General features: G+C 38.0%; 1 long non-coding RNA gene across 1 annotated transcript; it reads left to right on the forward strand.

Annotated features, from left to right (window-relative positions):
• The first annotated feature begins 44820 nt into the window (after positions 1 to 44820).
• Positions 44821 to 55603, forward strand: LOC101691715. Its single transcript, XR_200216.3, has 3 exons — positions 44821 to 44893; positions 52178 to 53294; positions 55387 to 55603. It is a non-coding gene; the product is annotated as an uncharacterized LOC101691715 (long non-coding RNA).
• Positions 55604 to 72089: the final 16486 nt, after the last annotated feature.

Raw genomic sequence — 72089 nt, forward strand, 5'->3', positions numbered from 1 at the left:
TCTTAAATATACAGAACAAACCTAAGAGTTGCTGGAAGGGATGTGGGTTTCAGGATGGGCTAAATGGATGATGGGCATTAAGGAGGGCATTTGTTGGTGTGGATGTTGAGTATTGTATGTGGGTAATGAATCACTGCATTCTGCTCCTAAAACCAGTGCTGCACTGTATGTTAATTAACTCGAAATTAAAGAAGAAAAAAAAAGGCAACTGACACATTCCAGAAATAGCGTGATTCTCTATCCCAATGTTTCTCAGCACAGCATTTGATGGCTTTTCCTCTATAACTTTCTAAAAAGATCCATCCCAAAATCCTACAACACCCACTGTATGGGCCAGCCACATAAAATTTCTAACCTGCCCTCAAAATTTCTAAACCAAGCTGTGTGGACCTCAGGGCCTTCAGCCTTGAATGCAGCTCCTGCCTCTTCTGGGCTGCCTCCTGCTGAGCCTGGCTAACTCTTGTCAACTTAAAAATTTAAATGTATCCTCCTTAGACATCTTGGCATTTTAATTACACAACCTATTACCTACATAACACTCATTCATCTCTGTAATCAAAGAAATATATATATTTGCATTTGTATGTGATGACTTTTGCACGTAAGTTCTGTGGTGGGAACTGGTTCGCTTTCTTCCCACTCTCCCTGCAGTACCTAGTTTGGTTCTGGGCACAAAGCAGAGAGTTTTATTAAAAAAAAAAATTTTCAAATAATGTAATTACAGCCAGTTTCATAAAGGAGGTGATTTGTGAGCTAGGCTTTTTAATGTTATAATTTTTTTAGAGTAACACAAGATGGAATAATATTTGCACATGATTAAAATGTGCTCATGTTTTGATTTTCAATCTAGTTGGAGTTATATGATTCCATTAAAACTGGAATTGAGATTACTGAGACATAAAAAAAAAGAAAAAATTCCCTCACATACTGTGGACTATCCAAGGAAGTTTACTGAAAAATATTTTCCTTATTTCCTGAGTAATCAATGGTTTAAAAAATGCAAAAGAACTCAAGTGCATTAGCTATGTTTTGAACATGAAGACAACTAAAATCCAGCTTCATGTCTATAGAACTTCTTATTTAAAGTAAAATATGTGGAGGGCCTGGATGGCTCAGTTAGTTAAGCACCTGACTCTTGGTTTCAGCTCAGGTTTATGAGCCCGGGGTCCTGGGGATTGAGCCCCATGTCAGGCTCCAAACTTAGTTGGAGTCTGCTTAAGATCTTCTCTTTCCCTCTCCATTTGCCCCACCTCATGTGCTCTCTCCCTCAAATAAATAAAATATTTTTAAAAATTGATAAAGTAGTAGAATAGTTGTGTTGATCATTAAAACCTATATTCTCTGATAGCTTACGATGGTCAAACAACCACAAACAACCACATGAAAATTGAAAAGTCTGGTCAACTATCACCGAGAAAGGTGCTTGTTTGCTTCAGATAGTGCCAAAAATCAGGATGTCTCAAGACAGCCTAATATATGACTTTCCTTTTTATCTTTTCTAAAGATTTTATTTATTAATGAGGAGAGAGAGAGAGTGCACAAGCAGGGGGAGAGGCAGAGAGAGGAAGAAGCAGACTCTCTGAAGAACAGGAAGCCCATGCTGGGCTTAATCCCAGGACCCCAAGATCATGACCTGGCCCAAAGGCAGACGCTCAACCGACTAAGCCACTCAGGTGCCTTTGATACCTGACTTTCAAAAGAGAACAAGACGAAGACTTTGCCTGTCTCCATTGCACTCAGAGTCACAGCTTTTTAACTATGACATATTGGTTCAGGTACTTTGGTATTAATGAAAACCCAGAACTTTTTTTTAAACAAGTACACTATATGCTTTTGTTTACTTTATCACTCTTATATTTTAATATAAATTATTGGAAATGATTGAGCATCTTTTATAGAGCATCCTTTCATAGTGTGGATTGAGCATAAATTAAGCATCTGACAAGAAATGATGGCTTAATATTATATTTGCCTATGTTTGAACACAAGGTAGGTATTCCCTGTATTACATCTATTTTGGCTGGTAGGCAAAGGAAAACCACCCAGAGTCATTTCTACTAAGGTACAAACACAGAACTGAAAGGGAGATAGTGGGCAGGACAAAAAAACCTATCTCATGTGGGCAACAGTCATGTCGTGTCAGGTGCAAAGGCCCTGGAGAGAGTGTGAGAAACACCAAGTATTTCACAAGCTGAAATAGTAAGAGTTTTGCTTTATCATCTACTAAATGTGCACAATAATATTCATTTCCCAAGAAATATAAAAGCATTTAAAGATAAGGAAGACCCATTATTATTTAATATACTCATATTATATTACAATAAATGTATTTACTATAGAAAATGTGTAAGATATAAAAATATAGTTAATGAATACAAATAATCAATAAATTCTATCAGCTACATCACACCTAATATATATTTTACTTTATTTATGTTCAAATGTTCATGTATATATTCATTTATTCAGCAAATATTTATTGTGTGCCCACTATGTTCCAAGCACTGTTCTAATTCTTGGGACATCCTCATAGAAGTCACATTCCAGTGGAGGCAGGGATGGAACAGGGTAGTGGGCAGAGGAAGGAAAGACAAACAGTAAAAAATAAACATAAACATACCATCCACTATATTAGGTGATATTATGAAAAGATGAGGTGCTATGGGAAAAAAACTACAAAGGGGGATCTGCTTTGGCCTATTTATATGAAGCTAAAGAGCAAAGGCCAAAAGTTTTGTGAGACTGGTATCCAGCTTCTGTAGGAATCTTTCACAGAAGATCCTTTAAGTCCTAACTAAAGAAGAAAATAGAATTTACATTTACTGCCAGGCCCATCCTAAACTTTCATGTGCCTAGGGTAAGAGCCACATGGAGAGCCCATATGCCATATGTCTCCATCTTAAAAAGTAAAATTCAAAGCTAAAAACAGTTAAATAAAGTATGTCCTATTTTCCTACTTTGACAAATGGAAAACCTGGAAGGCTAGGTTCGAATTTAGAATTTGTAGACTCCTAGATGTTCTGCCCCAGACCGCATGGAGAAGGGACAGTAGATCAGGTCCCAATCCATGTATGTCCCACTCTTGTTCTACTCCTCTAGTCCTCATGTCCATGCTCCATCTACACAGACATCCTAACACTGTGTGTGACACTGCGTGTCCACGTCTCAGGCCTCTGATGCTCACACAGCTCTCCGGGCCTGTCCTGAGATAAAGGACACAGGCAGACCCCAGGAACACTAGGACAGCTGGATAGACAGATTTAACAGACCCCATAGGTTTAAGGATTTAGTCCCACAAGACTGTTTCCATTTAAGAGGCCAGCCATAAATGGGGCGTCCAGGCTGCCCACATGTCTGCCACAGCCCTCCTCTGGTTTGATAATTGGTAGAATGACCCACAGAACTCAGGAAATACTTTATTTACTGTTACCTTTTTTTTTTCTTAAGATTTTATTTATTTATTTGACAGAGATCACAAGTAGGCAGAGAGGCAGGCAGAGAGAGAGGAGGCAGATGGCTCCCTGCTGAGCAGAGAGCCTGATGTAGGGCTTTATCTCAGGACCCTGAGATCATGCTCTAACCTGAAGGCAGAGGCTTAACCCACTGAGCCATCCAGGCACCCCTTACTGTTACCTTTTTATTATTATTATTGTTAAGATACAACTCAGAACCAGTCAAATGGAAGAAGGGATGGAAGACAGGCACAGAGCTTCCATATCCTTCCAGCACCTCAGTGTGTTTACTGACTTAGAAGTTCTCTGAATCCTTGTCATTTAGGTCTTTTTATAGAGGTTTCGTGACTAGGCATGATCAGTTGAATCACTGACAATTGGTGATTGGATTCAATCTCCATTCCACTCTCCCTAAGGAGGCACTGGGAGCTAAAAATTCTAACTTGTAATTGGGCTTGGTCTATTTGGTCACCCAGTCCCCACTCTGAAGCTATCAAGGGGTCCCCAGGCATAGTTCTCTGGCTAACATATATGACACTCATCACTTCAGGGATTCCACGGTTTTTAGGAGCTATGTGTCCAAAACTGAAAAGGACCAGACATTTACTTGTTATTATACCATCTGAGAAGACTATCTGAGGAGCACAGTAGAGGTCCTATGAGAATGAGCCAATTCTAATCTCTCTCAAATGCAGAAAAGCTAGTGATAGATGATAATCACCCAGTCACATAAGGCTATGTTTCTCTCCTAGTCCATTCTCTCCATAAATGTACCTTGTAGGATCAAGAGCCCAGCTAATGAGAAGGCAAGGATCTAATCAAAGATGGTGGAAGGGGCCAACTGCATTCCTCTTCACAGTGAGGCTTCTAGATCTGAAGCAATGTAAAAGCTGGTAGGAGTGAATGTCTCTCCATGTGTTACCTGCTTAGTTTTTGTTTTGTTTTGTTTTGTTTAATTAATATATAATGTATTATTTGTTTCAGAGGTACAGGTCTGTGATTCATCATGCTTAAACAATTCACAGAGCTCACCTTAGCACATACCCTCCCCAATGTCCCTCACCTACTCAGTTTTGATTGTTACACTGATGAATGGGCATTTTAATTACAGAAATAAGACTTATGTTAGAATTAATGGTGATGAAATGATATGATACAAATCTGTTTTCATCCAGACACAGAGAAAGAAATGACCTGTGAAGCAAATATGAAGGAACAATGGGAGAAATAATTAAGTTATTTTGTTGGCATCTTATCACATGCAGCTAAGTCACTGACAAGTTTATATCACTATTAGGTTGTTGAACCATTTTTAAAAAAATATTTCTTTTTATTTATTCATTTCAGACAGAAAGAGATAGAAAGAGAGAGAGAGAGCATGAGCAGGGGAGAGAGACAGAGGAATAGGGAGAAGTAGACTCCTTGTTGCACTGGGAGCCTGATGCGAGGCCTGATCCCAGGATCCAGAGATCATGACATGAGCTGAAAGCAGACGCCTAACCATCTGATCCACCCAGTCACCACTGAACCTTATTTCTATCTTGTGATTCTATACACTGAGGCATGCAGAAACCTGAGATTTATTTCTACTATATTCTTTGTAGGAATATATCTGTTTTTCTTCTTTAAAAAAGAGGAAAATTTGAGGAATACTATTAGAAAAATGTATTGTTTTAACATATCTTCTTTAACAGCATCCATAAAATTTTCTCTAGGATGAACATTATTCTGAGAGCTTTCCATTAAGTGGTTATCATTGGTTATGCACTTTATTTGCATAAAGAATATTCTTGGCGCCATGTTCCACGTAATGCTTCCCTTCAGTGACATGGTCATTAGGAGGTTTGACTGATCGTTCTCAGCCCGGGGCCATGGCCTACTTCTTGGAGTGATCAGTGACTTGAGCAGTTTCCAAGAGTCAACAATAGGAAAAATTCAACCTTTCGTGTCATTCAAGTTTGTCTCCTGTGGTTTAGTTGATTGATTTTTCCATCTTCCCATTTGGGCAAGAGGCTTTCAAAAGATGAAAATGTTAGCAGTTTTAACAGGAGTTTTGAAAAGAAGCTCCTTTTAGATCTCCTACCCTAAGTTGTTGGGGAACTGCATCAGCTCATGGGTGATCGTCCTTCCTATTTACAGTTTGAGCTACTTAGTCACTTTTCTCTTGATGAGGCACTCTTGAAAAATGGCATCTCTCCATGATTGACTAGGACTACTGGCAACTAGGTCTCCTTGTTTTCAGGTCTCTGTTTCTGTGTGTTTCTTAAACAAAACATTTCACTAATGTGGGCTTTGTTTGCTCCAAATTAAAATTCATTCCTTTAAGTCTCTGTTCTTCCTGAGACAGCTCATCCAGCTCTGCTGGATTTTGAACAGACTGAATCAGCCCTTCCATGGAGAAATTTCCTTCACATTGGAGCTGGACCTCTGAGGCCCAGCTCCTTTTGTTATGCTTTTTCTCCACATACAACTCCTTCCCTGTCTCCTGGGTTCCTAACTAAGACTATTTCTATTTCTTCATATTGGTTGGGAATTTTCAGGAGATCATTATCCCTAATCATATGATCAAATAGTCTTTCTTATCTCCCTATACACTTCTTGTCTCCTCTGCCTTAAAGAAGGTCCCTAAAATTAGTTTTACTCCTTCTTACTCCTGCCTCTTCTTGCTGTGTTTACAAATCCTCAGATCACATGATATATGCCTTGGCCTAACTAATCACTACATAGGGAGGAAGTTTTCTGGACAGTAAGGTATTAGCAAGACAGACAGAAACATGTGTCATGTTTCAGGACTTAGCATGAATCAAAGTTAAGTCTTAAGTGGTATTAAAACATATCTGGGCATCTTCAAGTGAAAAGAATTATAAACTCCAGAGGGATAGGAATTTCATCTATTTTGTTCTTCAGTTTATCCCTAGAATCTTTTTTTAAAATTTATTTATTTTCAGAAAAACAGTATTCATTATTTTTTCACCACACCCAGTGCCCCATGCAATCTGTGCCCTCTATAATACCCAACACCTGGTACCCCAACCTCCCACCCCCCCCACCACTTCAAACCCCTCAGATTGTTTTTCAGAGTCCATAGTCTCTGGTGATTCACCTCCCTTTCCAATTTACCCCAACTCCCTTCTCCTCTCTAACACCCCTTGTCCTCCATGATATTTGTTATGCTCCACAAACAAGTGAAACCATATAATTGACTCTCTCTGCTTGACTTATTTCACTCAGCATAATCTCTTCCAGTCCCGTCCATGTTGCTACAAAAGTTGGGTATTCATCCTTTCTGATGGAGGCATAATACTCCATAGTGTATATGGACCACATCTTCCTTATCCATTCGTCCATTGAAGGGCATCTTGGTTCTTTCCATAGTTTGGCGACCGTGGCCATTGCTGCTATAAACATTGGGGTACAGATGGCCCTTCTTTTCACGAGATCTGTATCCTTGGGGTAAATACCCAGGAGTGCAATTGCAGGGTCATAGGGAAGCTCTATTTTTAATTTCTTGAGGAATCTCCACACTGTTCTCAAAAGAGGCTGCACCAACTTGCATTCCCATCAACAGTGGAAGAGGGTTCCCCTTTCTCCACATCCTCTCCAACACATGTTGTTTCCTGTTTTGTTAATTTTGGCCATTCTAACTGGTGTAAGGTGATATCTCAATGTGGTTTTAATTTGGATCTCCCTAAGGGCTAATGATGATGAACATTTTTTCATGTGTCTGATAGCCATTTGTATGTCTTGATTGGAGAAGGGTCTATTCATATCTTCTGCCCATTTTTTGATATGTTTGCCTGTTTCATGTGTGTTGAGTTTGAGGAGTTTATTATAGATCCTGGATATCAACCTTTTGTCTGTACTGTCATTTGCAAATATCTTCTCCCATTCCGTGGGTTGCCTCTTTGTTTTTTTGACTGTTTCCTTTGCTGTGCAGAAGCTTTTGATTTTGATGAAGTCCCAAAATTTTATTTTTGCTTTTGTTTCCTTTGCCTTTGGAGACATATCTTAAAAGAAGTTGCTGTGGCTGATATCGAAGAGATTACTGCCTATGTTCTCCTCTAGGATTCTGATGGATTCCTGTCTCACATTGAGGTCTTTTATCCATTTTGAGCTTTTCTTTGTGTACGGTGTAAGAGAATGGTCGAGTTTCATTCTTCTACATATAGCTGTCCAGTTTTTCCCAGCACCATTTATTGAAGAGACTGTCTTTTCCACTGTATATTTTTTCCTGTTTTGTCGAAGATTAATTGACCATAGAGTTGAGGGTCCATATCTGGGCTCTCTACTCTGTTCCACTGGTCTATGTGTCTGTTTTTATGCCAGTACCATGCTGTCTTGGTGATCACAGCTTTGTAATAAAGCTTGAAATCAGGTAACGTGATGCCTCCAGTTTTATTTTTGTTTTTCAACATTTCCTTAGCGATTTGGGGTCTCTTCTGATTCCATACAAATTTTAGGATTATTTTCTCCAGCTCTTTGAAAAATACCAGTGGAATTTTGATCAGAATGGCATAAAAAGTATAGATTGCTCTAGGCAGTATAGACATCTATGCTCCCAATATGTGAGCAGCCAATTACTTAAGAAAACTGTTAATAAAGATAAAGAGTCATATTGATATGAATACACTAATCGTAGGAGATCTTAACACGCCTCTCTCTGAATTAGACAGATCATCGAAGCAGAAAATCAATAAAAAAACAAGAGCATTGAATGACACATTGGACCAGATGGACCTCATAGATATATACAGAATATTCCACCCTAAAACAACAGAATACTCATTCTTCTCCAGTGCACATGGAACCTTCTCCAGAATAGACCACATACTGGGTCACAAATCAGGACTCAACCGATACCAAAAGACTGAGATTATTCCCTGCATATTCTCAGATCACAATGCTTTGAAACTGGAGCTCAATCACAAGGAAAAGTTCAGAAGGAACTCAAATACCTGGAAGCTAAAGACCACCTTGCTTAAGGATGCTTGGATCAACCAGGAGATCAAAGAAGAACTGAAATAATTCATGGAAACCAATGAGAATGAAGACACTTCGGTCCAAAACCTATGGGATACAGCAAAGGCAGTCCTAAGGGGAAAATACATAGCCATCCAAGCCTCCCTCAAAAAAATTGAAAAATCCAGAACACACCAGCTGTCTCTACACCTTAAAGAACTGGAGAATCAACAACAAATCAAACCAACTTCACACATAAGAAGGGAAATCATCAAGATTAGAGCTGAAATCAATGAGGTAGAAACCAGAGATACAGTAGAATGTATCAATGAAACTAGAAGCTGGTTTTTTGAAAGAATCAATAAGATCGATAAGCCATTGGCCACACTAATCCAAAAGAAAAGAGAGAAAGCCCAAATTCATAAAATTATGAATGAAAAGGGAGAGATCACAACTAACACCAAGGAAGTAGAAACAATCATCAGAAGTTATTATCAACAGTTATATGCCAATAAGCTTAGCAGCCTAGATGAAATGGATGCATTCCTGGAAAAATATAAACTACCAAAATTGAACCAGGAAGAAATCGACAACCTGAATAGACTGATATCTAATAATGAGATTGAAGCAGTGATCAAAAACTTCCCAAAAAACAAGAGCCCAGGACCTGACGGATTCTCTGGGGAATTCTACCAAACCTTCAAAGAAGAAATTACACCTATTCTCCTGAAGCTGTTTCAAAAAATTGAAGCAGAAGGAAAACTTCCAGACTCTTTCTATGAAGCCTGCATTACCCTGATCCCCAAACCAGGCAAAGACCCTAGCAAAAAGGAGAATTTTAGACCAATATCACTGATGAATATGGATGCTAAGATTCTCAACAAGATCCTAGCCAACAGGATCCAACAGCACATTAAAAAGATTATCCACCATGATCAGGTGGGATTCATCCCTGGGCTACAAGGATGGTTCAACATTCGCAAATCAATCAATGTGATACAACAAATTAATATCAGAAGAGAGAAGAACCACACGGTCCTCTCAATTGATGCAGAAAAAACATTTGACAAAATCCAACATCCGTTCCTGATTAAAACGCTTCAAAGTATAGGGATAGAGGGAACATTCCTGAACCTCATCAAATCAGTCTATGAAAGACCCACAGCAAATATCATCCTCAATGGGAAAAAGCTTGCAGCCTTCCCGTTGAGATCAGAAACAAGACAAGGATGCCCACTTTCACCACTCTTGTTCAACATAGTATTAGAAGTCCTAGCAACAGCAATCAGACAACAAAGAGAAATAAAGGGTATCCAAATTGGTAATGAAGAAGTCAAACTCTCTCTCTTCGCAGATGACATGATTCTTTATATGGAAAACCCAAAAGACTCCACCCCCAAACTACCAGAACTCATACAGCAATTCAGCAACGTGGCAGGATACAAAGTCAATGTGCAGAAATCAGTGGCTTTCTTATACACTAACAATGAAAATACAGAAAGGGAAATTAGAGAATTGATTCCATTTACTATAGCACCAAGAACCATAAGATACCTGGGAATAAACCTAACCAAAGAGGTAAAGGATCTGTACTCGAGGAACTACAGAACACTCATGAAAGAAATTGAAGACGACACAAAAAGATGGAAGACCATTCCATGCTCTTGGATCGGAAGAATAAAGATTGTTAAAATGTCTATACTGCCTAGAGCAATCTATACTTTTAATGCCATTCCGATCAAAATCCCTAGAATCTTTTATAGTGCTTGGTACATAATCTTCATCCAATAAATATGTGTTAAATGAATATTTACATGAATGAAAGAAGATGGAAAGAAGAAAAGTAGCTAAAAAGGAAATAAATTAATTAAAAAGGAAATACATTATCTTTTTTATATGAATAAAAGGGAAATATTTAAGCTGATCCTTGGGGAGAAGTCAGGCTAGGAAGGCAGCATGACGATTGGGATTGGAACCTGGTTAGTACCCAGCCTGGCACCATAGACACATATCCAAGATGGATGGAGACAGGAGCTTCAGGTAAGAATGAAAAGCTGTTCTGTGAGGGACTTTGTAAGGCATGAGAATATTTTGTGAAAGATAGGATATGGTTTGGTGTACCTTTAATTCCAAGCTGGTAAAGGGGAGCAACAAGATACTCTTTCCACTTCCACAAGAGATAAAACAGGCCTTCAGCATTATGAAGATTCTCAGGAAAAAAAAAAAAAAAACAAAAACCAGCCATATATTACTACTTGGAAGATTTGTGACTTTGGGGAGAAGTGAAAACCATGCCCCTGACTTGGACATCAGTTGAGTTATGGTGGGGCCTATGGAGAAGAAACATATGATCAGAAGTTTACAAGTAACACCTCAGGGGACTCTGAGGAAATACTGGGTTTGTATTTGAAAGAAGCCAGAATTCTTATATTTTGTGGAAAAAAATGAGTCAATAAATTTTGTTTTGTCACCAGTATTATCATTAATAAAGTACTTAATCAAGTAGCTATTTTCTAATGCCTACTGTAATCCAGGTACTGGGCTAGGTGCTGCAATAGCGTTAGCGGGACAGGATCTCTGTCCTAAAGGATCATCGGGCAGGCCCTGTGTATGAGGAAAAGGCCATTCTTAGAATGTATCATGTGCACAATGACTGTGAAGTGTTGTGGTGATCCTTAGTGAGGTGCAGGACTCAGAGTTGTTATGAAATGCAAATAGAAAAAATTTTCAAACAAGATTCACAAGTCAATAATTCAAATGAAGACCAGGCCCCTGGTCAGTGAGCCTATGGCTGAAGTTCCCTTTTTTAAATACAAAATAATCCCACAGACAGGAGTCATTCTTTAAATGTGCTATGCTAACCTAGACATGTTTAAGGTACCTCTCCTCCTTTATTAAAATCCTCTTTAAATTAAGTCCCCAGTTGGAGGCTCTCTTGCTATAGTAAATTGAATATAGGATTGGCCTTCTTTCTCCCCAAAATAGTTCATTTATTATATCAGAAGCCAGAATGGTAAGGAGACAAATTATTAAGCAAATACCAGCTACAATTAACCTTGACCTGATGCAAATCTTTCTTTTTCTTTTTCTACCTTGAAAGTGTATTCCGTGGAGCTGGCTATCAAGGTCAAATAATTCAACACTTTGGAGACGAAACATGGCTGTAATTAAAACAGAAATCTCTCACCCCTAGCGGTGCTGAAATCAGAGCAAAACCCTTGCAAACACAGTCTTCTCGGTACCAAAGAGCATGTTCATTATATTTGTTGAGCACATGACATCTGTCAAACAGGATGAGTTAAATATTTCTACAAGTCACTCATCAAATAATGAGATTGTTGAGACATTCAGGAAATGCACAAAAGGAGCAGGTTTCCCTTTAATAATTGATTTGTCCAGCCATGAATACTCAGAGCAGTAGCAGAGAAAAGAGTGAACACCGTGGTGCAGAGAAAAATAATTGAAAGAAGTCTAATAACCTGGGTGTTCAGAGAAACATCAATGGATGGGGTCTCATATAATTTGCACATAATGTCATTATTTCAGATTAAGCAATTACTGTAAAATAATGATATCTAATGAAATATGGCAGAGATTCATAAAAGAACTCCAACAAACCATTTATTTAACCATTAAAAACCCACAGGCCACTGCTGATTTATGATAACTAACTAAGATTCAACAACAGTCTCAAGATCAAAGAAGCTACCTAAAATCACCTAAGGTTGTCTATTCTTTCATTTCAATTGAAGGTTTTTTTTTTTTTAAGATTTTATTTATTTGAGAGAGAGAGAGTGAGAGAGAGAGAATGCAAGCAAGAGGAGGAGCAGAGGGAGGAACAGAGGGTGGGGGAGAAGCAGACTCCCTCCTGAGCACCGAACCCATTGAAAGGCTTGATCCCAGGAACCTGAGATCATGACCTCTGCTGAAATCAAGAGACAGACTCTTTTTTTTTTTTTTAAGATTTTATTCATTTATTTGATAAACAGAGATTGCAATTAGTCAGAGAGATAGGCAGGGAGAAGAGACGAGGAAGCAGGCTCCCTGCTGAGCAGAGAGCCCAATATTGGGCCTGATCCCAGGACCCTGGGACCACGACCCGAGCTGAAGGCAGAGGCTTTAACCCACTGAGCCACCCAGGCGCCCCAAAAGACAGACTCTTAACCAACTAAGCTACACAGGTGCTCCTCAATTGAGCTTTAAAATAAACAGGGACCCATATGCCTAGAGTCATTAGAGTGTCTAACAATTACCCAATAAAAACACATCCTATTAGGTCAGGGAATGACATTAAATAAAATAGAGTTAAAGGAAACATAAAACCTATTATTATTTTTCAATAAACATTTCCAAGTATTTCATTCAATTACGTTCGATACAATACATAACCTTTACTAGGTACAACATATTCTCTGAGATACTGTGGATATACAAATATTTTAAAAAGAAATGACATGGTAGCCCTCTTCCTCAATAAGCGGACTATACTTTTGTAGGGAGAGATGAGTAGAGAGTAACAAAACACCAAAGGACAAATGTTATGACAGAGGAGGCAAAAGAACAGTGAGGCTAGGAAGAATTAAATTAGACAGGCTAGGAAGAACTTTAGATAAGGCTTCACAGAGGAGATAACAATTGAACTTGACCTCAATAGGCAGAGGATCTGAGGAAGGACATTCCAGAAGAAAGGAGCCTGAGCAAAGACAGTAAGTAGAAAAATTTCTGGGTGACTTGTCCCATTCACCTAAGAAAAAGAATAGCAAAAATGTCAAGAAGAGGGGCACCTGGGTGGCTCAGTGGGCTAAAGCGCCTGCCTTCGGCTCAGGTCATGATCCCAGAGTCCTGGGATCGAATCCCACATTGGGCTCTCTGCCCAGCAGGGAGCCTGCTTCCACCTCTCTCTCTCTCTGCCTGCCTCTCTGCCTACTTGTGATCTCTGCCTGTCAAATAAATAAATAAAATCTTTAAAAAAAAAAAAAATGTCAAGAAGAGACCTTTCTCAGTGGATAGACGTGGCCAGGTTTAAATCCCAGACTTGTCACTTAACGATCTGTGCTAAGTTGGATACCTCACTTCTACTCTCTGTGCCTCGGTTTCCTGCAAAGGGGAGACAGTAGTAGTACATTGGGGGTAGATCTGTTAAGAGGACTGAAGGAGTTGATGCATGTAAACGCTTCCAACAGTGCTGGGCACATGGTAAGTGCTATGTAAGAGCTGTCTCTGTCTGTCCTTGGGAGGAGAAGAATTTCTTTTCCTCATCCTCTCCTGCCAGTTTCCTAGATCAGCATGGGAATATAAGGTTAGGAAAAGTCAGAGTGTATTTATTACAAGCTGAGTGGTCTTAGGCAAATGATTTGAAGAACGATAAGGGGAGTAAGTGATTAAGAGAGACAAAATATATCCGTGACTCAGAAAAGGACATGATCCTTTTCCGGAAAAATGTGATCTATCCTAGTGAATCCATTTATTACTTTTGGTAAAAGACCAACAAAGACTGTTCTATAGTATGTTAGAGCAGAGTCTGCAAAACATAGGTGGCTAAGCCTAGAAAGGCTTTCTTTCTTCTTTCCTCAGTCAAGTGGGATTTTTTCCTCCCAGTGTTTTCTAGGATTGGGTGAAGGGACATCTCATGTGTCCAAACCTGAGATGTAAAGATGATTAAAGTCAACTTGTCACTATGTGTTCTTGAGTGTTGCTACTGGCTTTGGTGATGAGCACGGTCCCCGATTTCTGTGACATAATTGGGATGACAGTTTCTCTTCTCAGAGCCAGTTTTCAGGGAACATATTGTGTTTCAACAGCTCTAATCCCTCTAGGGAGTTGGGAGCGGACGCCAAAGGCCACACTGACCTCTCTCTGGCGCAGCACCTGCTCTGCACAGACTCGCTGAGGGCGCGTCCGCCCCCTTGTGCGCATTCAGGGTTTCTGACCCATACGCTAGTCACAGACCACCTAACCAACCGGAGTCATGAGAACCAGCCAACCTCTTGTGCCCTAAAAGGATTCGTCATTCTTGACCTACTCTTTAAAATGCACTCTTGAATTTCTTAATTTAAATTCAGATTCAGAGTCACAACACCAAATATTTGCAGAAGCCAAACAACCAACGTCAATTTATAAAAGTGTAAGTGTTAAACCATGGGTGCTAATCTGTATCGCCATCAAACATCTGCCAAATCATGCTTCAAAATATTGGACAGATCAAATGAACTCATCAAAGAAATACAGCTGTTTTCGATTCCTATACTCCTGCCTTGATCTTGTGCTTTTTTTCTCAGTATATTCATTCAGTGATCTCGTGCTTATTCTTCTGAACTTCCACTCCCCTCCTGTTAATTGACCAGGGAAGCCAATCATGTGCCGTCACAAGAGCAGGATGATTGTGACCCTGAACCATGTAGGAACAAAGTGTAGGAAGGAGAGCTTTGACCTGGGATTAGGAAGAGGCCCCAGCTACCTATGTATCTTGAGCAATTCTCTCGAGCTTATCTCATCTCCCATTTCCTCATCTGTGAAACGAGAATAATATTATGTGACCTGACTCCAACAAAAATGATTTTTTCAAGGGTAGTAGAAATTAATGGGCATATTTTAATTATCATTATGATGCCCAAGGACACACAGAGAGAGGAGGCAGCTGTATCTATGGCGCAAACAGCCATAGAGGCAGCTGTAAGACTGAGGCAGGTGTGCAGCAATCCTTTTGGATCCCAGAGGATCTGATGAATTTCCTTATATTTCTTCTTGTTCCACCAACAGTGCTCCAGTTTTACCAAGTCCAGATTAGTAATGACCATGTCCTCGGGTCAAATTCACCCACCGTTTAACTAAAGCCTGGCAAGGGAGAAAAGTTAGCTCTTCTTTATCCCCCATACACATGCATATCTCTTCAAGAATATTTCTGGTTTGTTTTTAGATCCATGTTGGGAAATTTAAAAAATATGTTTAGTTAACAACTATCTCTTTGGCTTTTCCTAACACATTGCTTTTCAGATATGTTATTTATAGATCTTCTTTTGGTGTTCTTTCACCCACTGTAGAATCCTACATTTATTTATACTGGATATATTCTTAGCAGATGTTGCCCACTGTTGAGATCCACATGTAACAATTTAGGCAAAATTGAAGAGAGTGCATTTCATGGTATTAGGCAGCTATATCCTTTTTTATTTTTTAACCTTCTAATGTAGCCAAATAAACACAGAAATAAATATACATCATATAGGAGGCTAGTAATTAAGATAAAATAAGATCATTAAGATTATCTGTTATCAATATAGGCTCATTATAAGATGGTAAAATTGGGCCATAATATATTACTATTATAAACATATATATCCATCTTGTTACTCTTGTGTAGTAAGAAAAGCTAAGTCCCAGGTTATAGAGTTATAACCTCAGATGATCTCTCAGTCATTCTACTTTCAGATGTGACTCTGCCTGAGCCAGCAAGGTACACTGTTCTTACTGACTCAGGTCATTAATAACCACTGGAAGCCTCCTTTGACCCAGAGATTTTACTAGACATTCCCATGTGAATGACTGAAAGATCAATAGCCCCAGGTGGTTTGGGTTTTGTTTTTGTTTTTTACATTCTCCTGTATCCTAGTCAGTGGTCCTCGACATCCTCACTGACGAGCTTGGCATGTGACTTGCCATCAACATTGGGCATTAACAAATGAAGCACACAGAATGTCACAAAAGTACTTGTATATTTCCGCTCCTCTCTTGAACCCTTCTTCCTCCTTGAGAAGAAGTCTGTGTGAGTCTGTTGGGGATCCTGTGATGCAGAACTGAATCATCCCAGTATAGAAACCCCTATAAAGACAGTTCCCAATAAACCCATGGGCTACTTACAGACAAATAAGCAAGCCAATAAGTGGGCCTTATCCAAACCTGTAGACTGTCAAAATGACAAGTTACTATTTTAAATCTCTATGGGCCATTTTTTTGGGGGGGGTGGAGAATAATGGGAACATGGGGTGGCTATGCGGTCACAGCTAACTGTTTTAATTAATTTATTTAATTTCTTAAAGATAAGTATTATATAATCTCCACTAGCAGAATATTCTAATACTTGAATTTCTGTGTTGTTAAAGAGTTCTCTCTTATCAAAACCTTAATCTTTGAGTGTCTTCTTTATCCTCAGTGAAGATAGGGATCAGCATTTGCCTTACAGAAGTGCTTCAACAGCCAAGGGCACGATTTAAAAATGTTGGTAAGGGTGCTTGGCACCTCCTCACTGGAACAGATGATTGTTACCTATTTAGCCTTCCTTTATATCTTTATATTTTACTTTTCTTTAAATTCCTTTAGAAGCTCTTTTTTTTTTTTTTTTTTTTTTTGGTACCTGCCTACTGAAAGTCACTTCCTTTTTCTCCATCAGTCTTTATTAAAACAAACGAAAAAAATTTTTTTAAGATTTTAATTTATTCGTGAGAGACAGAGAGGGAGGCAGAGGGAGAAGCAGACTCCCCACTGAGCAGGGAACCCAATATGGGACTGGATCCCATGATGCTGGGATCATGACCTGAGCCAAAGGCAGATGCTTAACTCACTGAGCCACCCAGGCCCCCTAAAACTTTTTTTTTTTTTTTTTTAATCCTAACAAGGAGCTTACTGGTTTACAAGTAACTTTGTGGTTGGCATATCTTGTTCAAGACATTGTATTTGTTGCAAATAAAGACTCAGAAAATTTACTCATCAAATGCACACAGCTTAGTGACTCCTATTTCAGATGTAGGCTGAGGACTCAAAAAAATAATAAAAAAGTTCAACAGGACAGAAGGAACAAAATTTTTTAAAAATGTATTTGATTTTTCCTTTAGGCCTACAGGAAAAGGTTATAAATTTTACATACCAAAGAGGGAAATTAAAGCTTGTTGTTTTCCTTGGTGGGTATAATTTAAATCATCATCCAGAAAATACCATGTCAGTTTACACTATTACTAGTGGTACATGAATGTCTTCCTCCCTACCTCTAAAAACCAAAAGACTCTGTATTTTCAAGTATTGAAAATTTACATGTATTGATTTATAATACTTATTAGCAGCTTGTAAATGTTATACTCCTTGATGCACAAGTCCTTATACCAAGGAAATAGTTATGAATGCCCCGTAAACTTAGCTACAATACAGTCTGATGTAAAACTGTTAAGTTCACAAAATTTGAAATAATCTATATTTCTAATAAAAGAGCATCAGTTAAGTAAGTTATGTTAAATTATGATATACTTTCATAGTAAAATATTATATGGTCTTATTTAGTAAGAATATTTTCTGCTAGGGGTGCCTGGGTGGCTCAGTGGGTTAAAGCCTCCACCTTTGGCTCAGGTCATGATCTAGGGGTCCTGGGATTGAGCCCTGCATCAGGCTCTCTGCTCAGCGGGGAGCTTGCTTCCTCCTCTCTCTCTGCCTGCCTCTCTGCCTACTTGTGATCTCTGTCTGTCAAATAAATAAAATCTTTAAAAAAAATAATAATAATAAATAAATAAATAAAAAGAATATTTTTTGCTAAGGGAATACACAGTAAAAATAACTCAGGTTGAAATATGTAAAGTAGTATCTCATTTTAGTAATATATATATGAATGACAGTCTAAAAAATTATATATTAAATTCTGTGTAGAAGTGAGAATTTGAGTAGGGTTTTTTTTTTGCTTGTCTATATTGTCTAATTATTTGCACTAAATATAAGCTATTTTTAAATTTTATTATTAAATTGTTAATTCTTAATTATTTATTTTTATTATTTTCTCATGTTAAATCATAGTTATAACATAATTCCAATATAATATAAATATTATTTATCATTCATATATTATAAAATTCATTATTAATTATTAATTTTTTAATTTTTTTCATTAGAAAAACAAGTTATTTGCCATGTGAAAAATGGGCAAAGACTTAATCCAACAGCATTTCATGAGAAAGTTTCTAAAAACTGTTTTCATTAATCTATAAATACCTATTGACTGTCTTCTATATTCCACATACCAGGGGGATGTAGCTGAGAATAGTTTCTTGCCTCGTGGTGCACACATTTTATGAAGGAGACAGAGAATACCTACATAAAGTAATTACATATCAGGTGATGATAGCCCCATGAGAAAATAACAAAGCCTTTCAGGGGGCAAGAGAGTCAAGGAGGGTCCCTGCTTCCGTGGGGACAACTGAGGAGATGACATGTGGATGGAATGAAGTGAGGAGGAAGCCACATGAATATCTGAGAGGTAAGCTTTATGCACTGAGAGAAGAGCAAGTGCAAAGGCCCTAAGGCAAGCGCTCTTTATTAGAAATTGTCAATATGGCAGTCAGATTTTTTTTTTAAAGGATAGTTTGGATTTTAGTCATAGAATGGTAAGGAATTCATATTGCCTATAATTTTTCCTGGCCAGCTTTCTTTTAGGATACTGTGCTAAATTCTGTTCTTGATACCACATTTTAATGAGGAGCACTGAAGAATTGGAGTGAGTCAAGAAGAAAGTATTCAGGATAATGAGGGGCTCTAGAAATGGTGTCACTTGAAGAACAACAGAAAATCTGGTTGTTTAATTGAACAAAAAGAAGACCGGATATAGACAGGAGAGGGCTTGACTATTTTTAGTCATGATGAACTTATTCTCTTTGGCTTCAGAGAACAAAATTGAATGGAAATGGCAAGAAGACCTCAGCCAAGTATAAGAAAGCAGGTCCTAATTATTATGGATCTTCTGAAAATGAATATTAACGTAGAGAGTTCTAGTCCCAGAATGAGTCAGGGTTTGAGCACCACTTCTGATGAGATTCAGCAAAGTTGGTCCCTTTTTACGAATATGACCTATTGATCCAGGTGTTCACTCTATGTTGCAGAGGACAGAGGAGACAGCTTGGGTGATGAAGGATTACCAGAATATGGCATCACCCCTCATCAGTACCAGTTTGGTGGGTGTGCAATTAGAGGATCTTTTACTCGATTCACGGGACACACCACTGAAATACCACAGGACACTCCAGAGAAAAACCGGAATCTATAGACTCCTAGAACCTTGGGCTGGAACAAGCCTGAGACAGTCTGTAGGGAAAGGCCACTCACGGCTGAGGGCAGAAGAGGGAGGTGTCAACTGCCCTCTCAGCACGTGCAGAGAGGGAGGCATCTGGCTTCTAATTCAGTAGCAGATTGGGTTATTTAACAAATGCTTAAGTGAGCAAATGATGGTTCTATTTTGATAGGTGTTAATCAAAGCTATTGTCACAGAGGCAGAGTCTTTTGCTACAATCTGTTCTTTGATAAATGTGCAAAATACATCATGGGAACCTTTCTTCTAGTAATAACATTGCCTCGAGTATGAGATGTGAATAAAAGGTATTAAAAGAATGATTTTTTAAAATACTTTAACAACCACATCACACCTATGTGTTGCAATAGTAACTCTTACTTTACTATTATTTTCCAAGAAATGTGGAGAGCTTACATCCCAAGACACAAGACTCTCCATTTGGTTCTTGCCAAATTACAGCCCATCACTATATCCCTGTCACTGCACACAAGGCCTGAGATAAAGTAGGTCCTCAATAGCAGATTGTTGCATGAAAAAGTGATTGAGAAAATCACTGTACTCAACAGACCATGCATGATTCTGGCAACACTGGGGTTGCTCATATGATTTTAGACTTTTGCTTTAGAATTTAGCTTCCATATTTTCATTTTAACTTTTTTTACATTTATGAATTTTTATCCTCAAATGTTCTTTTTGCAAACAGTCAAATAGATGGTCAAGTCGGTAATGGTGCTTTAAAATTTTATTTATTTTTATTTATTTTTAAATATTTTTATTTATTTATTTGATAGACAGAGATCACAAGTAGGCAGAGAGGCAGGAAGAGAGAGAGGGGGAAGAAGGCTCCCCGCTGAGCAGAGAGCCCGATGCGGGGCTTGATCCCAGGACCCCGAGATTTTGAGCTGAGCTGAAGGCAGAGGCTTAAACCACTGAGCCACCCAGGTGCCCCGTGCTTTAAAATTTTAAAAAGAAGTGAATGTAAAATAATGGGAATATGATTTCTTAGTGCCTCTTAGAATGGTAGAGGGGTGTCTATCCTCGAAACATGCCATACCAGAGCTTTAACTCATCCACACTCCCACTGCTCTGGTGCCAGTTGTCTTCATCCCCTGCATAAAAAATTGCAATTTCCCCCTGAAATATCTTCCTTCTAGTCTCTTTTTCTTCCATCCCATAGGTTTACAGCTTACAAGCAAAACTCTTCATGTTCTGGCTCTGACATTCACTAGTTTCGTAACCTTAAACAATTACTTAACCTTTCTAAGTTTTAGTTTTGTACATTGTAACATGAAGATATTATTAGAAGCACCAGCTTAATGTCATTTCATGAGAATTAGTTGAAGGGATACCAGATATGCTCAAAGGTTGACCATTAGAATTATGTCATTTGCATGCTTCTTACATTTTTGGAGCAGCTTTCTTACCAATGGTCAAAACTTAAACTTTTTGACATGCACTTCAACACTTCTCATGACTTGAACTTTGGTTCTAATCCCATCCAGACCCATTCCTCCATCTTCCTACCATCTCCCCACTCCTCACCTCCCAATACTAACATGGCAAATAACTTTTACCCTTGTTAATTCATAACTTGCCCTGATGCTTGCTGACTTTCCATATCTTTCTTCTGAATGTCCTCCTCCTAGAATGCCCTGATCCCATTTCTTTCTATTATGAGCATCTGCTCCTTTATCCAATATCGACCCTGGTTTTCTGATATCTCCCTTTTATGCTAATTCGTTATTTACATGTTGGTCATCTCCCAGACGGAGCAGCTCAGGCAGTCATGGATCTTGTTTCTCTCTGTATTCCCAGTGCTTAGTTCACTCCCTGGAAATAATAGACTTGTCAAATAAATTTAAAGATTATTCCAAAAGAATGGGAAGAACTCATTTCTGCAATGGCGCATTGCAGATCCTAGAGTTGTTTAGTCCTCCAGGGCTAACCAACTTTTTAAAGGGAGCAATGCTGGACGCCTGGGTGGCTCAGTTGGTTGAGCAACTGCCTTCGGCTCAGGTCATGATCCCAGACTTCCAGGATCGAGTCCCGCATCAGGCTCCCAGCTCCTTGGGGAGTCTGCATCTCCCTCTGACCTTCTTCTCTCTCGTGCTCTCTCTCACTCATTCTCTCTCAAATACATAAATAAAATCTTTAGTAAATAAATAAATAAATAAAGGGGGCAATGCTGATGAAGATTATTTGTTTTAAGCTAGCACACATCACTGGTTAGTAACATCTAAGATTCCAACTTTCTAGTTCAATCTAGTTAGGAAATTAGACCACCTCCACGCCTACTGAGTTCCAGAAGTGAACGAGAAGATAGAATAACTAATGAATGAGTGTGCTCTTCCTCTCTCATGGAGCCTATCACAGTAGACAGTATCCATGCGTCCACAGGAGCACTGTGAGAGTTTGGACAGCTTCACAGACTTGGCATGATTTGTACGCTCACCCAACTGGATTGAAAAATGACAATATTCCCTCTGGAATGATAAGACTCGGGGGGGAAAAGGGCATCAAAATTGTAAGATGAACATGAAAACAGCAGTGTCTTTCAGACTGAGGGCTGATGAGAATAGTTGATAGACTTGTTACCAGTGCCAGGGCTGAGCAAGCTTATTTTCTTGGCATCGTGACTGAGGATGCTGACTAGAGTAACGAGAAATGTTCATCAGACCCTCACTGTGCTCCTTCTGCTATAGGATATTTCTGTTCCAAAACAGATCTTGAGGTTTCTCCTGTCACTACCCACTAACACATTGGAGGAAGCTCTTCTGTCTACTTCTCAATTCACCTGCTTTTCCAACAGTCAAAATTACTATAATCTTGGAAATCGTCATTGCATTGACTCAATCAAGAATTTGGGTTTCATCCTATGTACCGGTGCTGCTGTATTGGTTGTATTGAGAAGGATACAGAGGCTTCTAGACTCACTGAAAAAGTGAATCATTATCATTTATGACAGAAAAAATATATACGAACCAGTGCTTACAATTTACATGCATTTATAATTCTCAGATGAAGTAATTTAAAGAAATAAACTGGCAGAAAATTACTGAATTAAAGAAATCACTGCTATTTTTAAAAAGACTTTATTTATTAGAGAGAAAGAGAGAAAGCGAGAGAGGGCACAAGCAGGGAGGAGAGGGAGAAGCAGGTTTCTTGTGAGAAGGAAGCCCAAGGCAGGGCTCAATCCCGGGACTCTGAGATCATGACCTGAGCCAAAAGCAGACACTTAACCAACTGAGCCACCCAGTGCCCCTTAATTTGCCATTTTTAATTATAACAGCAAGTAAGTTTGATATTTTTAGTAGCAGTGTGCTTGACAGTAGATACAGGAGGAAGGACTAGACCAGGTATCATTATAAAGAAGAGAAGAAACAGAATGAATGCTTTTATAACTTCATGTCTCAAAAATTGTCCTAGGTATATAAAGTAACTCTTCCTATTCTCCATTTAACCATCGGGGAAGGGAGAACAAGGGACTTGAAGTTATGAGTGGAGTTTTGTTAGGGTCTATTTGATGATAAATGGCCATGACCCTTCCACAATGCCATGTTGGACCACTGCACACACACACACACACACACACACACACACACACACACGTACATAAATGCACCGGCATATATTTAAGTCTATACAACGCAAACTTCACATGTCAAGAATGTGATTTTGAAAAATTAAGAAGTAAATAGAAAAGTTCTCACAGACAATGGTTAAGCACACTGAAATTCTTTTCCTTATTGTCAGGTCCCTTGGATTTTAATTCATATCCTATTGACTCTTAGTTTACATTCCATCCTAACAGCTTGTTCCTCTGACCTTTCCTAAGTATAGAAAACTAGCTAGAGTTTATACACACAGAGAAAATTAGAACTGGTAATCAGCAACAAAGGCGGAAGAGAAGCATGCTACCTTACTGTCAATTATGATAACTATGAACATAAAAATAATAGAGAAAAGATTAACTTGTATATCACACAATCTCCCCAATGAGGCAAAAATGTACTCGATGAATTTTTGAAAGATTTCCATGGGATATCATTTGTTAATTTAAACACAATATATTCCTCAGTTATCTAGCAAATAGATTTGTTAAAAATTTGTCATTAAATGTGTTGCTAGGGCAAGCAGAGAATTTAAATGAGACATTTCTATGAAAAACATTTGGAGAATTTTTTCTATTGATAAAATACGAGCATTTTGTAAATCTAGCAAAACACATACAAGCTTTTATGTACTTGAGTCCAGTACTAATGGCCGCTCATTTCAACATGGCTTTTATTTCCATTGTTCATAGTAAAATGCAAACTTAAGCCTGCAGATAACCAGAACACCAGCCAATTCCATAAACTTCCCCACTCTCTTACTCAGTGTCTGAGAGGAAAGGGAAAGTTTCTTTTTCCTTTGTTTCTTTCTTTTTTTGGCTTACTAATGTCTTAACATTTTTCATGAGCTTGAATGCTTCAGTCACGCTATTCAGTAGATGGTTGAGTCCCCATGGGCCTATGGTGTCAAGAATCATCTCAACAGGAACAAAGCAGGTAAGTAATGATGATTCTAATCTCAAGGGATGGGAAAGTCATTTCCTGGAGAAAAGTGTCTTGCTCCAAGTCACACCATTAGGAATAGACCATATGTCTCCCTGTGGTTTCAATTTGTGCATCCATTTTGTCCCTCCCTTCTTTTGTTCACCTTATTCAAGTCACTCTGAGAGTCACAATGAGTGGCCTAAAAGTGGAGAAATGACAACTCTTACAACCATAGATGTTAAAATCAAACCAGAAACTGGATAATTTTGAGGCAGAAAGGAAAGAGCAAATGACTCACCACAAATTGCATAATTCCAAGATTATTTCAAAAAAGAAAGCACTCTGTCCTATGGTCCATTCATCTTCCATCTGAATTCCCAGCCCCAATGCCATCCCACCTGAATTTATAAAGCTCTCTCTCCTCTTCCGTGGGGCCACACATGAAATTTCCTCCCCTCTGAATTTAAGTGCACTTAATTCTAACAAATGCCCCCTTCTCTGCCTGCTGAGCTGCCTTCATTTTTCCCAGTATGACTGGGAATAGCCTGCTTCAAAGAGGTGTAACCTGGAAATTAAGGATGAGAACATTCTGCCCTCTTTCTGTGTAGATACAAATACCCTCAAAGAGCTACCCTACTGTTAACTCCTCTCTCTTCTCTTCCAGGCATTCGGCTTCACGCTCACTAAATATAATGCATTACATTCTCAACCACGATGACCATTTGTATTTGTTGTTACCTTTCTCTGGTCATGGCATCTCTCTCCTTCTGGGTCCTAGAAAAATGACCTTTGAGTCTGTTCCTTTTGTTCCTGCCCTATCTCTCAGCCTGTTTGATGAGTAGAAGATGAAATAACTTACAGAAGGATACACAGCATGACCGGGAAAATGACTCATCTGGCCAAATAACCTGTCCCCTGGAAAATTACTGAGTCTTGCCAATGTATATAGACATTTATTCCTAAAATACCACAGCAAAAATTAGGGGGTTTTCAGGCTCTGGTATCTGAAATGTTCCCATATTATCTTAACCATGAGTTCGAAGCTTTCAACCCAAGAACCGGACAGATTTTAAAGTCTAATGAGCCCTTTTCTATTACATGCCAGTATTTACATACATATTTATATTCATTTTTCTGATGAGGAATACGTAGCTTTTCCAAGCATTGTGAGGATCTGCCCATCTACTATGTATTTATTCATTGATTTTATTAATATTAATTGAGTATTTTCTATATACTTGATCTCATGACAGTCACTAGTCATATGGTAAGAAATAAATCACACATAATTGCTGACCTCATAGAACTCAGAGATCAGCAGAAAAAGAAGACATTAAATAAGAGAGCCATTAAATAGGAAAGGTAGTTGATAAGGCCATTATTCAATAATGATGATGGGGACCTCTATAGTACTTTGATCACATGTAACATGCAGACCTTTCAAAAAATAAATCCATATTATCAGCCATACTAGCAGCTGAAAATATACATCACCATCGAGGTCCCCTAGCCTTAGTCTACAAAGTTTTCTATGATATCAAACTACAGCCAAATGCTAAAGCTTACAACAACAAACATGTAATTCTCCCTCGTACATCTGCCGGTCAGCTGAGTTGGTTCCAGCACAGTCTGGGATTTTGCACGTCAGCGAGAGCCATGAAACTGGAAGTTCAGGGAGAGCTTCCTGGAACATTCTTCTCATGGCATCAAGAAGCCTGGGAAGAAAAGCCAACTGCGTAACAGACATCCAGACCCTGATTGTACTAGCATCCCTGTGGCTATGTCTGAAGTCAAAGTTTGGGAAATACATTCTACCCACCCTAAGGGTCCAGGAACAGTATGGATGCCCAACACTGCTGACTCATGGGGAGAGGGGAATCCAGCCCAATCATTCAATCTACTGCATTCAGTTTGCAAAATCCTGATAGTACAATTTACTTACTGCACTACTGAGGATTAAACAGCCATTAACATGCTGAGGAGTAAATATGTTTGCACTTGAATTTTGGTTCCAAGGAATTTGAGTGTGTCAGGGAGATAAAATATACGTAAGAGCAGAGTCAGGGAGGCCCCCCCTTCCCTAAGCTGGGGCCTCAGGATTCATGAAGATATGCTCTGCTGTCAGATTTGCGTGAATATGTGTTCATCCTCAGGGAGGAATTCCAAGGCATGCAGCTGGGGGAAGAAGCAAACCAGCCACTCTTTATCAAGGTTGGAAGAAAGAAGGGGTTGCAGAAAAGCAGAAATAAGGAGCTACACAGAGCTACCACTTCAGGTGGGAAAATGGTGCTCTGGGAAGTTCACAGAGAACAGATCTGACCCTTGAAGACTGGCTTCCTGTTGGACATATCAAAGCAGGAAGCAAAGACATTCAAGATCCTCTGTCACCATCTAACCAAATTCCCTCCAACCTGAATGGGCAGTAGGGGAATGAAATAGGATCCTGACTCACCTGAAGAAAAACTTTCCAATTTAATTAGAGGAAGTCAAAACTAATGCATTAAATTCTCCAGCAGTGCATCAATACAGACAGTTTCACCAACTCTGGTCCTCTGGGAGGGGTCTGGGTTTTCCTAATAGAGTCTTCAGCAGCCCACCTGGAATTGGAAGAACCTGTTCCAGACAATAGCCTCCTGCTTCTAAGCTTTCAGCTTTGAGGTTTCTGAGGTGTGGCCACCTGTGTTTTACCAAATCTTATCTCACTACCAGTAGTGAGAAGCTTAATTTGTATAAAACAGGAGTAAATTTTAAAAAAGCCTTTCTGATAGTGAATTGGATATGGGAGGACAGGATAATCCTAGGGAGAGAATTTTATCAGCTTTGAGGTAGTTCCTCAGGGTTATGAGTGGAATGTCTCTTAAAAATTGTTTTATGACCTCATTCCAAAGGATTTGAAGGAGATGAAATTCGTTGAATGCCTACTACATACCAGATACTGTGTTATGAGCTTTACATAGCTTACCTCACTTGGTCTTCTCAGATTCCCTAATTTATAAATACTGATCATCCCCTATACTATGTAAGGAAACTATGCAGGATGATTTTTTCAGTGGGTCACATGAATAGTGATTCTCTGGCCTCTGGGGAAAGCTAGAAATGATTCTGACCCCTTTATACAGGTAAAGTTACCCAAAAAGAAGGACCAGGTTTTCCATGCCAGGGAAATCAACTTCATGCTCACCTTTATGCCTTCCTGAAACCCCACCACAGGAAAGAAAAAAAAAAAAAAAAACTGTTTCACACCTAAGTCTGTAGGAATGAGATGAGCAGGGGAAGAAAACACAGCTATCACAAAACAGCTCCCAAAGGCCCAGGAACTGGCAATAACAATTCCTCTAAATGCAGGGGTGAATCATGGGATGCAAAAAAGAACTGATTGAAAGTGTGTTTATGAGCCTATCATCCTTTTTCCCAGTACAGACCTTGTTTCCCCACTACAGCCTCCTAGGTGTCTTCCCTCCCCTGCCTCAGCAAAGTCTGGAGTTTTCAGTTTTTGTAGGTGATAAAACAAAGCATCTCTGAAAAAAACCAGGTAAAAAATGGAAGTTGAAGGGGTGCCCGGATGGTTCAGCCAATGAAGTGTCTGCCTTTGCCTCAGGTCATGATCTCAGAATCCTGGGGTCAAGCCCTGAGTCTTAGGCTTTCTATGCAGCAGGGAGTCTCCTTCTCCCTCTGCCCCTCCCTCTGTTTGTGCTGGCTCACTCTCTCTCTCTCCCAAATAAACAAATAAAACTTTTTTGAAAAAAGAAGTTGGAGCCACCGCAATGAAAAGAGAATTGTGCATACTTGTGCACAGTGGACACTGAAACCCTTTTTTCTGTTTCTCTCATACAGCTCTTGCAATGTAGACAGTCAGGGTCTCCCCCACCAAGGGGGATTTTGATAAACGTGGCTCTGTGGAATCCAATTAGCTGATGAGGAAAGAAGAACAACATTGTAACTAGGAACCAAGTACAGAAATAAAACAAAAAGTAACAGACACCAAAATGATCACTTAAAATCTCAAGTTATGATCATTTCAATAAATCAATTACTTATTTGTTTAATTTTTTTTTTTCCAAGAAAGAGCATGTGTGAGTGGAGGGGAGGGTCAGAGGGAGAGGGAGAGAGAATCCCAAGCAGGCTCCACACCCAGCACAAAGCTCAATGGGGCTTGACTCAGGACTCAAATCTCACAACCCTGAGATCATGACCCGAGCCAAAATCAAGAGTCAGAGACATAACCAACTGAGCCACCTAAGCACTCCAATAAATAGCATTTTTTTATAAACTTTTATTTTATTTTATTTTATTTTAAGATTTTATTTATTTATTTGACAGAGAGAAATCACAAGTAGTCGGAGAGGCAGGCAGAGAGAGAGAGAGGAGGAAGCAGGCTCCCTGCTGAGCAGAGAGCCCAAAGCGGGACTCAATCCCAGGACCCTGAGATCATGACCTGAGCCGAAGGCAGCGGCCTAATCCACTGAGCCACCCAGGCGCCCCAATAAATAGCATTTTTAAATATTTGCACTATAAAGTTGAGGGACTCTTCCAGAAAACTATACCCAAAAAGAAAAAAAAATTTATAATAGTAGAGGTCAGTTTTGGTGCTCCATTACCTGAATAATATAAATTCTATAGAGACAGAAGAGGGGAGGAGGAAAGAAGTTAACAAATTAAATACATACGTGCAGGGGGCACCTGGGTGGCTCAGTGGGTTAAAGCCTCTGCCTTTGGCTCAGGTCATGATCCCAGGATCCTAGGATCGAGCCCCACATCAGGCTCCCTGCTCAGCAGGGAGCCTGCTTCCCTTCCTCCCTCTCTGCCTGCCTCTCTGCCTGCTTGTGATCTCGGTCTGTCAAATAAATAAATAAAAATCTTTAAATACATACATGCAGGTATACAGGTATACCTATATACAAGAATCTTACAGGTGGATGACATGAAAGTTGTACACAATCACTTCTACTCACCACTGGTGAGCATTATGCGCTGAGTGGTGTCTTCCCCCAAATTCCTATGTTGAACTTCTAACCTCCAGTACTTCAGAATGTGACTTTACATTAAAATTAAGGCATTTGGGGGCACTAAATGAATACAACTGGTATCCTGATCCAGAAGATGATGTGGGGACACAGGGAAAACACGGCCAACTTCAGGCCAAGGAGAGAGACCTTGTTAAGAAACCAACCCTGCCAACACCTTGATCTTGGACTGCAGAATTATGAGGAAGTAAATGTCTGTTGTTTAACCCTCCTAGTCTTTGGTATTTTGGAGCCACAGGAGCCCTAGTAAACTAATACAGTGAGCACATTGGGTATGTGACCATTCACAGGGAGCTCTGGGTCCAGAAGGAAGGGGCAACCAGACAAGGTGGCAAGCACAACCATCCATTCACCACGCTGGATAATTTAGGTCATGCAGTTTTAGTAACTAGCAGAACAAATTACTCAAATCTATGGCTTTTAGCTGAATTTCCACCGTTCCTTTCCTCCCACCAACATTTCACTGAAATGTTAGTTCTGGTCTTTATCACCTAAACGCAAAGTGAATACAATTATGAAAAAATTATAAAAAGCCAATGGTGAAAAGATATTTAGGAACCTTAAAATCACCATATGCAAGTGTCTCCTGTGCCTCCGGGAACGACAAATTTGCTATGGGGCAATGGATTTTGTCATGCTATTGCATACCCCAGGCTCGCTATAGAAAAGTTTCTAAAAATATATGTCTGTAGAGGGTAAATTCTCTTGTATGTTCCACCAGTTTTCCTCTGAACTATGCTTTTTCCCTTTATACCATGGTTAGAAGCCTTTTCAAGTTTATTGCTGCTGTGATCTTGTGTGCAACTCTATTTTAAGCTGTCTACGCCAGAATGAACTCCTAAGGTACTACTCCAACAGAAAAGAAGGGAAAAATTTAACACCATAGTCAGTAATGGGTCTGGAATTAGAGAATCCCTTAATATTTGAAGATGGGAAAAGTAAAGACAATCTGGCAAACATGATGATAATATTTAATTTCTGAAATAAATCAAACTCGATCTAAGCATGACTGTGGATAATATTCTGTGTCTTCATAAACATAAACTAGTTATAGATCTCCCTGGTGAACTCAAAACACAGAGGAGCCTTTCCAATACCGCTGGAACAACCAGAATAATTAAATTATGCTGGGAAATTATGCCTTTCTTTGTGTTTTATCTAAGACATGGTTCTGAAACCTGATTGCCTACATGAATCTCAATAGTTAACACAATCGTGAAGCAGGTTCTATTTTAAGTGACAGTTCATATACTTGCTTCTTCAGTAAATACTTAGTACTTAGTGTGTACCATGCACCATTCCAGGTAATGAAGGTAAAGTTTTCACCCCTACAGAGTTCACAGATGATATGAGAAAGCAATAAATAAGTAAAGGTATCCTGTCAAGTCAGTTACATGTGTGCCTTAAGGGTTTAATGGGGTAAAGGGTAAAGAAAGAATTGTGACCATTGTGGGGGATATTACATAATAGATAAAGGAAGGCTTTGCTGAGGAGGTGACCTTTGAACAGAGGAAGGTTTGTAAATTTCTGGGAAAACAACATTCAAGAAGAGAGACAAGCAAATGCAGGCAAGCTGAAGGATACACATCATGGACATGCTCAGAAACAGGGAGGGGACAGGGTGAGGTAACCAATAGTGGGAGTTGGTTTGGAAGCAGTAAGTGAGCTTGGAGGTATATTAAAGGTTTTGATTTTATTTTCTTTAAGCTGAAAACTTTTCAAAGGTTTTCAGTCAGGGCAGGATAGGATCAGATTTACATTTTCAATTTTGATTTCAGTGCAAGAAGAGAGATTGGGGCAGAGCCTGCTGATGCAGTCTACTGGCTAGGATGAGGTGGGTAATGGTGGATCAAAAGGAGAGGGTTTGTGATATATGTTCAAGATAGACTCTAAAGGGGCACCTGGGTGGCTCAGTGGGTAATCCTCTGCTTTCGGCTCAGATCATGATCTCAGCATCCTAGGATCAAACCCATATCGGTGTCTCTGCTCAGCAGGGGGCCTGCTTCCCCTCTCTCTGCCTACTTGTGATCTCTCTCTCTCTCTCTCTGTGTCAAATAAATAAATAAATAAAATCTTTAAAAAAAAAAAAAAGACTCTAAAGAACTCCTGGGGGCATCTGCATGGCTCAGTCAGTTAAGCATCTACCTTCTGTTCAGTTCATGATCCCAAGGTCCTGGGATTGAGTTCCAAGTAGATCTCCCTGCTCAGCATGGGGGGTCTGTTTCTCCTCCCCCTACTCATGTATGTTCTCTCTCTCTCTTTCTCTCTCTCTCTAATAAATAAATAAAATCTTAAAAAAAAAAAAAAAAAGGAGTTGCTGGACTAACGGATGAAGAGTGTGTGAAGAAGAAAAGTGCCAAGGAAGACTTCAGACCTTGGGTTTGAGCAACAAGATGAGTGCTGGTATCTTTCAGACATCATGAGCATGGAGCCTTGCAAACCACAATGTGCAACTCCTTTGAAGAGGGTAATGTTACTTGGTTTACAAAGCTGAAGACTATTTTCTTTGTATCTTAATAATTTTCTTTGCTGTCTCAAAGATATTATAAAACCCAGTTCTTCTGTCTCTACTTACTAAGCTTCTTTATGGTGGGTTGTGAGACCACCATATATTTAATAAAAATTTCAGTCAAATATCAGTCATTGGTATCACATCTGACAAATTGAAAAGAAGCATATTTTTCTCTATATCATTCACTACATTGACAAGTGAAGAATGACCGCCATGGGGTGTAGACACCCTTATGTTCCCAGTCTCCCACCTCCTTCTCTCAAGTCTATCTACTCTCAAGGCTCTAATCCTTTTGATTCTACTCTTAGCCTCTGATTCTTGTTTTTTTTGTTTGTTTGTTTTTTAAGATTTTGTTTATTTATTTGACAGAGATCACAAGTAGGCAGAGAGGCAGGCAGAGAGAGAGTGGGGGAAGCAGGCTCCCCGCTGAGCAGAGAGCCTGATGCGGGGCTCGATCCCAGGACTCTGGGATCATGACCCGAGCTGAAAGCAGAGGCTTTAACCCACTGAGCCACCCAGGCACCCCATGATTCTGGTTTTTAACCCAGAAGAGAACCAACAGATCATCTAGCCTTTTTCTCTCGAAAAAGCCTCTAGAAAAATATTTTAGGGTATGGGTGGGAGTTGTGAGACCAGGACTACTGTAACTGCTCTTGGTGGCATGTATTAGGGGGTGCATGTATTGCAAATTTTTCTCACCCCTAACCTCTCCTCCCCACATTTATTTTTTGTGAACTGGCTAATGGTTCCATAAAGGACTATTTTTGTTTACTTCGAAACTTCAGCTAGAAATTGACAGCATAGCCTCAGAGATAGTACCCATGCAGTTATAATAAATCCTGAGATCACTACAATAGCATCCTTTATGACGATTTTGCTAAGTTCATCCTGATGGAACCAGAGAGGACCTATAACGAACTAATTTCAAATAGGCCTTGATACTGAGAGCTTAACTAGTCTACTTCCTTTTCTTTCACTGAAGTGATAATTAAAGCATCCCCACTCTTAAGTGATTGAACCCATGCTGATTTTAGTGCACGTAGTAGAAATAAAATCAACCAAAAGAAATTGTATGGCTGTTAACTGAACCCTTTGCAACTACATCTAGGCAACTTTGCCACCCCAATTAAACATATGCAAATATGCAAAAGGAAGAACCCAAATTATAAATTATGAATCTGATCACAGTAATATTACAAAATTGATTTTTCTTCTTCATAAAGCTTACTTTCATATGACCCAATTCCAGAGAGCACCCAAATTTATGGTTCAATTTTATTTAACTTAGCTATGGTCATTAAAAGAGCCACAAATTTGCCATTAATCATTGATTAAATTCAATTAGCTCTCAAGGTGACTTATGTTTTCTCACTACTTGCAACATTACAATCTGCCAAACAGCCTTCCTGGCATGAAACGGAACATTTCTCTATAAGTAGTTACAGGATTCAGTTCAAATTGTATAAAGTACTTATTGATTACACTTTCGAATACTTTTGCTTTTAAAGACCCAAAGCTTCAATGGCTACGGATGTGTTTAAATCTCTGATTTGTGAAGATGAAGGGTTTTCCTTGGTGCTGTCGAGACAGAATGGTAAATTCGACAAATGGCCCCCACACCAGTTTCTTTGTTTCTTTGCTTTTTATTACCCATAGAGAAAGCTTTTAAATGTCTACCCTAAGGTAGCACAGTGTTCTTTCAAACCATCTTTTCTAGTGTTGACAAAGGGAACAGCTGAAGGCAGAGCCCACATCATTCATCTTAGTATCGGCAGGACCATGTGCCTGATGCATAAAAGACACTTGCTGTTGTCTAAAGGGATTTGGTACATTCTGTGAGTGAGATATCATGTATTGAGCTTTTACATCATTTCCACCCCTTCTTATGTTCTTCCCACACTATATTGGATAGGATGGAATGCTAAAAACAATATATTACAGCCTCTTCTGTGATTATGTTTGTGGATACAGAATATTGCCGGTTCTGTCAATAAGATAAAAATGCAAGACTTGGAAGGTGGAAAGGGAACAAGAAACCTTGCTTCTTTCACGGTGGCAGTGGAGAAGGAATCTGTACAGATGTGAATATTTATAGTAGCTGGATTCCATTCGCTGTAGTCCAGGGTCTAACCTAGAGAATGCATTCACAATTGCCCGCCAATAGGGAGGCAGAATCAGAAACCAGAAGTCGTAACTTTTGCTCTTCCATCTTTCTAATGGTTTATCTAATTTATCTAATTCTTGGTATGAAAATCTTTTCCTGGGTTGCCCACTAAATGACAAGGGGCTTATACTGTTTTTTTCTCCCTGGGATGTCTTCCACAGCACTTTTCCATGGCAAACATTATTTTTCTCTTTGTGATCCAGCCCTTATATCTCTCTATGATAGTTTTTAGACCCCTCCTCCACCTACCTCCTATCTCTTATTACATTTTAATGTAGGCTTTTTTTGTTTGGTTGGTTCCCTTGACAACCTGTAAGATTTTCCAAGTAATGGAAAAAAACTTATTCATGCATGTATTCTCAACACCTAATAAAGTCGTTGGTTTATAATACATAACCAATAGTTATTTATTACTTTGAATTTAAAGTGTAGAGGCTTTATCTCTTATTTATTGTTGTACTTTCTTCAGTGTTTGACACTCAACAAATACTCAATAAACACTTGTTGTATCAAATTCTTAAATCACCCCCATCATTCTTTTCAGTGAGAATCATTTGGATTCATTCCACATGTGGAGGCTGAAAAGTCCATATTCATGTAAGCTGGATTCCGAACTTGTCAAAGATATTCCAAGGTAAGGGAGTAGCATGGGCAAAGGTGGGAGGTGTGAGAAAGACTGTAGCATCTAAAGAGCCCACTTACCTGGAACAGTTAGTGTGCCTAAGGTAAGGAAAGGAGTGTGTCTGACTTGGGATTTGCTCACCAGCCCTGGGCTGCTTTTATCCACCATAAGCAATATGATGAGCAATGACTCCAATTGTGCTAATAATTGTTCTTCCCATGATCAATGTATGGGTTCAAGAGTTCAGTGCAAGAGCTATTTCTTCACCAGGGTGGCTGCCAAGATAATTTGCTTATCTTGGCTCTTCTCTAATGTATACCATTAGATGACATCTTTATTCTATGAAAAAAGGACCCAAAAGCTGATAATAAGTTAGATAGAGTCCACTGATGCCCAAGATTCTTTATAATTTAGCATTGCTAACATCATATTTAAGACTAAGTTCTAAACATGTAGACACAAAATCTGTAAGAAAAACATGGCACATCTTCCATCCACTATACTCAACACTAAGAAATTTTAAATGTAATTTTTATATTTAAACAAACAGTTACATCATAGAGTAGAATGCTAATCAAAGTGAATTTTTAAAATAAGACATGAGATTTCAATTCAATTTCCTTCCCCTTCTTCCCTGTCTGCACAGAAAACAGGTGGTCAGGAATTCTTAACGTTCTTTTGGGAACTCTGAAAGAAGGTTTGGCTCTTTTGTTTCAAGGATTAAGACAAGCACTTTTACCAAGAAGCCTGACCTTTTGGACTGTCATTCTCTTCATTATAAAATGAGAAACATTGGTATATTTCCTACCTACATACCTCCCCAAGCTGTTTTAAAATAGCATGTGTGACAGACAAGGTACAGCAAATGACTAAGAATGTAGCTTCAAAACCCAATAGCCAGGATTCAAGTGCCAACTCTGTCATTTCTTAGCTGTGGACTTTTGTAAAAGTGATTCTCTCTCTTTATTTTAAATTTTTCCAGTGTTCCAAAATTCATTGTTTATGCACACACTCAGTGCTCAATGCAATACGTACCCTCCATAATACCCCCACCAGGCTCACCCAACCTCCCACTCCCCTCTTCTCCAAAACCCTCAGTTTGTTTCTCAGAGTCCACAATCTCTCATGGTTTGTCTCCCCCTCTGATTTTCCCCATCTCACTTCTCCTCTCCATCTCCCAATGCCCTCCGTGTTATTCCTTATGCTCCGTAGGTAAGTGAAACCATGTGATAATTGACTCTCTTTTGACTTCAATATTTTCATCTCAAAAATGGACATGTTTCTAAACAATCATACCTACCTCATCTTGTTAAGAGAACTAGATGACTTAATTCAAATAGAAGACTTTAGAACTATACTTGCCACATGAGAGGACATTATTTGTTCTTATGATAAGATAGCCCCTCCCCTATTTTAAGATTTTGTTTATTTATTTATTTGACAGAGATAGGTCATAAGTAGGCAGAGAAAGAGTGGAAGCAGGCTCCCTGCTGAGCAGAGAGCCCAATGCAGGGCTCGGTCCCAGGGCCCTGAGACCTGAGCCAAAGGCAGAGGCTTAACTCACTGAGCCACCCAGGTGCCCCCAGATAGGGTTTTTTTGAATGAACATTTTTTCCATTAATAATATTAATATCAAAGATGTATAAATTCTTCTTACATTCTAGACATTTTATATGCATTATCTCATGTGAAACAACCCTAAAATAGATATGCTATTCTAATTAGTAGTTTATAAATAAGAAATTAGGGATTCAAAAGAGATTTAAAAAAAAAAAAAAAGCTTGCTCTGGTTTGAAAGACTTAGTATGCAGTGGACATGGAGCTTCAAGCCTGGACTCCAGCTCTGGAACCTGTATTCTCATAGGACTCTGAATTTCAGATGTTCTTTAGTACCAGGAGATGTGGGCAGTGATGGGGAAAGGAGAGAAAGGACACCTATATCAAGCACAAAATAAACATAAAGATCAGACACCAGTCTGGGCTATTCCATAGCCCATCCCACTTAACTCTTCTAATAATCACAAAAGGTTGGGATCCTTGCATCTATTTTTTTAAATATGAGGAGATAGTAAACTAAGGAAAAGGTTTCAACCTATAGCCTCTACCTCCAAAGCCCTTGCTTTTCCTTCTACTATGGTCCCATTAATTCCATTGCATGAGGTCAAGAGGGTAGCTAGTCAAAAAACTAAATATTAGGTTATCTGTCTCACATGAATCCTCAAGAAATGACCCCAGATTGGAAGGGAGTGAAAGCAGACATACTATACAAACTACAGAATGGGGAATAAGCCAGGAAATGCTATTAGAAAATTGTCTTATTTTGACTTGTGAAAAAAAAAAAAGTATTTGGAACTTAATGATGCCTAGTTGACTCAGTGTAAGACTGCAGTAAATTTCTTTTATCACTGCTGCTGAGTTAAATATGACCCAAAACTGTAAATGTGCTCTATAGTCTTCTATACCTAAAGCCTGACTAATTATTCACTTATGTTTGTTGAATCAAAAAAAAAAAAAAAAACTGGGCTAAATTCATTCCACTGTTTTCTTCCAACCTGCCAGTATGACTTTATCTTGCTACTAAAAGGAGATGAACGGGCAGAGGCTAACAGCATTCCATAGCTTCTTTCTATAGCAAAGTGCATCCAGGAAATGTTCAAAAGACAGAGGTATCAATTGCCTTCCCTCGTCAATAAGAACACAATAAGAAGTGACCTGGTCAAGGCAAGAAAGGCCTAAGAATGACTTCACTCCTGATGTCTCTTTATTTCAAGAGACTATTTATAAACTCATCTGGAAATGCATGAGCTTTGCACGGTCCGTTTTCCCCCTGTAGCTATATCCTGAAGAGGCATGCAATAAAATGACAATTTCAAAGAACCTAATGTCTTGGAGTCAATCAAGGCAATGTATATTAACATGAATTTACTGTCAGTAAAGAAAAACACATAGAAGAGACAGTGAGGCATCTTGACTTTGAGAGGAGTGAAGGCACTCTGAGTAAACTGAAATGTGTAGGTGTCGATAGATAACAAAGTGATGCTGGCAGGTGAGGAAGCCTGGGCTTTAGGGACTGGTAGACATCCACTGCTTGTCCAGCCTCTGAAAGCCACTGGCTTTTTTGATTTCATTTTTCTTGCCCAGGAAAATGGGAGAATGCCTCACAAAGTTTTTTGGGAAGACTAAATCATTCAACATGTTTGAGTACCTAGTATCGTGTCTTACAAATGATAGGGATTCATTTGATAGTAGCTTCTGGTATCCTCTTCTTCTTTTCCTCCTCTTCCTCATCATCTCCATATGCAAGAGATCAGAAACAACTGTCCCAAAGTCTTCTTGTATTAGCTTGTCTAAATTTATGACATAGGTAAGATGTTTTCAGTGGTTCTTAGGACCCATGATTCTTTTTTAAAATCTCTTCCAAACTGCCAAATACAAACCATGTGACTCCCTCTTTAAAGATTGGGCATTTGAAGGAAACCAATGAAAGAAAAAATAGGAATGCATACTCTCACAGTGATTCTGATTTTGCTTTCCCTGCTTCTCTTATGCTTCTCTTCCTGTGTTCTTAGAATCCACACAGACTCAGAACTCCGAGGACCCCCTGTAAACAGCCATCAGGAGCTTAGCTACAGGCCAGGGCTCCCTTCCGAGGATTCAGCTGAAATAAGGCCTCATCTCAAATGTAGATCAAGAGGAAATGGACCCTGGGAAGGCCTACATCTCCCTTATTTATCACTGTAAGGCATGATGGGCTTCCTCTCTAAATTTCAAGGGAAAAAACAAAAAAGCAAGCCAAGACACATCAATGTTAACAGAAGAATGATAATATTTGGTAAAGTTTAAAGCTGACTTACTCGATTTTAATGACAGAATGTTCCCATCTCTTAACAAACTATCATTACATTTTTTAAATTTTAATTTAAATGAGGTCTGATAATAGTTAAAGTGGCATTACAGAGCACTCCATACATGCCACACATGATTCTTAATGCATTCGGTTATATTAGCAAAATATAAGGCTCACCATGATCCTGTGAGGGAAGTGATGTCAGTATTCCCATTTTTCTTTTTTTTTTTCCAGAAAAGGCACGGAGAGATTGAGTAATGTGCAGAAGATCACACAGCTAAAGAGCTGCAAAGTCAGTGTCTGATCCAAGGCCAAGGGATTACAGACTCTGCATCCTTTATCTATATTGTTTGTCTCCCTCGAAGAGGGACCTCCAGGGCAGGACTGTGGCTCTGAGACTTCTCTGTGGACCATCTTCAGACCGAGTAGCACGGATTTTAGTCTTTTATTCATCTTGTTTCACTTCTTCAATATTACATTATTAGACAAAATCCTCGAGATATTTTTAAATCACAGACAAAGATTTCACTGTACTCCCCACTCCACTCTCTTACAAATGTATTTAAAGATACATGACTGAGGATCTGTGAGAAAATCTTCAAATACTGTTAAACATCATTCTTTGGTCGAACATACTTTGAGAATAACGGTGTTTGTTTTAGGGAAAAATGTAACTAATAATCAGTTTTCGAGACATCCTAAAGCTTCAGGGCATCCATCATTTCAATTTTCAGTAACAAGACTCACAGTTTTAATGAGCTATTGATTAGGAAAGAAGGTAATATGATCATGTAAGAGGCACTGAGAAGAGTATTTAGAAATCCCACATTGTCAGTTAAGCAACTCTTTTCAGAGCAGAAGGTATTGCTTTCTTAAATCATAAGTGGAGGAGAGAAAAGAGAAAATTGAATGATTTTTGTCATTTTTTCCTTCTTTCCTGACCCAGAAAAAAATATAGGGAGGGGAGAGTCTTGGAGGGAAAGAGCAGATTGGAATCTGGAACTCCTTTTCTAGTGGGAAATGATCAAGGGCCAAAGGAGGAAGGATGCCTGCTGACACTTGTCATTTCCACAGACTTACTGGAGCAAAAGTATCTCTAGCATTGAGAAGGAAAATTGAGTGTCTAGATATTTTGGATGGCTAGAGAAGTCCTGTTTGCTGAAGAATTTTTGAAGTTAGAGCTTGTTTAAAGACAGAAGATTATAGGATGAGCCAGAGGAGGCCCAAGGAGAGCAGATTAGGGTGTTAGCTTTTTGGATTTAGTTATCCACCAACTAGAGGAACTGAGAAAGCACACAGTGGCAAAGCCTTTGACAAATGTAAGCTGGCATAAATTTTCATCCCAAGACTAAAACAGACTGTGTTGAATCCAGGTCAGTTACATTTGAAAATGTTTTACTTGTACCTGGGCAACAGTATTACTTTGAATTCTAATCTATATTTTAGCTATCATCTTACTTCCATTATGAAGAATATTTAACTACTTCATTCAGAGTCAGAAATTTGCATGTATTCACATAAGTTGAAACTGGAGAATCAGAGCAATCTTTACTGATTCAAAAGTTCTATCAGGAAGTTGGAGATTTAAGGTGAATTAGTAGTCAACTGTGCTGTCTGACTCAAAGTCTATTTTAGGGTAAGAAGCTACCATAGGGCTGTGGATATAGCTTTCTTCTTGAATAAGGTACAAATAAGTAAAAAATAAAGAGCACAAAAAAATCATAAATTTTATTAACAAGGAAAAAGAGTTCAATATATTGAAGCAGTATGAAAAGCAAAAAAATGAAATTGAAAGAGAACTTGCTGATCTTTCTCTTGCTATTTCAAATTTATTATGCATATTCATATGATTCAGGCAGAAGGAGAAATAATATCAAAGGGCATGCAAAAGATCAAAGGATGACCTAGTAAAAAGCAAGAGTAACAAAGAGACCCGTCAACTTAGATTTTAGGTTTCTAATAGAGGGTGTGAATTTTCACCTGAAGACATATAGACAATACTAGGTCAGAGCAAACATAATTGCCATTATTCATTTCCTTTCTTCACACACAGGCTATACTGCCAGACCCTCTCATTTTTTCATCTTTGAATATTTCCTGGCATTGACCATACTACAGGTGTTTCGTTGCTTCAAATCCTAGGCCATCTGTCTTTGAACATATCGGCTGCTGACAACCCAAAGCCAGGATCCTGTTGGCTTTGAGGAGTTTAGCAGAATTGAGCAGGGAGAGAGCTCTTCAAGAAGAGCCAAAGAATGGAGGAGAAGACACAGTGCTAGCAGATGTGCTAGCATAGTTGGGCCCCAGAACCAGCCATAAGTCTATAGAAATACAGCCCAAAGACCATTATCAACCTAAGGTTTAGGCCCAATTCCAAATCTTATCATTAACTCTCCCTACATTCTCTCAGTCCATTAAACTACATGTTCAAAGAATTAGAAAGAATGTAGATCAGCATCAGATGTAATGACTTCGTCCCATTCCTCAAGCTGATGCCAATTCTAACCACCCATCTGTGTCTCCTTCCGATCCTACAACCCCCCATCCTTGGAGCCCTAAGGAGTGATATCAAGACAATAACAGGATTATTACTGCAAGCTCTCAAGTATTACATATGCATGAGAAGGGAAATACCTACTACGTATTTTAGCTGTGTGAGATCTTCAGAAAGTACTACAATAATATTTTTGAAATAATTTACTTAGGAGGTCCCATCCTAAATCTTTCAATGTTATGAAGTTCCTCATTAGAGAGGAGCCTCTGCAGTACTGGAAACACAACCCGGATCTTCCTTATATCCCTCATAGGCCTAGCACGGTGCCTACCTACATCCACTGGGCATTCATTTATTGAACCAATATTTTTGTGCTGCTAAATTCTGTGCTTGACACTAGAGGTGGTTAACAAGGTAGAAAAAACTCCTGCTTTCATGGAGTTTACATTCTAGCTTCTAAAGCAGATACTCATTCACAATAAATGACTTGAATAAATGGGTTGCTGAGTAAACAGAAAAATGTATGAATGGAAAGATATGTTTTTATGGGGTAAAGATAATTAAGCTTAAATATGGAGTTAACTTTAGTCTTTTTTCTACCAGTCCAAGTCAAGCAACTCATCAATCAGAGAAGAATAATGATGAATGCACGTGTGTGCATGTAGGGGTGTGTGTGCGCACATGCGTGTGTGTTACATTTCATTCAAAGGAGTGGCTGAAATGATAAAATATTTTCTAGCTTTGACACTATTAAATAGTAGTCACCTTAGTGATTTATTTATAAATCAACATTTTCAAAGGCATGCTATACAGAATCTAATTCTGCATATTGTTATTTGGTGTTATGGCTAAGTAGGTTTCTATGGTGAGATAGGATAGAGAACATCTAGTTATATGAATTTCTTTTTTGGTAGGTCTTAACGGAATGTCTAGCACGACAACATGGTGTATGGTTCTCTAAGAGAACATGTTTGCAAGTTTACTTTAAAAGAAATTCATGTTGGAGCACCTGGATGGCTCAGTCAGTTGGGCATCTGCCTCTGGCTCAGGTCGTGATCCCAGGGTCCTGGGATCAAGCTCTGCATCAGGCTCTTTGCTCAGTGAGCCTACTTCTCCCTCTCCATCTGCCCTCCACCTTGCTCATGCTGTCTCTCTTCCTCTCTCACTCTCTCTCCCTCTTTCCCTCAAATACATAAAAAAAAAAAAATCCTTTTTTAAAAAAAGACAGAAGTTCATGTTTGAGGACACTGTATAAATTATGCTTTGCTTAATACGGATTGAGTAAGTATAATGTATACTATGTGCTCTTCCAGGATCCCCCCTTCAGAGCCAATGTACTCATCCTCAGCTGCTGACAATATCAGTTGCTGAATTCTCACTGTTGTGTTGCTCACCAGACATTGCCCTCAGCATCAGGGAACTGCCCACGAGATGTTGACCTGTGGCCCATTACTGGCTGGTGACCCATTATAAAGGCTCATCACTCTTGTTTCAATGTGAGACAAATCTTAAGAACCATCGGACCTACTCTCTATAGGATCATCTAGGAACTCAGCTGCATCTACAAGCAGGCCAGCTTGTCTATCTGTCTCATTCCAACTCCCTCACTTCCTACTTCCTTCCAGGTATCCCTCTCCCAAAGCATGCCCCAGTGAAATTTCTCTATACAATTCTCTATCATGGAGTCTGCTTCTTAGGAACCCAGTATAAGACAATAAGGATCATTTCAACAGATACATATATGCTCACATAAACTTTTGACCCACTCATTCCGGTATCACCGAAACGATGTTCCTCTTCACTAGAACTAGAACTTTTGATTCATAGATTGCTGAGTCTTGACTGATGTTACAAGTATACAAGAACTGCCTCATTGTGGATACCTCTTTTTCTAAAAGTCCTTCCTAATTTTTTTAGTCTATACTCACTCAAGAGATAACCATGTACACCAGGTGCCATCATTTCTAACATGGCACTGAACTTTCATCTAAAGTCAAAATCAAGCCTTTTATCTGCTGAAGTCACCAGTAGCAGAGCTCAATTTCAGGCCCATTTGTCTAACTTCAATGTCAAGCCTCTTTTTGCTGTGTTTTACCCTAAAATTATTAACAAATTTATAAATAAAGAGGGAAACCAAATGCCATTCTCTTAATGTCAACAAATGGCATTTTGTTGAAATATACCAGCACACACACACACACACACAATTACATTTAACAGCTGAAGGGAGCCTAGAATTACCCTGGCCTACCCTCTCAGTTTTAGAGCAGAAGAAATGCAGGCCCAGAGTGAAAGAATGATTTGCCTAAAGTCCCACAAATAATCCTAGAACTCAGTCAGATCTCAGACTTTCAAAACCAAATTTAAAATTATTCAGTCTGTCATTCAGGTTCACAGTGGGGGACAGGAAGAGTGATTATTAGCTTTACATGTGAGGTTACAATAGAATTGTTTTAGATAGCCAGATGTCTCATTCGATTTCCAAAAATTTGATTACATACTTCCTTTTCAGAGACATAGCATAAGCATAAAAGCTAAGAATACGTGTACACTGGGCTGTATGAAAAACTACCTTTTATTCTTGGCTCACACCAGTGAGCATTATGAGCTAATAATTCATCAGTAAGAGCTTCCATCAACCTTACAGCAGTTTAATCTATGATTTTAAGAAACATTAAATAATGGAATGTGGACTGAAACAAAACAAACACACAGATTGGCATCACTTTGACAATTGCATCAGAAAATGGTTTTTATAAACATATTTTTCTGTGCTCATCTTTTTTTTTTTTTTTCCAATTTTAATTTTTTATGCTCATCTTTTTATAGATTCAATCAGCACTACCTTCACAGAAATCATGCACGGAGATGCCATGGCAACCGCCGCATTCTGCACAGACACACACACGAAATCAACATGCCTAAATAACTGTAACTCACACCCACTTAAGTCCAGTAGATTTGGCTTCCAGATATAAAAATAGCAACAATCATTTTTTTTTGACAACTATAGACCGGCCCTTTTATTAATGGTTTAGGTGTTGTTAACAATATGATAGCAGAGAGTGCAAAAGCAAAACCCCAAAGGGAAAAATAAGCAGTACAATACTAATCTGGAGCCATCCACTATCAACTGATTCTTTTAGGCTCTTATTATAAGTGAATCTCACCTCAGTCCTGTGCTGCTCAAAGGAGGACTTTATTGGCAATAAAACAGAATTGGCAAAACATGGGGTCAATGGTTTTCTACCAAAAAGGTAAATGACTGCCATCAAACTTTCAATCTTTTCCTCCATTTAAAATAATATAGTTTTGAAAACCAATTTCAAGAGACAAATGTCTTGATTTGAGTAATTGTTCAAGAGTCATGTTCCCAGTGTAATCTCAGTTTTCTTTCTTTCTTGAGCACCTGAGAGACATAGATGAGGATACTTATCTCCAAGTAATGTCAGTAATTTAAATAGAGTGAAGAGTCCTAGACACTACTATGATAGGGACAAAGGATGCCAAAAAAAAACCAAAAAAGACAAAACAAACAAACAACAACAACAAACAACAACTAACCTAAACTAAACTAAATAAATAAATAAGGAAGGAAGGGAAAAAAAGAAATAAAAAGACACAATGGTTTGTGGTAGCATTTTGGCAACTTTTACAGTCCTGAGTGATTATAATAAGATTATCCTCTGATCTTGAAAATGCTGTTTCTGGGGCACCTGCGTGGCTCAGTCAGTTGATCGTCTGCCTTCAGCTCAGGTCATGATCCCAGGACTCCCAGGGTCCTGGGATCAAGCCCCACGTTGGGCTCCCTGCTCACTGGGGAGCCTGCTTCTCCTTCTCCTCCCTGCTTGTGTGCTCCATCTCTCTAGCTCTGTCTCTCTGTCAAATAAATAAACAAAAATCTTAAAAAAACAAATAAACAAAACAAACAAATAAACAAAAAAAAACACTGTTTCCTGGGTCTTGCTCTAGTTCTACTGAATCCGAATCTAAGGTATTCTACTGCTTATGAAGAAAATTGTCCTTTTGGAAAAACACAAAAGAGTGATTACAGATGGGAAGTGTAGAGGACCCACCAAGTACTAGGAGTTAATGTGATCTCATAAAGGAAGGCAATCTGGACATTCTCTAAGTTGAGCAGTGACATGCAGCCATTGTGGCTTTATGAAATGGGGTGAACATAGGGATTAAAGACAGTAACCAAAGAGGTGTACACAGTCAGAAGATAGAAACAACTGCTCAGAAGGTATAATTCATTGCCCTTCTACTTGTTGACAACTTAAATGGGTATCACCCAGATCAGCTGTCTCAGCAATGGTACCCATACAGTGAAAGTAATACCAATAATTAGAATTTATTTTTAGAACTCTTTACTGTTTGCAATGCTTGTTTTATAATGCACATGGAAATGGGCATGGAATAGTTAAAGAGAAAATTCATAAAAAGTCAGGGGAGATGGTTTTGCCTTCTGCTGAAACTGACTATAAGCCCTATGAGTTCTTGAGGTCTCCACCTCCTACAGCAGTGCTTGGTTTATATGAAGTTCTCATTAAATGTTTGTTGAATGATTAATAAATGAATAAACAGTACAAGGGATAACTAAAGAGGAAATAAAAGGGAACTGGAGGGAATGAGGGGAAGATATTTTCTTGGATAATATCTGACAGGATGTTGTTCCTTCCTCTACCAAAGTCAAGCACCTGAATAGAATGCAGTATAGACAACAGTGGAGATGGTGGAGACAGGGAGGCATTCAGGGGAATTCTTGGGCATCTTTAAGAGAGTCCGATGACCACTTTTTAAAAGTTTATTTAAATTCAATTAATACAATTAATTAACACATAGTATATTAATAGTTTCAGAGGTAGAGGTCAGTGATTCATCAGTCTTATATAACACCCAGTGCTCATTACATCATGTGCCCTCCTTCATTCCTATCACCCAGTTACCCTATCTCCCCACCCCATTCCCCTCCAGCAACCCTAACTTTGTTTACTATGATTAAGAGTATCTTATGATTTGCCTCCCTCTCTGATTTCATGATGACCACTTTTTAAATTGGAGAGCCACAGCTACTGGCATTGGTGTGTTTGCATGGAATTGTTCAGTAATAAATAGGAAATGAACTACCTAGGGTTGTAGAAATTCAATTGCCAAGAAGCTGCTAGAAGGAAGGAAGGAAGTCCAAGGTTAGCTGATATGACACAGTCTGAGACATTAAAGAAGGTAGGAATACTTCCTTTGACCTCTGATGTCTAAGAAACTTCACTGATGCTTTAATGGAGAGTAGTTTGTTTTTGACTCCAGTAATCTCTTCTGATTATATCTGCATTTAGTTCAGGGTGAGTGGATGTAGTGTGTATGAAAGATAGTCTACAACACAAGTTGGCTAATCCATTTCTGGTCATTTTAACAACTTACTTTCAGTCTTGTTAAAGCTGAATCTATGGCCAAACTGGGGAGTTTGGTGCCCAGAGCGTTTGAACATCTCTCCCCACCTTCCTGCCACAGACGTGAAGACACCTAACAAGGCATGACATCACTTACACAGTTATCTTTTCTGAATGTCACAGGATCTCTCTGTGAGGCTAACTGATGTAGACTCAAGTATTTTCATTTTATAAAAGAGACAACTGAGATACAAAAATACAGAAAGTTCTTAAAGCTAATTAAGCTTAGAGCAGGGCCTTAATTTGGGTCTTCTGATTCAAAAATGGCTTCAAAAAATACAAAATTGGATACTAAAATAAGATTATCTATTTTAATGGAGAATTCTGTATTTCTTACAAATAAATTCTTTAATGTATCATGCTTTAATTTTATACCTGTAGCTTGGCAGAGCATCATGAAAAGTCTAAATAACATCCCATTTTAGAATCCTTTGTAAAGAAAGAAATGTGAAGTCAGAGATGAATGCCAAGTACCACAAGTTCATTCATACATTTTGATGAGTTAAACAAAAAAAAGAAAAATATTGGAAGTTTCCATGCAAGACTTTATTTGTAAAGGAAAATTATGCTAATAAAGAACTCAGTTCATCTTTGCATTGGAGAAACTTGATAGAGAACAACTTAACCAAATGATCATAGTTAATGTCACTAGTAATGAAACAAACTGATATTAGATACCTCTTTATGGGCTAATCTAAGAACACAACTTCTTCTGTGACATTCTGTCCAAAAATATGAAACTTGAATTTGAATATGAGGAAAGATCACCCAACACACACTACAAATAACTGGTGGATACTGTTGTAGAAAAAAAAAGAAAAGAAAAAGAAAGAAAAAAAAGAAACAAAAAAGGTTCATGACACTTTTTTAGAAGTAAGGCAGACTCTATTGGGTCCCTTTATTTGACATTTTCAGAGCTGGAGAGGGATTCAATTCTCAGTACTATAGGGACAAGTGGGACTTTAATGCCAAGGAACAGGGCAGGAGTCTGTGGATGGAACACTACTAAGAGCAAACATTGGAGGTAAGAGTATTCTGGGTATAATGACTTCAAAGGGTTCTTGCTGAAGACATGGCAGAGATATTAGATATCACTTGGAGAATGGTCAGGGGAGGAAGAACATGATCATATATAGGGGATGACCAGATATTGAAGGTGAGGGGTTCTGGTTAAACTGACTTAGTAAGGTTCTCACTCAAACTGGATTTCATAAGGAAGTACACAGATGGTACTGAAAGAAGGTTTAGGAGCCTGACTCAAGTTTGGTCAAGCAAAAAATTTTTGTCAGTACTCTTCTAATGGGTTAATGTAGTGAAAGAAAAAAAAAAAGGAGATTTAGAAATTGTTCTCAATTTTTAAAAGAGTTAGGAACTGTTCTAGGTTAAGGAAACATGACAGCTAAATGCAACAAGAGATTGGATTGGCTCACGGACCAGGAAAAAAAGACATTAATAGGACAATTTGAATTTAATAAAGTCTCTAGATTAGATTAGACTAGATTTTTACAAATACCCTCTATTATGTAAGATGTTAATATTTGGGGGGCACCTGGGTGGCTCACTGGGTTAAAGCCTCTGCCTTCGGCTCAGGTCATGATCCCAGGGTCCTGAGATCGAGCCCTACATTGGGCTCTCTGCTCAGCGGGGAGCCTGCTTCCTTCTCTCTCTGTCTCTGCCTGACTCTCTGCCTACTTGTGATCTCTGTCTTTCAATGAATAAACAAAATCTTTAAAAAAAAAAAAAGATGTTAACATTTGGTGAAGCTATATGAAAGATACCTAAAAATTCATTTTGCAGCATCTGAAGTTATCTCAAAATGAAAAGCTAAAAAAATTAAAATTTAAAAATTTGTTAAGGTAGATCTTATATAAGTGTTCTTACCAATTTTTTTTTTATTTTAAAGATAAACCATCTTAGTGTTAAAAGGATCTGTTAAATCAATTACATGTTAAAGCTGTAAGAAGTAGTATGACTTGTCCAAAGTTGTACAAACCTTGAATGTTAGTCTCCAAACACTGGCATTCTCTTTTTCATACTGCATCCTACCTCACCTCAATTTTCTATATACCTGACACTAGGTACATAAGCCAGTTCTTCATACTTCATGTCTTTTTCAGAAACAAGGGAGGATGGGGTTAACTTACATTAACCTTGTAGATGAGAGATCAACACCTTGCCCTGTATGAAATGGAATAAAGGAAACAAATTAAAATTGAGTTGGAAGTTCTGAAGAGGGAGCTCTCATTCAGACCCTAATAGGAAGAAATGTACCTAACATTTTCCAACAGGAATAAGCCTACTACTTTCTCAGCAGGAAGAAGGTTTTCCCCTCACCTACCAATAGCCCAGCCAATGAGAAAACTGCCACAACTCAGCCAATGAGAAACCCTCATTATCTTTGCCTCTCACTTTCCTCCAATGGACTTTCACCCAAAGAAGCATCTCCCAATCTTCTCTATAAAGTAATGTTACTTTCCTTTGTTCTCTGAACTTGCCTGTGGTTTTGTCACAGCTTGCATATCCATTGCACTTCCTCTTTCATTTCCAAATAAACCCATTTTGCTGGCAAAATAACTGTCTTTTTAATTTTCAAGATTGACACCTGGAAAGCAAATATTAATACCAGTTTACAATTAGGATCTACTTAGGAAGAAGACCCTAAGTAGTGGTTGTGTGTGATGACTTATTGACCAGAGAACACAAAACACAGTTCAAAAAAAAAAAAAAAAAAAAAAAGAAAGAAAAAAAATCCAAGAACAATTAAAATTCATAAATTGCAAATACACAGAGTAAATGAGGCAATTATAAGGGTAAAATAGTAATCCTGGGCTCTAGCTTTAATCAGTGGTCTTTAAACATTTTTGTTTGGGCCTTTTTTTTCCCATGAAAAAGATTCATGAAAAATTTGTACATCTATAAACTGACATCTAAAATTTCACCTTTAATTTATAACTAATTGCAAAAGGCATAATTTCTGGTATATTACAAATAATGTTTTTTTTCAAAATTTATTTATTTATTTTAGAGAGAGAATGAGAACATGAGCAGGATGGACAGAAGGAGAGGGAGAGAGAATCTCAAGCAGGCTCCACACTGAGTAGGAAGCCTGATGTGGGGTTCAATCTCATAACCACAAGATCAGGGCCTGAGCCAAAACCCAGAGTCAGATGCTTAACTGAATATAAAGCCCCATAATGTCACTTTTTAATTAACCTGTCAGATTACTCTGTAAAATCTAGTCAAAGTCATCTAAACACAACAGCAAGTTGAGAAAGACAGTCATTTATTTGATAAATAAAAGCACACTCTTCTTTTGCATTTAAAAATTCCACATCTTCTTTATTTCCTTTAAACTCACAATTCCATTCCAACTCCCCCACAGAATTTCATCCTAAAAAAAGATATTTTGTGATTGGAAGTATTTAATGATCACTGAGTCATACTTCAGTACAACAAAAGTGTGTATGCAAATTGAAGGGTAATTTATTTTTAAATATCCAGTGACCATAAAGCTTGAAATATTAAAAATCCTTTTTTTATTGAGTTATGATTATAAATATTTTTGTTCTTATTTAAAAAGCATAAATAATTGTTAACACAAGAAAGAAAATATTATTGGTAATAATTTCTTAATTAAATGTATGGGTCTGAGGTTTTTTCCCTATATGGCTTTTACATCCAACAATGAATACTACACATTACCATTACTGTAAATATCATTATATTAATAAGGCAAGGTTCAGCACTAATTCCATCTCTAGGTTATATCTTCTATAGATTTTAGTACAGGAAAAAAATTTGTTCATCTAAACAAATGGATAGAAATGTAGTAAGTTTGATTTCTTCAACTCTGTCCATGTATTTGCTAAAAAGTTCATGTAGGAATCATATCAAAAATTATTTTTGATGACCTATCAGACAATTCATCAATTAGGTACTCGTGCAATACCACTGAGTTGAAAACATCTAACTTGCAAATTTTTATTTTATTTCATTTTATTTTTTATCCCAGGCTTTAAAGTCATTCCCTTCTCAACAATGTCACTAATTTTCCATTTGTCTTTTTCTTTTGGTGTAGAGTCAGGTTTCCACTGGCAATGCACTATGGGGAGAGTCTAAAGGGTTGAGAATAAGATTTTTTTTTTGTAAGGTAAGAGAAGGCATGTCACAAGAAGGAAGTAGAATTCCACAGATTGCTCAAAACCAGGCTCATTCTCTCCCAGATCAATTTTTGGGAAAATAGAAATTACATGTGGAAATTGAGAACCTATAATTTGATTCTCTTAAAACTATCCATTATCTCAGGTGCTTCTTTGAAGAAAATGTATATCCCAGGAATATGCATACCCCTGGGTCATCCTAGATTATTCCAAGCACACACATTATTCCAAACACAAGGAATTTCCATCAAGAAATTGCACAGAATTTAAGCCACATAGAAGAGGATTTTGATAATACTTCTCCTCAAATTGTGGAATAGTTCCCAAAGTATATTCAAAGGAAACACAGTCTTCTGAATTTTTTCATACAGGATAACTTTAAATGGTATATCACACTTGGAAAACATTGCACTGTATGTTCCCTTGGGAAGGATTATAATTCATATTAACATACACTAGGCCTGAAAAGTCCTACAATAAAGAAAGTATACAGCTTACTTTAATTCAAATTTCAACAGATAAATTTGCCCATGTATGTTTGTATCTTTCTGAACACACTTTCTGAATTGCTGAATTGTGATTGAACATAGGGGTTGCATGTCATATTTCTTATAATGAAATCCATTGATAGTGGCCAGGTCTTTGGTAGATGTTTAATAAGTATTTGTAATCTGATTTCCTGATTCATATACAAGGGAAATTAGGTCGACAAAAGAAGAAAACCAAATAGAAATTGATTAGCAGGAATTGTATCATAAAGCAAGCCTTTAAACAAAACCCCTCTAACTTATCGCATAGAAGCAGGTGTAATATTGTAAACAAGAACCAAAAAGTCACCTCCAGCTCACACTGCTGCCTCCCCCAGGGAGCTTGGCTCAGGTGAGGGGTGGGAGGTGTGCTGTACATCATGGAGGGACTCTCAATGGGCAGGCACTGCTACAAGATCACAGAGGATTAGGTCTCCAGACAGCAGTGACAGACACATAATCCTGTCATCACAAACATTCTTTGGAAGATCCTTCGGGGGATAAAAAACAACAGTCATTGCTTTTTATCTTCATACAATGTGAATCTAAGGGTAGAGCTGACTCTTCTTTAGCTGTCTCGGCAGTGGGGAGATAGCAGAGGTAACATGCTCCATAAATAACTAGGTCAGTCATGGTACAGCAAAAAGATTGCTGCACTGGGAACCAAAAAAGACAGGCATCTCTGTCTTTTCCTTTTACCGGCTAGGTAAGCTTGAATATTCCCTCAACTGCTCTGAGCTCCCATTTCTCCATCTATCAAGACCTTATCAACTTAAACATATCTGTGGATCATATGATCCCTTCATCCTAACTGTGGAAGAAAAAAAACATCTTTTAAGAAGATGTCAAAATTTCGTGCCTTCGAACCAAGAAGATAACATCCCGGTAAATACCTGCTTTAATTGATTTAGTTGGTTAACTAAGTTCTGACATCTGCCTTGAGAGCACTAGTTTTAAGTAAACAGAACGCTTCTGGGGAAAATGCCAATTCTATTCCTTTTGTATAAAAAGATGATAAGGACCCTGGAGAGTGGTTATCCTGCATTAGAGAAACAAGGTCAACTTTTACAGTGCTTGACAGTCTATTATATCACGGAAGAAAAAGCGCCTCATATTGCAGTATTCCCTATCCTAAATTATTGTAGCCAAGCAGAAAGATGTTAAGGATTAAGTAAAATCACGTTTTTTTTTAATTTAGATATAAGTTTGAGCACATTTTTATTACTGATATCAAAAATCTTACACTGCTGGGAGAAGGGATTTTAGTAATAGCCATAATGAACAATTACATAATCAAAATTAATAGAGAAAAGTATTCCCTTAGTTCTCAATGCATAAAGAATAAGTTTAATTAACACAGTAAATGTTCTTCTCTCCAACCTCTCTCTACTAGGGATGACAAGAGAAGGAAGACAGAATTAGGTCAATTCCACTTGATGGCAGGACTCTTAACAAGTGACAAAATAAGTGACAAAATAAGCTGATTTTACAAATGAAGGAATTACAATTTTTCTGTGGCTATTTTCACAATTTTTTGATGACTTTCTATTGTGATATTACCTAATCACCTTTCAAGGCCTGAAGTTCTTTTTTTGTGATATTTGTGAATTGTAAATCAAGGACTAACAACAGTTGAGGATTTCATTTTTAGTATATGTTTGCATCCAGTCAAATGCTCTCACATGATGTTTTCCAAGGAAAAAGTTGTGCCTCTGTTGTGTTTTTATTTTTCACACTACCTCAGATCATTTCAAAGCAGTATCCCAAGCCCCCCTTAATGCTGTTCTGTATATAACATTGAAACTCCACAGCCTAACATTCAATAACCAACACAGAATAAATTATCAGAAGAACCAAGTTGTCCAGGATACTCAGATAACCTGAATTCTCTTGCACATGGCATGGAGGGCATGGATGAGAGAGAACTCACTATAACCTGACAGACCATCAGCTACAAATGGGATGCTCCCCAAGGATTCCCAAGTCCTCATTCAAAGGGAAACACCAGAAGGGTCTTTCCACTGTGTGGTTCTTAAAGCCTCTCCAAGTCTTCACCCAAATAAGAATAGAGCTTCATAATGATATGAATTGAATTCAACTGGGAAAATCACATTGTCACCTGGCTAAGCATATCATCATGTGTCCACCATGAGTTAATGCCATTTATACCAAGAGTACCAATGTAATAATGTAACTATATTTGAAGATAGAGCCTTTAAAGAGGTGATTAAAGTTAAATGAAGTCTTAAAATTGGGGATTTAATTTAATGGACTATGTTCTTTACAAGAGGAAGAGACACCAGAGATACACATGGAGAAAAACTCACATGAGGACACAGAGAGAACGTGGCCATCTGTAATCCAAACAGAGAGGTCTCAGGAGAAACACAATTCACTGGCACCTTTATCTGGGACTTCTGCCCTCCAAGACTGTGAGAAAATAAATTTCTGTTATTTAAGCCACCCTGTCTGTGGAATTTGGTCATGACAGCTCTAGCAAACAAATACAGGTGAGATAAGCATAGAAAATCAGAATAAACACTTGGAGTCTTGGTTAACAATTTGACAGAACTACTTTATACCTACTGAATCAAATGATAAAATATTTGAACTTACATTTTATATGTCTTTTTCACTTTGTTTTTCTGTATTTTTTATTTTGTTGTATTTTAATCAGTCTATAATAGACTAGAAGTAGTTTTTGTTTTTGTTTTTGTTTTTGTTTTTTTTTTAAGTGATCTTAACCACACATAGGTTGAGAGACACCACCTTAAAGAACCTAGGCTCTCTATTTCTTTTGGCTTTTGTTTTTAGATGGCAACCTCATGGTCACAAGATAGCTGCTATACTTCTAAGCATCATGTCCTCATTCCAAACAAGCAATAGGAAAGAAAGATAAGGAATGAAAGGCAATAGGGGTGCCTGTTGAATTCCTGTTAGTCAAGAAAGCAAAAACTTCCTAGAAAACCTGTGCTAGATGTTTCTGCTCATATCTATTAGTCAGAAGTATAATAATGGCCTCCCTTCCTGGAAGAGAGTCTAAGGAGAAGGGTGGCTATTGAGTCAGCTAACCAACAATGAATGCCAAACCAGTTTTACACCTATCTCTTAAGAGCTTAGTTAGTGGAAACTGGTTTCCTAGATCCCACTCCATTTTAGATATATGATAGCCCTAGCAAGCAAGCAAGATCACACTGACCTAAGGTAATTCCACCAAGATAGTATTCAACTAAGAGGCTACACCTGTAACAACCAGTTAGACTTCCTTTTCAATTCACTAAACCAACATTGATTTAGTCATATACTTATGTCATATACATACATATATCTGTATATATATGTATACTATGTGTGTGTATGAGTTCTTTCACATAAATGCCTTATTTAATATAGGTAACAATTCTTAGCTGTATCAGGAACAAATCCCATGAAAATAAATACATTTCATTCACTGATTAAAAGAACCAACTCCAGGATGCCTGGGTGGCTCAGTGGGTTAAAGCCTCTGCCTTCAGCTCAGGTCATGATCCCAGGGTGCTGAGATCGAGCCCTGCATTGGGCTTTCTGCTCAGCAGGGAGCCTGCTTCCTCCTCTCTCTCTGCCTGCTTCTCTGCCTACTTGTGATCTTGCTCTCTGTCAAATAAATGAATAAAATATGTTTAAAAAATAAAAAATAATATAAAATAAAAAGGAACCAACTCCAGAGATGCCTGGATGCCTGGCTCAGTCATTTAAGCATCTGCCTTCAGCTCAGGTCATGATCCTGGTATCCTGGATCTAGTCCTGCCTCAGGATCCTTGCTCAGTGGGGAGCCTGCTTCTTTCTCTGCCTGTTGCTCCTCCTGCTTGTGCTCTCTCTCTGTCTCTGACAAATAAACAAAATCTTTTAAAAAATTAAATAAAGAAAAGAAAAGAAAGGAAGAAAAGAACCAACTCCTAAAAATCATCCCATTTAAGGGGCTTCACATTAATTGAGATTCTTCAGTAACTAGACATCTTGTTTAGCACTTTCTATCTTTAAAGCTTTTGGTCTGGCATCACATTTTATACTGTTATTGGCTCTATTTGATAGATGATAAAACAGACACAGAATATTCAATAACTAAACCAACATTAGGCATCCACAGAGCCAGTACTACCATCCATGTCCCCTGAATTTTATGCTTCACTCTCTCTCAACTTTTCCTAAAGGGACCAATCTCCAGAATCCAAAATGGGGCCCACTGATGTCCCAAAGAAACTCTTCATTCCACTACTATTGATACCTCTGTCCTGCTCACCAAAAAGTAGTTGCCTCTCGCTAGAATATTCAAATGCTAAACTCTTCTCTTTTTTTGAGACAGAAAGAGTTCATGAATTCATGAGCAGGTAGAGTAGGGGGAGTAGGGGCAGAAGGAGAGTGAGAGGGAGAATCTTAAGCCAGCTCCATGCTCAGTGGGGGGCTTGCTCTTATGACCCTGAGATAATACCTGAGCTGAAATCAAGAGTCGGACCTCAACCAACTGACATACCCAGGCACCTCAAATGCTAAATTATTTTTATTTTCACTCAGGTTAAGTACTATTCTGTTTGTGCTTTCTTTCTTTCCTCATTTCATAAATAGGGACACAACCAAAAGCAAAAAAGACATGGAATTTTACCAGAAAACCAATATTTTCCCCAATGATGAACGAAACGCAACTGCAAAAATGATTAGAAAAAAGAAGTTCAGAGTGCTTTTTGCCTAAGGTAAACTCTCTCTCTTTCTTGGTACTCTATGCTCTTTTACCAGCTATTATGTCACCTTCCTCTGCCACCAGGTACAATAATAAAAAGTCATCTCTCAGAATGTGAATGAGACCATACACGAAGCCAACAAAGACGAAAAGTGAGATTGCTTCTATTTCAGAATCTCCCTTCCAGCCACTCTGACCCTAAAGACATTACCTGGTAGATTTCCTCTTAGCAAAACCATGCATGAAAATGTGTGACACCAAAGTGGTAGATTTTCGTGACTCCTTTTTAAATGGACTCAATGGCATTTTAGATGATGAAATACTCCCATAACTTAGCAGTTTGTTTCATGGCTCTTTCGAATGTTATCCTAACATCAAGTATCCAACCCATTATGCCAGTAACTGCTATGATTACTAAACATAATTGAGATGTGCTCAGTTTCCCCCTTTCAGAATCCGTATATGAAAAGGAGACAAAATAAGTAAAATTTATTATAATACGTTGGAATATAATCCATGGCGCAAATCAAAGAAAATAAGGTATGTATCAAACACTGCTGTGTAAGAGAAAGAATTCTGAAAAGCACATTTTATTCCTGCCTAAACAACTGTCTCAGCTGTGCATCCATAGTTGAATCGCTTAATCTGTTTGGGCCTCAATTTTCTCATATATTTACTGCTTAGGTTGAACTTTATTATCTGTAAATTCTCTTAAAATTTATGGTTTTTTGAAAGAAGGTAGAAGTTGAAAGCCATTGATTCAATTCAGGCATATATTTGTGTGCTTTTATCTTTTGTTGGCCCCAAACACTGTAAAATGGCTGTGAATATTTAAAAATTGGAAGATTTCTATCAACAATATGGGCTTCCAATTTCTTGTGGATAAAAAAAAGATCCCAAATATCCAGCAGCACTAGAATCCTGTTTCTGATGCTCAGCTCCTTCAGATGGGACCCATGCTTTCCATGTCACTGGAGTACTCACAGCTCCATATTGCTTCATGACTTAGGTTATGGGTCTTTCCTCTTCTGTCATTTGGTTTTATAGCCCCAAACTATAACTCCTTTATACTTTCAGTTCCTTCCACACGGAATAACATACCTCCAGATATTTATCTAATCCTACTTTATTTTCATATTCACAATTACCAGTACCCAGAAATGCATTTCATTTGTTTCCACATATTTTGTTATTTGTCCCTCTACTGTGAGAAGGATGGAACTTTGTCTTGTTCACCAGGGTACTTGCAGCACATAAAATAATGTCAGGTATATGGTAGGTGTCAAATAACTATCTATCCATTGATTGTTGTTGACTATAAATCCCTGTCCTTTTGGAATCCATATTCGTCTGTCTGCCAAGCAAAGGATTTTCAGGACTCATTTTATTAAGGGAAAACTCAAAATACAATCCATCACTATGAATATATTTAAAAATAAATGGAATTGCCTTGCTCTAAATTATTGAACACATGACCATTGGAGAACAATTAGAAAACTTAAGAAACCCATTCAAGTGAGGTACTGATTTCAAATGTCAGTGACTTTCCATTCCAGGACTTCTTTTTTTTTTTTTTTTTTTTTTTTCAAGAATTGCACATTTATACTACATGTTTATACTTTTTTTACATACACTTGAAGAGAACCTAGTCTCTCTTCTCCTGCAGCAACTCATGCAACAAGAAAATTTCCCAAACCTCCATTTTCTCAAAAAAGCACTGAAGGGATGTAGTTCTTGCCATTTCTCTGCACATACTTACGCCTCTCATGAGAGAAGGATTCATCTGATTGCTGTGATAATGAGAGCCTGATATTCATTCTTTCATGTTTCTCTATGGGATAGGATTCATGTACTTACAAGCTGTGACTGAGAAACAAGGCCTCACCCTTGGTTCTTAGACTAAACAGTGCCCCATACAGCACGGTCAAACACTGTGGTCTAAGTTAGGAGCTGTTCTACGCACTCATTTATCCCCAATTAAATCTCAAAGTCTAGAGTTGAAGGAGGTTATAAGGGGCCCCCCAGAACTTCACTTCATCAAGAATAAGGAAATACTGATGTTTACATCTCACCTGGTTACTGTGTCCATTTCTCTATTGGTCCAGAATGTAGAAGAAAGAATGGTGAGTTTTGCACTCTGCAAAACCTACCAATGCTAAATATTCGGTTCTGTAACCTGATTTTCCTAGTGAAACTTCTTTCATTATTTTTTGGATGCAGCCACCATATTTGAGATGTTTCACTTATGACAGGTTGGTCACTCCATCCGTGAAAATTTGCTCCCACACTTAGCAGCAGGTGTTGGACTCCTGCTTTCTGAGAAATGCCATCTTAATAGTTCAGTAGCTGCAATAATACTGGGCAGAAAGAGGATGTGTTCTTTGCTTTCTCCCTCAGTCCACCAACATATATGGCTTCTTACAACTTTATCCATATGAAGACTAACAGTCTCTTATAAATTATGTTTGAACACGTCCCTAGTGGCTATGTAATGACTTTTAGTGTTTTTGTTCTGATTTTTAGTTAATCTCCCTGCAATTATAATCTCACTACTGTTGCATTTAGTTTTACTTCTGCTTAAGGATGTGTTTGCAATTTAGACCTGAAGCACAAACATTTACTGATTTATTGATTTTATTGATTCAGCTCTTCCTCCCAAACAATGTGGCTTAAACTAAAAAAATCTGAGAATGAGAAACATGACTTAATCTTTCATGGTCTCAGACTGCCTCATAGAAGTCAATGGGTGTCTTCTTCCCAGATGTTGTGGGAAACAAATGATTAGAACAAAAATCAGAAACAAAGCATGTGTGCTCTGATCTGGGTTATGTTCTCTTGGTTTGTTCCCATAGCATCCTGTATTCTCTCAGTGTGACCCTTCATTACACTTCATTATCATCCTTGTTGATTACCTTTCTTCTTTACTGGACCATAAATTTTATGAAGGCAGGGAATTTGTCTGTTTTGCTTAAGCCCTGTTTCCCACTGCTATGGTAACTACCGTTTTAAAAATGGCTTTAAAAATATCTGTTGAGGGTCCCTGTGTGGCTCAGTGGGTTAAAGCCTCTGCCTTCAGCTCAGGTCATGATCTTAGGGTCCTGGGATCAAGCCCCACATCGGGCTCTCCGCTCAGCAGGGAGCCTGCTTCCTCCTCTCTGTCTCTGTCTCTCTCTCTCTGCCTGACTCTCTGCCTACTTGTGATCTCTGTCTGTCAAATAAATAAATAAAATCTTTAAAAATATATATGTTGAATGAAAGAATGAATGCTAGGTGGAAGGAAACAAGATTTAGCACAAAACAAAACAACAAAAACAGATGAATCAAGCTCCAGAAATGAGTCAGGACAAGACTAGAAAGATTGGCTTGATATCTTCTCTGAGCCTCCATCCTCCTAATGGCTCCATCTCCCATTTGCTAACCCCCACAAGTGGGGACAAGAAAGGGATACTTGAAACTAGAACAGATATATACTACTTGCAGTTAGGTATAGGAAAGGAAGTGAAAACCAATTCATTTTTTAAAAAGAGCAAAAGCATTAAATGAATAAACACATCTAATAATATTTTTGACAAAACTAAGAAAATCTAATAAATAGTAAATAATAAATCTAATATACTAAAAGAAAGGCCCAAAGCAAGAAACTAGGGAAGAGAAATAAGCCAAACCTGATGCAGAGATATTTTTTTAAATTGTTAAGCCCCAAAATATTGCCCTGTGCTAATGAAATTAACTATGCAATAAAATGAATGACTTTATGTGTTTGTCAGAAGGAATAGGAAATGGCAAAACCCAATAAAACTCATGAAGCAGGAAACCTTAATAGATTAATAATTATGGAACACATTTACAGAAGTTGTTAGAGATTTTCTTCCAAAAGCATATATAAGTTTATATGAGTTTCCAAATATTCATGGAATGGCATATCAATAATGTATAAATTATTTCAGATCATGAATACAGTGGGAAAATTCAATATTGATTTCTGTAAAGATAATATAATGCTGATATGAAAACGTGACAATTAAAGATCAATATTGCTTATGAATACTTCTGACAAAATTATAAATGAAATACTAACAAATGAAAATTTATAATAATATGTACTCAAAAAGAGTTCATCTAAGGAATTTGAATCAAACTGGGATAAAATCACATCACTAGATGCCAAAAAGAGTTTTTTTAAAAAATTCATCATGTAGCTACGATTTAAAAAAAATCTCTTTGTCAACAATTTTCAAAGGCATATTTTTTACTGTGATGAAAAGTACCTATCCTAAACGCTGAATCACTAAATAAATTGCCATTCAATTGGGAATAAGTTAAATATTATATCATATAAGCAGTACACATTCATAATCTCTAATTCTACTTAATGTAAGTTTAGAAGTTTTAACACTGCATTGAGGTATAAAAAGTTTAAATTATATAATTGAAAAGGAGGAACAAAATTATCATTATTTTCAGATATTACTTTTTAAAAAATAATCAACTGAAGTTTCATAGAAATATGGAAATTTATTTTCAGTGACATGGTCAGATCATAATGAATATATAAAATCTGATGGCTCCAGTCCCATCAAAATGGCAAAAATTAAAGATGGACTATGCCAAGTGTCACCAAAACTATGAAGCAACTCAAATTTTTATGAACTGCTAATAGGAATATAAAATGGCACAAATACTTGGGAAGTAATTTGGCAAATTCTTAAAAGTCAGACTTACACTACCAAATAATTCATGTCTCCTTTTCCTATATATTTAACAAGAAAACATGAGTATATGTTCATCAAGTCCTTCCACAAGACTGTTTATAGCAGCATTTTTCAGAATAGTAAAAAATGAGAAACAAAAATCCTATCAACAAGTGAATGAAAAACATGTGGGACACCCATATAGAACACTATTCAGTCATAAAGAGGAATGGATTCTTAATAAATGCAACAACATAGATGAATCTCAAAACCATTATGATGAGGAAAAGAAGCCAGACGGAAAAGAGTAGATCCTGAATGATTCCATTTATACAAAAATCTAGATATGCAAATGAATCTATGGTGAAAGAAAGCAGATTAGTGGCTGTCTGAGGCAAGAGTCAGGAATGGGATGGCTTACAAACAGGAAAGAGCAATTTTGGGGGGGATGATGGCAGTATTTGGTATCTTGTTTTTGAGTAGCTTCATGAGTATAATACACCTTCAAAACTCAGCCTATACATTTTAAACAAATACGGGTTTTTGTACAGAAATCATGCATCAATGAAGCTATACTTAAAAATACAATAGAACCTTCTGGACCAGAAAACCCAAAGATTAAGAGACACTCACTGTAGTACATGCCCAAAACCAAATTGTCTGAAGTCCTTCAACTCCTCTCCTCAAAATGTTTTGTTGGCTCTTACTTGCTTGTAGACTGTCTCATTACAGTAATTCATCAACAAAATGCAAAGATGCAAAGATACAGATATTTATGTGACAATATGAAGACCTTATTAATTTATCCTCTATTTCTCCCATAGCAAGAGAGAGAGAGAGGAAGAGGGAAAGACAGAGAGAAAGCAAGACGAAACAAGAGAGAGATGGTGAGATTGAGATTAATTTTACTGAGATGGCCATCCCTAGCTAAAAACTTCATTTCCTTGACCTTCTTCAGGGTTAACCACATGCCATACAATTGGTTGGAAGATGAGAGTGGAAATCCCATAGTTGAGGCTTCTAGGAAAATTAATTTTTGCTGGTAAAAGGGGATATGTTCAGGTGACACAAATTTTGCTCTTCACCCTTACCCCTTTCTTTTTGATTAAAGAGCATGAAAAGAGTGACTTGGTAGTGCAGCAGCCATCTTGTGACTGAGAGGGAGAAAATCAAATGCTAAACATGAGAGAGCAAAAAGAGAAAAAGTATCTGAACAAGCCCTAGAACACCTTACCTGTTTTGCTTGCTGCATGAGAAAAATCAATCCTTTACAAGTTTCATGCAGTTATATAAAATTCTACTAACTCCAGCATTTGTTGAGGGAAAAATAAGGATTTTATTACCAAACCAACCATGTATTATTATTGCTGAAACAGGACTTAAAAATCAAGTCAAGTATTTCATTATACAGCTGATGAAACAGGTCCAGAAAAATATGAGACTTTTCCAAGAAGACACAACTAACAGAGTCAAAACTAGAACCCAAGCCTCTTGGTTTTCAATCCAGTACCATGTCCACTGTCCCTGCTGCCACACTAAAGAAAATAACAGGGGTATCTGGGTGGCTCAGTTGGTTAAGCATCTATCTTTGGCTTAGGTCACGATCCCAGGGTCCTGAGATCAAGCCCCATGTCGGGATCCCTGCTTAAGTGAGAGTCTGCTGGTCCCACTCCCTCTACACTTCCCCTCCCCACTCATGCTCTCTCTCATAAATAAAATCTAAAAAAAATAAAAGAAAGAAAGAAAAGAAAATTACTCACTGATAGCCTATTTCTAGCCAGGTACTGTGCTTGGTGATATATGGAGGCAAGAATGTATAAGACCATATTCCTCTCCTACAAGATGAATACAGTCTAGATGAAGAGGTAAGACTTCATTGGACTAAGAAATATCAAGAGTTGCTTTAAAATAGAGCTAGTGGAATCAGTCCCAAAACATTATGGCCCATGACCTTTAGACAGAAAAAGTCAGACAACTGTATAAGCCAGTATCATACATGGTAAGTGACAGAGTGTTCACATCCATGTTAGGGAAAAATCACTTCAGGAAGGAAAAATCAGAGACGCATTGTATCAGGGAATGATGTTTTCTCTTCCTTGCAGGAAAGATATAGTTAAAAGAGGCAAAAGACAATGGGAGGACATTCCTAGAAAATAGAAATGCCTTTGGCAAAAGGACTGGTGTGAAGGACCAAGAAACATCTTGGGAAAAATGCAAATTAAATGGTTTGAGTACAGTGGAAGGTTTTGTTAGAGTTCTTATGGAAAATGTAGCATTAAAAAAAATGTGCCATAAAATAGAGGTTAGAACCAGAAGAGCTTTAAATGACAGAATGAAAAATTTTAACTTCATCCTTCAGGTAATAAAGAGCCAGTGTTGATTTTTAATCATGGAAATGACTTGGCAAAATTCGTGTTTAGGAAGATGAACCTGGTGTCTGTGATTTGAGAACAGGAAATAGAAGATAGAAGATTAAACAACATATTGAACAAAAATTATAGGCAATATGTGGTTCAGCATATATATACACCCATATACATATATATATATACACACATACTGAATATATATATACATGCACATATATTGTAAATTTTATGTAATATATATATAATTCTAAGTCACAAGGAAATGAGCAATAAAATATGTAAAAGATTTTCCTATTCAATGCCCAATATAATGCCTGGACCATAGTAGATACTCAATAAATGTATGAATAATTCATTCACAATGTAAAGGTATATTAATGTCCAAACCAAAAGATTATTGCAGACTTTCTTCAGCCAGAGATATTAAAGCATCCTTTATAAAGCCTCTAAGTGTATATAAAACATTTCTCTTCCAAGATAAAATGGGAGTATTAAGGATCACTGAAAACTGGTGAGTTACCTAGGTAACCCATTAAGTAAAATACATGAGAATTGAGTTCTGATTAAAAGTACTTCCTTTACTGCCTGCTTTTTGAAAAGAAGCAATATACACAGCTTCAAAGCTTCCATTTAACAAACAGATAAAAAAGAACAGATGACTTGATGCTGATATATCTAAATATCTACCTATAATTTCAGTCACTTTTCTTTTGAGTCTTTGGTTATTTGTAGAATCACCTTCCAACAATGGCCAAATGAGTTCACAGAACTAAGAACTCAGGTGAGAGCCATACAACTGCAGTCATTTGACTGTTTTAGACGAAGAAAGGATTTTAAGATTTTTCTGAATGACCTAGATAATTAATTTTTTTTTTAAAGTGTGCACTCACCTGCACCATCTACTGAAATGTTTAGATAATGGCTAACATTTGCCAATCTATGTATATTTGATATTAAAAAGAGTGACTACTTAAGAAGGTATTTCTTTGAAAGATGGCCTCATTAGCCAGTCACCAAAACATCAAGATGATCATTAGAAAATGTCAATTAATCATCAGATGCTTGACTGACGATGAATCTGGCTGATTCTGTTGCTGTTACTTGGCATCTGTTAGACAAGGGTCATTATAGGGTGAGATACCAAAGAGGACAATGTCTTCTGGATGTTGAAGCTTTTAGTTGAAAGGAGGATGTTTCCCTAGACCCTGAGAAGTAAGGTTGACTGACTTGATGCTTTCCTTCATTGAAATTCTTTGTGTTGATAAGGACTAGGGTGTTAACCTTTTTGAATTTTGAAAACCACAGCTTTTGAACTAAGACTCTTTTATCAAAGTCCAGAAAGTCAGCCCCTTGCCTGTGTGGTTCTTTCTACAGAAATAAGCACATGGTAATGACAGATGCAATGTTATTTTATCATGGGCTACTTTGGCTCTTCCTGTAAGATAGAATCTCTTGAAGGTTCTGGGGGTTGCAACTTGTTTTGCAACTAATTGAGAGATAGACAAAGCAACAGTCAGGCAGACAGAGATTAGAAGTAGGGATTACTACCTTTATCAGAGCTGAAGTTGCTATTGAAAACTAACAGGGCATAGAGAAGTTTTATTGGCTTGCTAAAAGGAATACACCCCAGATGTAACCATACTTATGAACTTGCCCTTCAACAGCAGAACTGAAAACTCAACCCCACTCAACCTAAAATTGCCAGATAGGTAAGACTAGATGAGGAAGCTGTATCCCTTCTGCCAACAGGTAGTTCCCGAAACAGAAGAGGGCTAACTTGTGCTCAATATTTTCCTCCCTAACTGACCAGTCATAGGGGCCCCTCCTCTGACTTGGAGAAGGACAGTGAGGGTCTGAGGGTCAAGGCAGGATGTCAGGAGTGTTATTTTTTTTTTTTGGCATTTTTTTAAAATTTTTTATTTTTTATAAACATATATTTTTATCCCAAGGGGTACAGGTCTGTGAATCACCAGGTTTACACACTTCACAGCAAGGAGTGTTACTTTATTAATTGGGGGTCCCTTCAAATGGGAACATGACTCATATGAGAAAGTTCTACCCTTTTCCAACAGAGGGCACCATTCAAGTCTCAACTATTTCATATCTAGTATGAAAAGCAGTGTCCTAATTAACAAGTACATGTTAATCAGTTTAAAGGGTGATGACATCCAAAGAGAGAGACCAGTTTTTAGAGTCAGACTTGCCTCCTGAACCTCTCTGTACACCCTCAGGCAAGTAATTGAACCTCTTTGTGATTTCATCAACTGTAAAATCCAGGTGGTAAATAGTTCGCAGGAGTCTCTGGAAGGTGAACTATCCAGTGGCTTATCCTAATGCTGGCAGGGGCAGAGAGGCATCCAAATATCTGAACTACCTTCCTTTTCTTTCCCCCTAATAATACCTGCTCTCAAGGGGGGAAAAAAATCTGGTACAGGCATCATTTACCTTCCCAGCATGAGTTTTCCTCTCCCGGGGCCATTTTTCTGTTGAAGCCTTTTCCCTTAGTGTAATAAGAGACTAATTCAGTCAATTGTTGCAGAGCCAAAAAGAGGGGTTTAGGAAGAGAACACCATTCTGGAAATCAGAGCCTGTCTGGATTATTCTGAACTCATTATTTTCTGTACCACCTCCAATGCTCATACCTTTGTATCATCCTAATCCTCCCCCCCCCCTACAGAACTGTCACAGGAGTGTATGTCCCTTAAATGGCAAGGAGGATATGAAGCATAATGAAGAACAGAAAAAGAAATAAGAAAGATCCGTGTCCTGATTGCCTTGCCACTAAAAACAAATGAAATGGGAATCAAGATCTGTGACTTGGTGCTGCAGCATTTAGAGAATTGAAACCTACCGTGCTTGTTTTTAATTGTCCCTTAATGGCACATGGAATTACAAGACATTAAATCACTTTAGAGCAGTGCCAGCGGAATTACTTTATCTAAGTAAAGTCACCTTTAGTTTGTGAAGTTGGCCATTAAACAGCATAAATGCTAGAAGAGGCCACAATTATTTGTAGTGTCAGAAGCATTCTGAAAGATATTCTGGAGGTGTGAGACCCCACCCACAGCCAGATGTCATCAGAGAAATGAATGACTAAAGACAAGTCCCCTTTGCCTGAAGTACATGGTCTGTATCAACCTCACCACAAGGAAATCATCGCAAGAGAAACTGCCAATGTGAAAGGGACAGAGACCTAGGTAGGAGCAGTTTGTAACGTGGAAATAACAGCCTTTGGAAACAGGCAAGGCTGAATTTAAATCCCATTTTGTTTCTTTGCTGAGAGACCCTGAGCAAATACTCTTTCCTTTAAGTGGAACTAATAGCACTGACATAGTTCATGGCTTCCTTGGGGATCGAATGAGTTACTTCCTGGGAGGCAGGGTAGCAGAGGAGGCAAGTGGCAACGTTTCAGAGCTAGAAAGCCTGGGTTTGAACTTTGTTTGTAGGAGAACTAGCAGTGTAACCTCACTTCCTGTGTCCCTTCGTTTTCTCATTCGTAAGTAAGACTCTTCACATTACCTACTCTACGGAGCTGTTTTGAGAATTAAATTAGCTAACATGCATGTTAAGTGCAGGGCACTTAAGGAGGACTTCATAATCATTATCTGTTACATAGCATGCCTGCCACTGGGATCTTGGACTCCTTCTTCCATTCCTGGTTAATCACACTTCCCCAGGCAAAGGTTTCTTAGGAGTTTACATGATTTGAAGAATTCTATAAACTTTTCCTCCAAAACCATTTCCTTAAATCTAAATCTAAAACAAAGTCTTATTAATAATGAGTTTGTTTGAAGGTACTGGCTCTCTCCCATTAGAAAAAAATAATCATTGTCTAGAGAGATTACATTATCATATTATTCTTACACTATGCTTGGACATTATCAACTTCTTATATGTTAATTCCATCAATAGACTTTCAACTGCTTGAAAAGTCTGAGAATTGAGCTAAGACCTTTGGACAGGTGAGTTTTGAGGAGACAATAAAAAGAAACAGAAACATGGATTTGTTTAGGCTGAATATGACAAGGAAGTAGAGGAACCCGTGCTCTATCATGGGCAACTGGGGACGTCTCAAATATTTGTGGAATGGGGGGCAGAAATAAAATTCTTTTTTAAAAAGATTTTGTTTATTTGAGAGAATGATTGGAAGAAGGAGTAGAGGGAGAAGCAGACTCCCCATAGAGTAGGGAACTTGATGTGGGACTCTATCCCAGGACCCTGGGTTCATGACCTGAACTGAAAGCAGAGGCTTAACCAGCTGAGCCACCCAGTGCTCCCAGAAACTGAAATTCACACTTTTCTCCAGTTTGCCTGATCTGTCATGTCAACCCCACATCTAAAAGAACTTGGGTTACATTAGAAAGATTTAAATTCTGTTTATTTAAAAATGATCTAATACATTCCATCTGTAACATTAATTTACAATCTTCTATGAAACGTCTTGTAAGAGATGATAACCAAAAATAAAATGAGATGAAGAGAATTAAAAAATTCTCAAAGGACAAGCAAAAACTAATGAAATAAAGCAAGGTTCTCTGAATGATAATGTCACCCTAACATTTAGATAATGAAGTTTTAAGGTAGCTGTTTTGGATGGAGTCGCAGGGAATTAAGAATCATGTTGTTTCAGAATAATGGCTAATCCTTAAACTCACCATATTTAAAATAAAATTGGGGAATGCCTCCACCACCAGTTCTTGCTCTTTCTTTAGGAAGCCAATGCACCTGCATCCCTCATCCTCCTTGGAGAGGATGTCTGAGCTATTTGCAGCATTTCAGCAGAGAGCAGAATAGATAAAAAGCTACTTTTGTTAAGAATGAATATGTCTATGTATGTGTGCGTGTGTACACATGCATGCCCCTCTGTGTGTGTGTGTGTGTGTGTGTGTGTGTGTTTTCTTATATATACCTTTTTCATTTTCTTTTCAGGGAGAACCTAAGTTAAGTTTTACTTTTATCCCCATCTTACATGGGGGGAAATAGAGATTTAGAAATAATTAAGCTAAGATCACAAAGTTAATAAAAATAACTAGTATTGATTAAAAGCTTACTAGGTCCAGACTCTTCTAAACACTTTACATGTACTTATTCTTTCAGTCCTATAAGGTACTATCATTCCTAGTTTAAGATAAAGAAAATTAAGGCAAAGAGAAATTAAGCTTGCTCGAGTTCCCATAGATAGTAAATGGATGAGAAGGAAGTACAAACCAGGTATTCTGGCGCCAATGCCATCACTTTTCACCACCATGTTACACTGTCACTTTGGTAATACATACTAATGCAAGTCACAATCCATTTTCTCCCACTTGAAACATACGTCCTCATTTTCTTATGGTTTATTTTTAGATTCTATTCTTGTATAAGAACATTAGTTCAGTCAACAGCCTTTTCCACAGCATAGCGTTGACCAAGAGCAGTTTGCACGGGATTCCAACATATTTAGTTAAAAACATGGAAAAGTGATGTTCTTAAGAAGATGATGCTGTGGCTGAGGTTGAAAATAGAACTACCCTATGACCCAGCAATTGCACTACTGGTTATTTACCCTAAAGATACAAACGTAGTGATCCAAAGGGACATGTGCACCCGAATGTTTATAGCAGCAATGTCCACAATAGCCAAACTATGGAAAGAACCTAGATGTCCATCAATAAATGAATGGATCAAGAAGATGTGGTATATATACACAATGGAATACTATGCAGCCATCAAAAGAAATGAAATCTTGCCATCTGCGACAATGTGGATGGAACTAGAGGGTATCATGCTTAGCAGAATGAGTCAAGCGGAGAAAGACAACTCTCATATGATCTCCCTGATATGAGGAAGTTGTGATGCAACATGGGGTGTTAAGGGGGTAGGAGAAGAATAAATGAAACAAGATGGGATTGGGAAGGAGATAAACCATAAGTGACTCTAAATCTCACAAAACAAACTGAGGGTTGCTGGGGGGAGGGGGGTTGGGAGAAGGGGGGTGGGATTATGGACATTGGGGAGGGTATGTGCTTTGGTGAGTGCTGTGAAGTGTGTAAACCTGGCAATTCACAGAACTGTACCCCTGGAGATAAAAATGTGTTTATAAAAAATAAAAAATTTTAAAAAAAGATAATTGAAACATGACACCAAAAAAAAAAAAAAAAACCATGGAAAGGGGCTGGGTGATGGATGTTGGGGAAGGTATGTGCTATGAAGAGTGCTGTGAATTGTGTAAGACTGATGAATCAGACCTGTACCCATGGGGCAAATAATACATTATATGTCAATTTAAAAAATATGGAAGGAGAACTCAACACTTTGAGTACCTTTGCCTGATTATGAATTATCAGGTTCGGTTTTTTTTTTTTTTTTCCCTGAGGTGACTAATTGTTCAACATAATTTTTCAAATGATTATGTTGGTGCTAACTTATTTCAGCTTTACTTGAGACCATGAACACAGCTGTTGCCTGTAGACAATAGTCTCTTTGAGTCAGTCAACTAGAATTTGTGGTTACTCCATCCCTAAATAATCTACTCCATGTATGTCACTGAAAGTGACATTACAACAAATATGTCAGTTCAAGCAATAGCAATAGGAAAAAAAAATGCATGCCTACCTGGAGGGTTTGGTGTTTCTCAAGTAATCTCTTTTCTTAATTAATCTTAAGTGCTATCTGGTATTAATTAAATTTTCATGGAAGAATAGATAGTATATAATTGATTAGATATATGGAGTCACACAATGAAACCCAGGTCAAATAAAACTAATAATATTAGTTAATGTTTATGGAGTATTTATTCTGGTCAGGAACTGAACAGGTAAGCACTTTAAAGACATTATCTTGTTAAATTTATCTCCTCAACTCTAAGAAGCAGTTACTATTTAGATATTTGCTTGATAGGTGTGGGAAACCCAGGCTCAGAGGAATTAAATTACTTTCCCAAGATGAGATACGTGGTGGGACCAGAACCTAAAGCAGTTGTGCTTTGCTTCAGAATAGAAGCTCTTAGATTTACTTTTGCAGTCTTTTTAATTATTTGCAGCATGATCATGGGGGATATTCCATAACCCATATTCTGCTTCAAGATGACTCAGTGTAATTCTCTGATTGAGAATCAATTATGATAATTATAAATCTGTTACTTTCTGCAAGAAGCCAAGGAGCAGAATCATAAAGGAATGTGTGATGCTGAAGTGAGTGTTGCCAAGGGAGGGCAACATGGTGTTTCACACGTATTACTCCTGCTCTTCCCTCACCCTCTTGTCCACATGTTAAACATGTATTTAACCATTAAGATCAAATTCAAAATAATCAACAACCTCTCTGATGTTTGTCTTAACCCCTCTTTTTTTCCTTTTAGTAGAAATGGTCCAATTTCTATTGTAAATCCATGTGTGCTTATATTATGAACACCTTCTATACAGGCCAATTTTGGCACCAATAACTCTTATACTTCTTTTTTTTTTAATTTAAATTCAACTAACATATAGTGTATTATTAGTTTCAGAGGTAGAGTTCAGTGACTCATCAGTTGCATACAACACCCAGTTCTTATTACATCGTACACCCTCCTTAATGCCCATCACCCAGTTACTCTATTCTCCCCACCAACCTCCCCTCCAGCAACCCTCAGTTTGTTTCCTATTGTTAAGAGTCTGTTATCATTTGTCTCCTTCTCCGATTTTGTCTTATTTTATTTTTTCATCCCTTCCTTTCCCTATGATCCTCTGTTTTATTTCTTAAATCCCACACATGAGTTAGATCATACGATAATTGCCTTTCTCTGATTGACATATTTTGCTTTATTACACTTCCTCATGTTCTTATCTACCCCACCAGACAGCATATTCGCAGAGGAGAGTTATATGTCTCATTCTTCTATACATCTCCAGAACCTAGAACAATAATAACCATACATTAGCAATTTCTTACTCTTCGGTGAATCAATCTATCAATAAACTTCTGAGAGAGAACAAACTACAATAATGACATGCAGTTCCTCTGGCTCTGAAGGACTGAATTCAGTGTGTTGCAAATACCTGCTAATCTGATAATTGTGATGTGTGAAAAGCAAAAGAAAACACTTCTTGGATTTTTATTGAATTTTTAAAATCAACTTTTTCTTACTTCATAAAGAAAGTATATTTATTATTGAGAATTTAGAGATATAAATAGGCAATAAAGATAATATGTTAGGTTCCATTCCAGTCAGAGAGAATTGTCAGCAACATTTTTATGTGTGCCTTATAGAGCTTTTTTGTGCAAACATATTTCTGCCTTATTTAACAGGTGTAATTTCCCAAAATCTAGAAACCTGGATTTTGCATGTGAGTTGGGTTTGATATGAGATTTGGAAGGTGAAAAAAAATAAAGTGATGTACTAGTGGCACCTGGACAGACTTGGTTTTCCTTCAAATATAATGGCAAGAAGTGCTTGATTCTTAGGTCAATAATGGCAGAAGTTTTTTTTGTTTGTTTGTTTGTTTGTTTGTTTTTTGTTTTTTGTTTTTTAATTTTACTGGGGAACCTTGGTGGCTCCGTGGGTTAAAGCCTCTGCCTTTGGCTTGGGTTGTGATCCCAGGGTGCTGGGATGGAACCCTACATCGGGCTTTCTGCTCATTGGGGAGCCTGCTTCCTCCCGCTCTCTCTGCCAGGCTCTTTGCCTACTTGTGATCTCTGTCTGTCAGAAAATAAATAAAATCTTAAAAAAAATAAAAATAAATAAATTTTATTTTATTTTTTCAGTGTCCAAAATTCATTGTTTATGCACCACACCCAGTGCTCTATGTAATACTTGCCCTCCTTAATACCCACCACCAGGCTCACCCAACACCCCATCCCCTTCCCCTCCAAAGCCCTCAGTTTGTTTCTCAGAGTCCAGTTTGTCTACTCCTCAGATTTCCCACAACTCACTTCTCTCCACCTCCCAGTGTCCTCCATGTTCTTCCTTATGCTCTACAAGTAAGTGAAACCATATGATAATTGACTTTCTCTGCTTGACTTATTTCACTCACCATAATCTCTTCCAGATAATCTGGAATTGTTCCAGATATCTGGCAGATATCTCTGCCAGATAATAGCAAAGGTTCTTGTGTCTAGCCCATTACAATACAAATGTAGACTAAAGTCAGTGGCAGTACTGAGATTCCCACTAAAACAATCTGTTGGATTATGGAGGTTTCCACAATGTATTTTTTCTGGTAATGAGTCATCTGTCTGTATTTTGTTCCCTACATTCCAGTGCCACCTCCACAGAAAAAATAATTCTGAAGCTACATATTTGTAATAGAATAACTTGTTTAAAAAATCCTATTTGTTTCAACTACTGAGAGTGAAATATAAGATTTTTAAGTAAATATCCTGACAAGTAAGATAACTATGGACAGAGGTGTTTGCAGGCAGGACACTCAAAGAAATAGAGATCTCAGTTGGTACCAACCTGAGGTTGTTGGCAGTGACCAACCACTGTCCTTAGAGAATGCAACACTAGTCACTTGCTGCACACAGTGACAAAACGGTGACATGGAATTATCTGTCATTTCCTGGACAGCA

The sequence above is a fragment of the Mustela putorius genome, unplaced genomic scaffold, assembly GCF_011764305.1.
Source record: "Mustela putorius furo isolate JIRA1106 unplaced genomic scaffold, ASM1176430v1.1 tig00000083_pilon_pilon_pilon, whole genome shotgun sequence".
Taxonomy (NCBI): Eukaryota; Metazoa; Chordata; class Mammalia; order Carnivora; family Mustelidae; genus Mustela; species Mustela putorius.